Below are 52,236 nucleotides of genomic sequence, written 5' to 3'. Positions count from 1 at the left end.
CGATCAAAAATAATACTAACCGAAACCCCATGGTATTTAACAATCCCTGATATAAATAGCTCAGCTATTCGGCTTAAAGAATAATTCTCTCGAACTGGTATAAAATGTGCTGATTTAGTATGCCGATCCACTATAACCCAGATGCCATCGTAACCATTTCGTGTACGAGGAAGCTTGTACACGAAATCCATAGTAATATTTTCTCATTTCCACTGGGGAATAGGAAGTGGCTGCATCAGTCCAAAAGGCTTCTTCCTCTCAGCTTTGACTTGCTAGCAAATTGCACATCTACTCACGTATTCAGCAACCTCTCTTTTCATGCCAGGCCAATAATATAAAGGTCAAATAGTGTGATACATCTTGGTATTCCTAGGATGCATCGCATAAGCCGATATGTGCGCCTCATCAAGAATATATTTCTTTAATTCTGCAATATTTGGCACGTACATCCAACTTCCTTGCATAAGCATGCCATCAGATTCCCGGATTCTGAGATCTTTCTTTTTTCCTCTTGACACTGCCCTACTAATTCTTAGGATTCCTCATCCTCCGCTGAAGCTTCTAGCACATGATCTATTAAAATCAGTTTGACCTAGAAACTAGCAAGTAAAGCTTCTTCCCGATCTATCACTCCCAAATCAACTCCAGTTGATCTCAATTCTATGAGAAGAGAGATATGGCAAGCATATAAAGCATTAATATGGCCTCGAGATTTCCGGCTAAGTGCATCTGCCACCATATTTGCACGACCAGGATGATATTCAATCGTGCAATCATAATCTCTAAGTAATTTTATCCATCTTCCCTGTCGAAGGTTAAGATCTTTCTTGGTGAATAGGTACTGGAGGCTTTTATGATCTATGAAAATCTTGCATTTTTTCTCCATATAAGTAATGTCTCTAAATCTTCAGGGTGAAAATGATGGCTGCTAGCTCGAGATCATGGGTAGGATAGTTCATCTCGTGTGGCTTCAACTGTCACGAGGCATATGCAATCACCCTACCATGCTGCATTAGTAAGCAGCCTAAGCCATTTAAGGAAGCATCACTGTAAATCTCAAAATTACCACCGTCGTCTGGAAGCTCCAAAACAAGTGCATGAGTGAGACAATACTTTAGCTGCTGGAAACTCCACTCACAATCATCGTCCCACTCGAATCTAACATATTTTCTAGTCAACTTCATCAGTGGTAAAGCTATGGTTAAAAAATCTTTAACAAACCGTTGATAATAACTTGTTAAGCCCAGAAAACTTCGTACCTTAGTGACGGTTCGTGGCTGCTCCTAATTTTCAACTGCAGCTACTTTCTGTGGGTCCACCTAAATATCCTGGGCTGATATTACATGCCCCAAGACTGCCACTTGATCTAACCAAAACTAGCATTTGCTAAACTTAGCATATAATTAGTGCTCCTTCAATTTCTTCAAAACCAAAGTGAGATGTCGAGTATGCTCAGCCTTAGACTTAGAACACACCAAAATATCATCAATAAAGACAATAACAAACCCATCCAGGTATGGCTTAAATACTCGATTCATCAGGTCCATAAAAGTTGGGGGTGTATTAACCCGAATGGCATCACGAGTAATTTGTAATGACCATATTGAGTTCTGAAAGCCGTCTTAGGAACATCTTCACTTTTGATCTTCAATTGATAATACTCGGATCTCAAATCAATCTTGGAAAACACACACGCACCTTAAAGCTCGTCAAATAAATCATTTGTACGCAGCAACAGATAACGGTTTTTAATCGTTACCCGATTCAGCTATCAATAATCGATACACAGCCTAAAGGTCCCGTCTTTCTTCCGTAAAAATAAAACTGGAGCTCCCCAAGGTGAAGTACTAGGCTAAATAAAACCCTTATCAACCAATTCCTGCAACTGGGTTTTCAATTCCCTCAACTCTGCGAGAGCCATTCGATAGGGAGTTAAGGAAATAGGATCTGTACCTGGAAGTAAATCAATAATGAACTCTACTTCTCTATCTAGTGGTAATCCAGGTAAATCGTCAAGAAAAACATCAGGGAAATGCCTAACTACTCGTACATCATCCATACGGATAGGAGTATCCTCATTCAATACCACATGAGCCAAATAACCCTGACAACATTTCCTCGATAACCTTTTAGCCCTCACAGTAGAGATAATTTGTGCCTTAGTCCACTACGTACACCCACAAATGTAACCATAAGCAAGTCCGGGCGATGAAAAGTGACCGTCTTCTTATAGCAATCCATCTTGGCACAATTGTAGTGTAACCAATCCATGCCTAAAATATCATCGAAATCAACAATATCTAATGGAACAAGATTAGCTGGCATAATGATGTCCTCCACCAGAACAGAACATCATTGGTATACCCAGCTAACATAACATGTCTCACCTCTAGGCATTGAAAACTTTAACGTATAACCGAGAGGTGTGGGGTAGGGTTACGCCGTCTGAACAAACGTATGAGAAATAACAGAGTGTGGCACCATAATCAATTAATACCTTAGCAAAATGGCCAAGAATATTTAACGTAACCATAATCAGATCTGGGTTATTCTGACCATCCTGCAAGGTGATATGGTGAACACGGCCATGTGGCTACTGTCGTCCTCCACGATCCCTGTTACTTTGATTTGCACGTCCCTATGTACATCATCCCTAACTAGGCTGGTTAAGCTACCTCGATGATCCTGCACTACTAGAAGCAACCTTAACGTTCTAGAATTTTCCTCCGGGATACCGATGTGATCCACCAGCTAGATATGACGGATATGGCTTGTAACCTCCTAAGTAATGAGCATAACCACTCTGATGATACGAATCGTGCAAGTACTGATAATGTCCTCCAGAATATGGAGCTACATCACCCTGATAATGATATGCTCCACCATAACCCGTCTGGGTATAACCATTAGGCCCGGGAATCTGCTAAATATGAACTGGTGGTGCAAGGCAAATGGATGAGGCTTCTGCTGGCTCTACAAGCACTAATTAACCCGATGTCCCATCTGACCATAAATAAAACATCCTTTGTTACCTTGCTTGCACTCACTAAAGTGTCGACTATTACACCTGCAGCATAATGGACCACCAGAACCACTAAAACCTCTATGTCCCTAGAAGCGAGAACCGCCTGAACGGGCACCCCTCCGTGGCACCGTGGAATTCGAACCCTCACTAGAAGAACCAAAACTAGTACCACTTCTCTTAAAACTTTGCGTTTTACGAGGTCCCTGTGATGACTGACCTTTATCTTTATTATAGTTTTTCTTCTGATTATTATCTTTTTCTTCCTCTTCCTCAATGTCACTGGGCATATTTTCATAATCCTCCACCCGTAGTAGAATCTCATAAAACTCCTTATATGTAGAGCAAGGAGTCGTGGTCACCATAAAATGTCATTTTTTCGATTACCCACTTGAATCGTCGAAGCATCTCAGCAGGATTCTCAGCAATATCCGAACAATACTGAGATAAATTAGTGAACTTTCTATAATACTCATTAGCTAACATTTTTCCCTTGCTTTAGACGCGTGAATTCTTGCTTCTTACAATCTATATACTCTGGGGGCACAAATGTCTTCTGGAATAACTGCTTAAAAATCTCCCAATCAGCAGTTTCCTCTGGTGACAACTAAAAAGATTCCTGCCTCCACCAGGATGCAGCCTCCTCACCTAAAAACCAAGTAGTCGTTTCAACCCATCTATCCTCAAGGAAATTCTCTTGCCTCTGCAACACTCGATAAGTTTTCACGACATGATTAAGCCACCGCTCAGCTCGCTTGGGCCCCTCAGTACCAGCAAAGATATTCAACTTTAGGTTATAAACAGTCTCCAAGGGAGTTCTCTGAGGAGGAGGAAGTAAGGACTAGATAGCACTAGCAAGAGCTTCCCTAAGTTGGGTAATATTCGAAAAATTAGACTCAGAAGAAATACGTGGCTTTCTACGAGGTGGCATGGTTCTCACATAAGACATCAAAATGATTAGAATACTCACAAAATATGAAGGACTGCCAAACCTAGGCTCTGATACTAAACTGACACACCCCGACCTAAATCGACGCGTGCTGGCCATCATGTGGTGATGATATAGCCATATGCGCAGTGCGGAAGTGATTGTGATATGAAAATGTTAGGTAAATAAAAACCAAACTAGCTAACTTACACTAGACTAGTATATAAGTACGAGTGGAAGTGTTAGAGTGTAGATACACATAATCAGAGCGTAGTTACCAAGGTGCAGTCCAGCAGGCTAAATACTAATTATACAGGATATGAAAAAAAACCCTACATTGATGGATGTCTATCAGAACTACCGTAGAGTCCTCATGAGCCACCAACAAGAACCTCTAACTAAAACCTGGAGGGGCGCAAAACAGAAAACGTAAGTGGGCAAAAACAAAGCTTTTAAAAATCATTTCTCATTCCAAAAATAATAACCCCTCACCGTAAAACCCGTACAATTTCCCAGAAAATAATAATACATACGTATATAGAAATCATGCTTGAAAGCAATGAAAACCAAAGTATGTACCATGTCAAGTATCTCAATGATAAATATGTAAGCCAGGCGATGTAAATCAAAATAAAATGATATATCAACGGGAGCACCTAACGTGACCTATACGGCTGAATCTATCACTCATAACCAATTTCTACACACGAGTCGGAACCACCTAATGTGGTCTGTACGACAGGCTGGGTGTAAATAAATACGCTCAAGTGCTACGATCACGTGAAGGTTGTGTGAAGTATCGCAAGTCACCTACGATTCGAAACCACCTAATGTGGTCTGTACAACAGGCTGGCACCTACCTTGGATCCAAGGTGAGCGTGTGGTATGGGAGGTGAACGATCACGTGAAGGCTAGGCCCTGTCCTAGAGCGGAGCACTAACACCGGGGTGTATGATAATGAGCACTAAATGTATCTCAACATAATCATACACACTGCAATCACTATCATCAATATGTACTCACTTGGAGCTTACTTGTGTGTCTGCAGCACCATGCAATAATATGCGTATCTATACTAATGCATATACTAAAATGTAATGCAATTGACATGGCATTTAAAACATAATTTCATTTAAAACGATTTCTGGGAAAATGTAAATCATATATACGCGTATATATATATATATAGAAAACCAAAAGCCCACTCACTGGTATGTAGCTGGGTCGTAACCCCCGAGTCTCGCATCGCTACGCTCGTCCTCCGGGAACTTCTCGCCTATATGTGAAACCACTGATTTAACGTTAATGTAAGCACATAATCAAAACCGTATAATAACTTCTCATGCGTTGCTCAATTGGGGTGTTTGAATATACCATCGTGGCCTACTCAACACCACAAGCATCCCCATATTTTTAGAATAATTTTTCGATGACCCACGCGCCAGCCACGTGTAGGCACGTGCCTGGCACATTGGACAGAAACTTAAACGCCGTTAGAGAATATTCCGTTAAATATACCTGATGCCGTTAGTATATTCCATCAAATTTGACGGAATATTCTCATTTCTTATCCGGTGGGTCGCCGGTCGCTACTGCGTTGCCGGTTTCTGGAAAAAAAATTTAAACCTTAATATCTTCCTCGTTTTTCAACCAAATTTCACAAACTTTATATCAATTTGAAGCCCTGAACTAGTAGAACATGATCTTACCTCTCAGAGGTCCTAAAATGGACAAAATATAGTCATAATATATTTTGAATATTCCTATCAACCTGCAACTTGAGGAACTGGCCTATCCTGACGTCCAAAACCTTCCAAAAATTGTTCCCAGGTCTCTAAGGAGTAGTTTTGAGACTCCCTTAAGCTTTAAAACTCCGTGAAATAACCACGATCATGACGGAGCAACAGAGCACCACGCTGGAGCTCCTAGGTTCTTGGGTTCCTATGATCTTTTCTTTGATCCAATGGTACTGAAGTCACTAGGAACACTTTGGTGTAAAGCTCAAGCTTGATCGATGAAGTTTGGATGGTGTTTGAGAGTTGAATGCTCGGATCGTACGGACAAGGGATAAGAGTCGAGAAGAGAGAAGAGAGAAACAGAAGGTTTGCATGTGTAAGTGTATATGTGTGGTACGGGATTGGGCAGAAATAAAAGAAACAAAGCCTTGATTGGGCTATGGAATTAGGGCCTAACAATTGGTCCAAGGTTGTAGGAAAAGAAAAGAAAATAATTGGTAGGTTTAGTTGCAAAACCAAAACTTATTCATCTACACCTATTTGCTCGTAACATTTCCGTTACGAACTCGATTTGATCCTAAGTTGGGTCAACGCTCTCGTGACATCGAGTATGTTTTAATTACGTCCACAGGAAAATAATTTAAAACCATATACGTACATCCACATCACTACGACTTGAGGGTATAATTGTCATTTCCACACATTCGAGGATAAAATGTATATTAATTCAGGATGGGTCGTCACAAAAAGCATTTCAAGTAAATTTCTAATGCATTTTTATTGAAAACATATGTGTGCGTCTAATAAATTTGATTTTAGACAAGAATTTTCAAACAAACCCTTACATAATTATTTACTAATTTTCAAAATTTGTATTTGTCAATTATCTCTCTCTTATCAGCATTCCCACATTGCAGGTAGTGGATGTCCAAGTTCTTAAAGTCACTCAAATATAACCCCTACTAATTTATACACATACGTGTTTCTCTCTCTCTTCCATTTTATACATAGTTATTTACTAATAGTAAAGATGTGAAAAATATTGTACGATACAAGGATGGTCTTTCTATAATTTTATATTAATAAATATATTTTAGACTCACAAAATAAATACTTTTGCTAATAATACGTTGTAATAAAAGTGAGTTACTATCATTTCATATGAAATAACAAAATTTGTTTCTAGGGTTTCAACTTTCTAAACTCACCAAATTTCAAATTGAATTTGGCAAAAGGAAGTATGGCATGGAGTATTGTGGAAGCAAGGACTTTGAACATGACCAGAAGGAAACAAACATCACGTCCTTTCTGTCGAACCGACTAGACAAATTACGAATCAATTTCAAACAAACTAATTCTGAATATCAAACGCCCAATGTGGAAGTTGATTGAGTTTTGAACGATGCTAGACAACTTCATATGAGTTTCAAACGCTATGGAAGAATTAATTTTATTTTATTTTTTTTTTGTTTTTTGAAATAGTTAGCTGGACAGTTTTGGGCGGAGGAGACGACAAGTTTAATGCAAATGTAACCATTGTCAAGGAGGGAGAGTTTTTGATTAAGAATAATAATAATTAAAAATAGAACTTGTCCGGTCCAATGGGTTTTAATGACAGGTCATTATGACCCCGTTTCACTATAAGCTCTCTTTGACTGATATTTTTTACAATCGTCGAGATCAAATCCAACAGATTATCTTTGCCCGCACAAATGGGCCGCAAAAATGGGCCCGGGCTTTTAAAAACGCTATACAAAGATGGTCATTCTATCATTTCCTATTAATATTATGTAGGGATGTGATATCCACACACCTCATTTTACTTCTCACACACCCTTCTAATTTTCGGCCGTCTGATCGGATGAATTAAAGAAAATCAACGGACAGAAATTAACAAGGGGTGTATAAGAAGTAATTTGGGGTGTGTGGATAGCACACCCCATTAGTGTACTTTAGACTCTACTTTAAGGAAAGTCTTATTCACACACCTACTTTTACTTTCCACGCACTCTTGTTAATTTTTAGTTTTTAATTTTCTTCAATTCATTTGATTCAACCGTCAAAACTTGAAAAAAAATGTATGAAAAGCAAAAACAGGCACCTCTACTAAAAGGCGTTAGTTAAAAAGTCTTTTTAAGTTTCCCTTTTTTTCTATTTTGAATATTGTTTGTTCTTGAGAATTGTTGGAAACTTGGAATGGTAGCAGTACAAGCAAAACAGGAGATCACTAATATCAATGGGGATAAAGTTGCATGAGCGCACTTTACTCAGACGATTCCAAGATTTTATTCAAAAGGTTCATTTCTTCTTTATTCTGCACACACAATGGTGATCTATAGGAATCAACAAGCTGGACAGCAAGTCTTAAACCGAAAAAGGGAAACCGGAGTTTAAGTCACCAACCGGAAACACAAACTGGAAGCAGATAATATGTTTTACCGCGACTGAATTTACTTCAAACATCTTCACCGTACTGAAATGACTCAGAAATTGACAAAACCCTTTTCCTTCAGACTTTCAACTGTTTCCTTGAGGCTAACATCTAGTGGAATAAATTCGACACCCAAGCTCTTCGCCTTCTCCTTGGACACCTGATATGTTGGCACAAAAGGCTTGTCGTCTGCACACCTGGAAATGCCAGTTGAAAAAGAAAATAACACAAATTAATTTCCATGGAACCACCACATCAAAACAACCGGGAAAATGACGGGGTTTAACATTGTCTCTAAAAGCATATGATAAGAAGAATGTTGGAATCAACACACACTATCAAGAACAATGCAGGTCATGCTAGGAATTTATATTTTACTTTTAATTTAAATAAACGAAGTTGTTAACCTGCAAATTGCATGAAAATGAAGGATTATGAAAAATATCTATTGCCTTGATCCCCGTTATATGGTGAAAAAATTAGCAACAATTATGTGTGCTTTAATCAAAATTGGTTGACAAAGGTATGCAAAATGAAGAGCATCTATAGGCAGTATAAGTGCAGCAACTTCAACTTCAGAGTGATTGAAAGGTGAGAAGGATGCGAAATGAGGGCATATTGTGAACGCAAAATAACCGGTAAAACCAATAATACCATAAAATTTCAAATACAGCAATGCTCATTTATGTCGTAAACTGCAATTTAATATGAAAAAAAATATATAAAACCGATTAGTATCGGAATCATGGGACAGTCGAAAATATGAAGTGACTATTACTAATCACAAAGTTATACCCAAATTTAAATTGGCTGGGGACACAGACTTACTTCTCTGGAAGTTGCAAAGTAGGGTACAGCTCACGTAAAATTCTCACAACTTCTGAGAAGTGGGCAACTCTCTCAACCAAACAATATCTGCCACTAGCGGTAGGCCTCTCAAATGCTTGAATATGTGCATTGGCAACATCTTTAACGTTAATCCATCCAAAACTTGCATTTGGAAAAGTTCGAGCTCCTGCATCGCACAAAGAGGTGAAGAATTAGTCAGGTACTTCATGGACAAAGAGAGCACCAAGTGTTAGACTAAATGTTGGAACACTTTTATCAATATATTTAACAGAAAACTGTTTGTTTCACTGAACGGTATCCAAGTAAGATACTGCGAGTTCAGATATAAAACACCTCTGGTTGGGATGCTAATAGGTAAGAGATAACTAACAAAACTTGAAATTATGTTTTGAAATATATACAGTAGAAGAAAATGGGAGAAAAAGGCCACCATAGAGCATCACCTGGACTCAACATGAAGAAACAACCTTTTTAAATTATCATCTAATGTTCTATTTAAGACATTTAGTCCTTCTTCTAGCTTGTTGAGCAGAAACGTTTTACTCATTGATATGAAGAAATGTTACAAACACCAGTAAAGAAACATTACCCTTAATAACATTTAAAACTGCTGCAGCACTTGTATTAAGAGTTGGCTGTAACAGAGGACCTATCACCATTGCGGGGTTAATTGTAACCAAGTCAATACCCTTCTCCTTTACAAATTTCCACGCAGCATCTTCAGCCAAAGTCTTTGAAAGCACGTACCAAAGCTGGAGAAATTAAGGGAAAAAAGAAATGAAAATATATTTTGTTACAAAATAATGAAAAATTCACCACCATATTAATGCGAAATAGTAAAGAATCCCTATTCTAATCAACGCAGAAGCCAATAAAATCTTTCACGAGGCAGTTAAAACCTTATAGGACTGGCATAACATTTCCTGATGCACATCAATAACATGAAATAAATGCATGGCATTGAGAACACATCAAAATCCTACATGTTTAGTGACTAAATTATACCTATTGCCATGGGAACCTCCAATCATGAAAAAGTGGTTTCGGCCATGGAATAGAATAAATGAAATCTTGAGTACTAACCATTAAACAATGAAGAAATCTCATTTCTTAAATTCAACACGGAAGCACAAGTATTACACCATATTCTTAGGTACCAGAGTTCATAGATTGAGAACATGCAAGCACATAGCAAAATGTAACATAAGACTGAGAGATTAAGATGACAAGACATCACAACATAAGAAACAACTAACATGGTCAACATATATGCTTTTTTTAACTTACAATAAGGAAAACAGACTCTCAGGGAAGTTTCTCACACAAAGTGCTCTATAATAATTTTAAACCCTTATTTGGTAAGAAGGAAAAGAGTTATATATCTTTTAGGTTCCAATTGATTCAGCTCTCCAAACCATAATTTCATGTTCCATGTAAAGACATATACGCACATATATGCACTCACCCATATATTTCAGAAGGTTATATATATCAGAAAATGGATGAGTCAACTGAACTTCAAAATGTGCATGTGACAAAGGAACCAGTTTCTCCATTCACTTCTAAATCCTCTTCTCTACTGTACACTTTCATCAACCATTAAATAGAACAAGAGAAACTTGCATATTATAAACAGATCCATTGTCCGTTCATACACAAGTAGGCTCACAAGTCACAACCATATTATTCTGGCTTGGTTAACTCTCGGGGAATAGAAACCAAATTAAAAAAATGATACTAACTTACCGCTGTACCATTACAACACAATGACTCACAATGTATCACCATATTTTGTTTTCACAAGAGCACTAAGAATGATAGTATGCATACCTTTGATTCCTTACAAACATCTGGATCTGTAAACCAAGTCTCATCAACTACTACATCAGGAGTTCGAGGCTTTCCATTATATGCTACAGCGGCTATAGAAGATGTCAAAACCACCCGTTTGATTGATGGTGATTTCGCACACGAATTAAGAACATTAAGGGTCCCCTTTACCGCAGGTTCAAGTAGTTCTGCCTGAAATGAGGCAACAACTATGTAGCAGTTAAAAACCATACAAACCAGCTACCTATTATTATGCAAAAGCAGAATGCTAACAAAATGTTTGGAAGTGCTTTTAAAATGGTTGAAAGTGCTTTTGATGAAAGTGCTTTTGGAACCAATCCTTAGTAAAAATGCAAGTGAATCCTAGAAAAGCTTTCAAGCGCTTCTAGCAACCGGTGCTTCTTCCAAAATGCACTTCAAGTCCTTCCAAAATGCACTTCAAGTGCTTTTTTAACACAAAAACACTATCAAACTCCTGAGTTTGTTTCATAACGCAACTAAGTAAATATGTAAATAGATGTTCTTGTATGTTTTGAATGAAAAAGCATTCAAATACTCCAGTTAGAAGAACAAAAAAGGGCATTTTCCAATTATGAGAAAATATATCTTTAGTATGTTGTTGGAGAAGTTACCATTTCTCTCTTATGATATATATGCCTTATATCACCCTATGATTAAAAGAGGACATTACAGGTGCTGAACCACATAGCCTATGAGGCAGATGCCACAATTGACTTCACGGCTATATATTTAATTGTGAGATAAAATTGAAAAGTCTTCTTGAGTGCATGTCTAATTCCTAGTGTTTATGATTTCAACAAGTAGATGCATAATGATGAATTTAATAATTATATTGTTAATATGGGCTTTAGTTGGGAGCAGCCTCTCCATAAATGGGGGTAAGGCTAGCCGACATTCACCTCTCCCAGACCCTGCGTAAAGCGGGAGCCTTGTGCACTGGGTACGACCTTTTATTGTTAATATGGGCTTTAGTTGTCGGTAACTAAAAGTTTTTTATACTACGAATTATATAACTTATAAGAAAGAAGCTAAGTACCTTCAGGAACAGAGAAGAATCTAACGCACAGACAAAAAAGATCATAATTCATTTGAAAAAAGTGTTAGTGGATGAACCTTTGGGTCTGTGACATCATGATAAAAGGGAGATGCAGTATGGAATACGCCTTCACAACCCTCAACAGCAGAGTCAAAAGAACCTTCTTCCAACAGATTTGCTTTGAAAAGTTGAAGTCTGTCTTGGGCTCCATCAAGCGCATGCAGGTGCTCTGTCTTAGTTGGATCATCTATGTGAAAATACAAAATAAAATCGGTAAATTATTTTTTTTTTATACTAGCCGCATTTATTAAATTATAAACAGGAAGTCAGAATCAAGTTTTGCCTATCATTTAGATGAATGACCCAATTAATGTGATCTTACTTGAAACCAAACAATATGGTATTGGTTAAGCATCCAAGTATAATCATACCAACCTGTACCTATCCTATCTAAACCAATAACACCATAGCAAACAGAAATATTTCACGTCCATGCATAGAACTTGGCACTGCAACACATGCTTATAAGCTAAGGACGCTCAACGGCTCTTAGACTATAGAGAGCAAAAAAAGATGGAAAGCCTAATACATACTAGACAACTATATCAAAGCTAGCATCACCTCCCGTTCTTAAAGTTAGTCACCTCGTTTCGAGCATACTTAAACCCATGCTAATCGAACTTTCCATAACTAGAATACTTCACCAGTTCTTATACTAAAGTAACAAAAGGGGTCCTTTAACATCAAATCAAAATCAACATGTATAACCAACAAGGAAAGCACATAAAAGCAAATCCTTTGTTGAAGGTCGAACCCAAAATTCGGTAGGCACAAACAAGCACGGTTTTACATGAAGAGGAAAAACCAACCAGTCATGTCCATATCTCCGATTTTCCATTCATTCTGATGCAGTTAATGACTTAATTACTTGATCAATTTTGCAAAAATAATACCCATAAAAGCTAAGAACACATCTCTAAACTGCAATTCCCTCACTTCCACACCTCAAGAAATGAAGAATCGGACCCATCAATTTCAAAGCAATACCCACTAACAGGTTCTCAAAATCCCAGAAAACCATCAAAATCTTCAATCAGGACAAAGAATAATCAATCAAATATTACAATTTCTGAAACATGGGTATTCACCAATTCCGCATGCATTAATCTAAATTGCAAGAATCCATACGATCACACGCCAAAACGAACAAGAAAAACCGAAACTTAACGAGAGCAAAGGGAGGGAGAAATGTACAGACTTGGGTCGCGAATAGAGGCCTTGACGGTGTAGCCGCGCTGGAGAAGAAGCTTAACGAGCCATGAAGCAATGTATCCAGACGCACCGGTGACGCACACGACCTTCCCTGCTCCGCTGCTCATCTCTCTCTCTCTCCCCTCACTCTGCAGATTTTACGTTTCGAAATTTGGAAGCTCCTTTTATTTACAATTGAATTTTGTCGGTTTGTGAATTGTTGCGCAATGGCTTTCGCAAGCTATAAAAGATGCTTTCGTTTTCGTTTTCGTTTTCGTTTTCGTTTTCGCTTTTATTTTTTTAATATATACTTTATTTTTTGACCAAACTCAATTTTGGGCTAAATGCTATTTTTTAAGTTTTATTTCCCCCAAACTCAATTTAATCCATATTAAGTGTGTGGGCTAAAAACTAAAAGCCAAACAAAAGCCAAATTCTCCTCATGATTTAACCCAGAAAATGGTGTGGCCACCACCAACAGGACCTCACCCACATGGGCATGTCTCTCAGGATTTATTGAATTCAACCACTAAGATTGAAATCTAACGGTAAAAAAAGATCTAATGACCCAAATTTAAATCCAACGGCTAAAATTATTTAAAAAATTATTTAACTCAAAATTCACCCAAATTTACCTGATTTGTCAATATTTATCGGAATTTAAATAATTTTAGGTTAAAATGTTCATAAAATTAAATTATGATAGTGTACATAATTTTTTTTAATTACTTTAAAATACAAAATTAGCCTAAATGTATTCTTTAATAATCTTATGCTAGAAGAGTTGGAGTTGAAAAGTTACTTCTGGGCTAAAACCTAAATTTTCTAGGCAAACAATTTTAGGTTTTAGCCCAAGAGTTGGAGATGGTCTAATGAGTTTGTTACCAATTTGATTTTCATCTCTTTAATGTAAATATATAATTGTATCCCATCACACACTACTAATTACATACGAATCCCCTTCATTAGATCATATCGTCACACTACATGACCTACTTTTGAGTGTCCCGACTCAAATGGTAGCAATCAAGTGTTTTATTTTTAGTTCAAGAGGTGGGGGAACAAATTAGTTACAAACTCATCATTTACACTTCAAACCTAAAATCTTTAACTTACAAAGAATACGAAATACCACTAAATCGCACTATTAATTGACAATTTAATAGTGTTTTTTTATTTATTCATTTAGACAAAAATCTGTCACCAAGCCATTGGTACCAAATTAATTACCTTAGATGGCAAAGTCTGACCTTACTAGATAGCAAACAGGATTCTCTTCGAACCCTTTCTATGGAGATCTAGATAATCAATTAATCGTGTTTATTTATCATACATCGTACGATTAATTTTTATTAGATATTGTTTGTATTCAATTTTAAATAAAAAAATTAAAATAATTTACAACCGTACAATGTACGATAAATAAATACGATAGATTAATTCTCCGGATTCCCACTATAAAGATCCGGATAGGATCATAATCTCACAATATCAATTCTGTGATGTGATGGAATTCTCCAAATGCCCCTGCCCTTTTGTATCCTTTGGCTAGCTTTTGCGACACCTGTCTGCTCTCAGAACACTTTAAAACTGTGAAGTTCATTTGAAACTTAAATAGAAGGAGGTTTTTTTTTTTAATAAAACGTATCTGAAAGTGATTAAACTCTTTATTTTTGTCCTATAATCTCATAATCCATAAATGTCGCCTTTGAAATTGATTCACCCACATTAATTTAGTCATTATTGTTAAAATTTGTTAATTTTTTTATGACTAAAAACATCTTAATTTTTATTGTCATTCTAAATTGGTCTTAATTTTTTAAAATATTTTTCAAACAAGAATCTAACGTATTAAAAATGACACATTCGTTAAGCCCAATTAATATTCTAAACATAAATTATGCCCAAAATCCACAAATTGGGTATATTATGGTCAACAATATTAGTCAGACTAAAATTTGACTTTCAAATATAGATTATGTAATATGTAACCCAATAAACAAACGGGTATTGAATTGAATTGAAAATAGATTCATATTGAAATTATATTAGGAGGGTGAGCATCCACTAACGAACGGTCACCATCAGCCCCATCATGCCATCACCTCTAGCCGTCAACATCGGAGAGAAGGTCATGGAGGTTATTGAAATGGAATGGACTCTCATATGTGGCCACATATCTTTTAATAGGATAACCCCATCATCGAGCCTTGGGCTTTAATTTTTTCATAGTTGTGCCCTCGTTGATTTCGACTTTACCATCTTCAATCAACTTATGAGGAAATCACATGAGCAGAAATAAGCTCCTTCAAACCTCATTTGAATTCTTAACCATCTTCTTTATTAGACAAGGTAATTTAATAGAACTACCTCATTTGAATTCTTAACCATCTTCTTTATTAGACAAAGTAATTTAATAGAACTAGGGCTTAACGAATGTGATATTTTCAATAAGTTGGGTACTTATTTGGAATGTTTAAAATGGTTGAGACCAATTTCGTCACTTCTTCCAGAGATGGCAGCACTAACGCTTTCAGGAGCAAATCCTAGGTCACGAGCGTTGTAAAATTCTGCCTTTTTAATTTTTTGTTTTATCCTTTTTATTTTTTACAAATTTAGGACTTCTAATAATTTAAATGAATATTTATTTTTTATAATTCATGTGGCACTATATTATTGAACTTATGGACTCTAAATATGTCACATCCCGACCCGGGATGGATCACTTCCCGGGCCCGCTCCACCACCGTAGCACGATATAGTCCGCTTTGAGCCCCGACCACGCCCTCACGGTTTTGTTTCTGGGAACTCACACGAGAGCACTCCCAAGTTGCTCGTGAGTTCCCAAAAACAAAACTATGAGGGAATAGTAAGCCCAAAGCGGACAATATCGTGCTACGATGGTGGATTGGGCTCGCGATGTGGTGGAACCCGGGCCGGGATGTGACACCTAAATTGGATCCAATTGTGAGCATATGGTGCGGGGGTGACTATATAAATACAAGCATGAATCATCTCTACTAAATCACAATCACCCTAGTGCAGGTTTATGAGCTTTCAATCATATCAACTCGACAATTACATAATTTAATTTATGAACTTACCTGGCACTTACTATCACAACCCGTCCCAAAAATTCGGTTATCGTGGGTGTGAAATGACAAAATTGCCCTTAGCGGTTGCTAAGGTATGTGTGACATATTATTTGAATAGTGCATACTTTTCTAAGTTTTAGAAATTTAATTGGATTAAAATTGTATGCATTATTTTTATGTGGTTAGGGACTTAGGTGGACCATATACCCTCACCATCAGACTCCTCTCTCTCTCTTATCCCGTGCTCTCTCTCTTCCCTCTCAGTTTCTCTCTTTCTCTCTCTCGAACCGTACGGACAAGAACCCAAAATCCCTCAAAACATCACGGATCGACGCCAATAAGGTGAGTTTCTTCATCCTTGCAACCTCCTGAGTTGAATGGTACCATTTTTTGGGACTTAGAACCTTCGAAATCACGTGAAATCCGAACTCCATTTTGAAATCACTGTTCTTGCACACGTGAATTGTTGAATTTCAGGGAATTCTAAGCTTACAGAGAGCTTATTGAGGTCCCAAGGAAGCTCGGAGTGTTTAGTTTGAAGATTTTGGACGTCGGGATCGCCGGGTTCGAAGTTGGCCGGTTTTCTTGGAATTTCTCCGGTGAGATTTCGTATGTTTTTAAACCTTAAAGTAGTGTAACGTGATTCTTCATGCTTAGGGCTTCATTTTGATATAAAATGCGTGAAAAATGGTTGAGAAATGACGGAGAACAAGGAGATTTAAAAATCTCCCGTTTTCCAGCGACCGGCAAAACCAGTCTGGCGACGGGAGGAAGAAGGTGACACGCGTGGGGCCGCGTGGGTCAGTGCCCCTCCCGGCGCGTGGGGGCGCGTGCGGCCTCGAAATTTTTTTCTAAAAATACCTCGACGTCCGTGATGTCGAGTAGGTCACTGTGGTATATTCATATACCCAAATTGAGCATCATATGAGAAGTTATTTCAAATTGTTGGTTATGTGCTTTAATTAACGTTTTTATAGTTGTTTTGCATATAGGTGATACCTATCCCGAGGACGAGCACATTCAAGGACGTCACGGGGGTTGCGACCCTTCGACTTACCAGTGAGTGGGCAGTTATTTTCTGTTATTACCTATAGACTACTGAATTTCCCAGAAATTGAATTTAAATGTTTTTAAAATGCCATGCATGCATATTATGAATTATATGAATTAGTAATTGATGCATATATATGTGAAATGGTGTTGTGGACGCACATGTGAGTATCAGGTGAGTTTATATTGTTCATATGATTGATTGATGATGTGAATTGTGTTGAGAGCTCATAACCTGCACCCTTGGTGTTAGTGCTTATATTATTCACCCCGCACCACAAGCTCACCTTGGATCCAAGTAGGTGCATGTCGTACAGACCATGAAAGGGTTCCGACATGTCGTACAGACCATAGAGTGGTTCCGACTGTAGGTGATTTTAGATTATTATACAACTGTTGATGAGAGAAGCACTAGAGCTTATTCTTACACCTTTCTTATTGTACAGACTACTTCAGGTAGTTCCGATTTATGTGCAGAGTAGCGCCGTACAGGTCACTGCGGTGACTCCGGTTGGATTGGATATTGAGCTTTAGAATTAACTATACAGGACCAACTGTAGGGTCTCCGGTTGATTCATTATTTCACCTGTTATATTGATGCATCCTTATTCTGTTATTGACATTTATGCATGGCATACTTTCTGATTTTTGATATAGATTGGTGATTTGAGATATATGAAGATTTATATGTATATTATGTTATTTTCTGGGAAAGTATACAGGTTTTACAGCGAGAGGTTAGAAATGTTATTAATTGAAATGTTTTCAAAAAGGCTTTGTTTTACTGACCCACTCAATTTTGTTTTGTGCCCCTTCAGGTTCTAATTAGCAGCGTTGGTGGCCCATGAGGATTTCCACGGCGTACTGACAGACTACATAAATGTAGGACTCACCTTCAGGTGTTGTAATTTAGTTATGGTCCTACTTGACTGCACCTAGTACTTACGCTCTGAATATGTGTGTTTCACACTTAAATTCACTCTAGCATGTTAGTTGGATATTATTGCTAGTATTTGGTTTTATTTCTTCGTAATTCTCTTATCTATTGCTTCCGCGTCGCACTTTTGGTTACGTCACACTCACGTGACGGCCAGCACGCCTTGATTCTAGGATCGGGGTGTGTCACTTACCTGTGCGTCCGCAGCACCAATCATGCATGTATGCAATTACTAATGCATAAATAATTAGGTATATATTTTGCATGGCATATAATTCACATATCACTACTTCTTAGTATGGTTTTGAGACAAGTATACGTATTACATATTTCTGGGAAAGTATACGGGTTTTACAGCAAGGGGTTAGCGTTTTGATAATGAGATGATTTTCGAAAAACTTTGTTTTACCCACTCAACTTTGTTTTGTGCCCCTCCAGGTTCAAGATAGCAGAGCTTTGGTGGCCACGAGGAATCCAACGGTGTTCTGACAAAATTCACAAAAGTAGGACTCACCCTCGGATGTTACATCTTAGTAATTGTATCATTAAAACTTCCAAATTGTGTAAATGGTTATGTCACTCTCACGTGACGACCAGCATGCCCTCCTTCGAGACGGGGTGTGTCAAAATATATGTCACATTAGCATACTAACATAATAATTGACAAAACTCTAACAAAATGACCAAATTAATGCGCGAGAATTAATTTCAAGGACAACATTGATTAATTTTTAAATTGTGAATCCAAAATAAAGAGTTTGGTCACTTCAAGGACTATTGTGATAAACCATTTTCTTAATAGAAAATTTATATTCCTTTAAATTCATATCAACTTCTATACCTATACCAAGAAGCACTTACAAAGATTGTTTGTGTTAAACCTTTTTCTTAATTGAATGTGATACTAATAATATAAGGCTTATTTGGAAGTTCTTTTAAAATGATTGAAAACACTTATAAAGAAAATATTTTTAGGTTCCAAAAGCACTAGTTACATGTTTATTGTAGGAATCTCTTCAAGTGCTATTTCATGATTAACTTGCATTTTTATTAAGGATTGATTCCAAAATCATTTTCACTAAAAGCGATTTTAATTATTTTCAGTTTTGGAGTCAAGAGTAGTATCTCATAAACATGGGAAAATAAAATCATTGGATCTTACCCAAATTTTAGTATGGTATGAATGAGAGGATAATGAACAACTTCGATGAAGGAATCATTTCCATCCAAGGTAAGGAAGTTGGAGTTTAAAAGTTGTTAACATGGCTATTAGCTTTTCTGCGTATTTTGAGTCTATAATATTATTTCAAAGATCTGGAATGAATTCACCGTTGGATCTCTTTGGAATTTTGATATGTTATGGTGGATAAGATATGGAATAACTTTTGTGAAGATAAAGTTTATGTTTGAGAACTAGAATTTGGATTTTCAAAGTTCGTAAAATGACTGTCAAATTTCTAATGATTTAGTATTTCAAAGATTTGGAATGAATTTACCGTTAGATCTTTCTAAGCTTTTGATATGTTATAGGAGAGGGAATAAGGAAAAACTTTTATGAAGAAAGTATTTTGATGTGAGCAAAGAGAAAATGGTGATTATAAGCTCACAACAGGTTAGACAAGTGATGAACATTTACTGATCATACCTTAATTTTTGAAGTTACTGCTCTCATGGATCTCAAATTTGGATATGTTGTAGTTTACGAGTTAACGAACAACTTTCTTGAAGATGTCTTTTCGACTGGAGCAACAAAAGATAGTGTCGTGCTTTCCACTAAGACAAGAGTTTTTCATGCTAATAATGTGTTGTGAAATAGATGATATATGTGTAGTGACATATAAAGTAAATAAGGCACAATTTACAAGGTTCGACAAGTATGCCTCCGTCTTCAGAGCAGTAGTAGTAGTTTCTTTCATTATCTGAATAAACAGGAGTACAAAGATAATTTTCACTATTTTTCTCTCTTCTCTCTAGCCTTGATATAGCTCACTGGTATTTTTCTTCTGCAATAGAACACTTGCTGCTCATGGTTTTATAGACCAAAGGTTATAAGAATCACCCATGTGTGATATATTTTGTTTAATGAATATTGTTTTGTAAGCAATCCTGCTAATCAATTTATGAGAATTGGTTTCCTATTTTATGACCGTGATGGGTGGTAATTAATTATGGGCTTCATTAGGAAACAGGTCATCTCTCTGCCTATTATAGTGCACATACCCATCTAATGTATACACTGATGAAAAACACATATTAAGGTTTAACATGCAAGAAAGGCTAGAGAAAGAAAACCTAATTTTCCCACACTGACGACTCATCTGTGGATCGCTCAAGATAGGGATTGTATATGATATTTGACGGCTAGTATCAAGATATATACTCTATGTATCCCACGTTAATGGTTTGTGAAAATCATGAAGTTCAAGATCCTGACTCATGTATTGGGGATTATGACTTTAACCAATTTTAAGTTTACTAAGGCTAGCTAGCATTTCTGCACTAAAACCCACCAACCCATCATATGGATTGTTTTAATATTCTGTAGCAAACATGTGAGACCATCCACACTTACAACAACAAGTGTTATTTTTCTAGGCTTTCCTCCTTTATTCTTATTTAAAAGTAAGGAGGAAAGAACAATGTAACTTAAAAACCACTATAGTAGAAAAAGTGTCGATTCGGTTTAAGTTTTACGGGTGTTAGTGTGTATATGTTGACCCTAAAAATTACTATGTCTACGTGGCGCGCAGGTCGAGTAATTAATGAGCTAACTACGTCCTTCAGTTATGTGTGGGGCGTGCCAACTCATCGACCGAGCTCGGCCAGGGAGTAAAATATGTTGATGTGGCGTTGGGCGCGCTACTGACTTCTTGATCTCGCGACTGCGGCTGAGGAAGGAACACGTCTCGATCTTTGGGTTCTAGAGCCTGAAGACAAGACTACTAGTTCTAAGAAGTTCAAATATCAAATTCGGCTTTCAATGTGCCGAATGTAGTAACCTGTAGCACCTCACTTCGTTGAGAAGGTTGATGAGATGACCTCTACCAACAAGGACTCGAAAATCCTTGTTGACCGAGACTTGGATAAATAACGAGTCGGTCGAGAAGCAGTGCTGTTTATCCAAACTGAATGTGCTCCTTGATCTGCTGATTCTACGGCTCCAGTGCTGTTTATCTAAACTGAAGATGTCGCCGGTTGCCTTCACAATGCTATTTATTCAAACTAAAGATGTGTTGGCGGAAAAATAAAATAAAAATCTCAAGATGTTTGAGAGGTTTACACAGGGCAATTTGTATATTGAATTGAAGAGGCCTCGAATGATGCGCTCCCTCCTCTATTTATAGCTGCAAATTCCTTCACAGCCGTACTTGGATTAGAACTCCTCATCCCAATCTGACTCAATCTCGGCCAATCCTAACCCTACTAGAACTTTGAACCAAGCTCTTTATCAAACCAGATTCATCCCTAACTCTTAACGTCATTAGCCTCAAAACTCCTTGTTGTGCTAGGTTTCGATTATTTCATCTTTATTTGCACTAAACTTCCTTAGAATATAATTTGGCCGATCCATACCGGATGGCCCATAACAAGATAAGACCAATGCTATTGGGCCGAGAACATTTCTAAATTCGGCCCAAAATAACATTTTGGGCCCAAACAGTATAACGTTGTATCTGTAATAATATTTTTTTTCATTTTCTCAATATTGTTTTATAGTGTGTTACATAGGAAGGCAACCAGGTGAGTTGTGACAAAATTAATGTATGTATGTCTTTACCAATACTAGCCTGCTAGGAGTTAATTTGGTGCTTATTCATTGCTTACACATATCAATTAAAGACTCAAGAATATGATAATTTTTCTTAGTCTCGTATTAACATGGTTAGTAAATAAGAAAAAAATACCTTATGATGTAAAATTTAAAAGTTCAGATAAAGGTGAAACAAAACTCTTCACTATCTACTTGTACGCCCGGAGTTTTTTTGTTCTCTTCTCTCAATACCAAAGAAATTGGATTTTCTGTGTTTCTAAATTATTAAGCTCGAAGTACTTTAATACGTATAAGTTTTATGTGTAAAAACAAATAGTTTTTCTTATATGAAGTTAGCTAGGGCATTTTTTTAGCGGTGCCCTAGGCTCAAAAATCTCAGAACTGACCTTGGTAATAAAAGTGAGTTACTATCACTTCATATGAAACCCAAATATAGGTGTAAAAAATTCTTAATTTCACTCTTTTTAAGTTTTGAGTATGGTATCGTCTTGGGAAATGTTGGAAACTTGGAATACTAGCAGTTTAAGGAAAACAGGAGATCACTAATATCAAAGGGAATAGAATAAACTGTCGATTTACCTCCTGAACTTTCACCTCGCTTTCGATTTCCCCCCTGAACTTTTCTATTGGAAAATTAAGGACTCAAACTAATTTTTTTAGCCGATTTGCCCCCTACCGTTAGTTTTTCATATATTCCATCCATATTTCTGTTATGTGATAATTCTTTAAGGGCAGAAAAGTCATTTAGCAAGACTTTCACACAATATACCCTTTGCACCATCGCTGTTTAGAAATTTAGGGTTTACACGCGACTTGCAAGGTGGGTGTTCACTGAAACTTGGGGGAAATTGACTTCATAGTTTGCTGATGGTGGATTCGACAAAATCATTGAGATTACAAAAAGTTTTGAGAGTTGAAGATGCCTTTGGAGGTGCGCAGTGGGGGAATCGTCCAAAGTACTGCAAGTATATTTTATACCTTTTGTAATTGTTTGTTTAATAGGAAGATGTTCATAATACTCATAAAAAAAATGTTCAAGATAATTATATACTTTTCATAATGTCATAATCCCAATACAATTCCACAAAATGATCCTTAAGAAGTTGGAAAACATAAGAGATTTTACCATCCATAAGGTATAACGCATATAATATCGATTACAAAATATGGGCATTCCACTTAACCAAATACAAGCAAAATAAGGTTTTAGTTATCAAAACAAGAGCACAAACATTATGCTCGAAACGCACATGACACGTGGAGATCAACTACACTTTCCATGGCCTTCCTCGTTTGCCTGGAATCTTGTACCTAAACCTATTTTCATTTCTGATGGCTGAGTAAGGTTGAGGGTGTGATGTAGAAGCAGCAACTTGAGGTTGTGCTTCACATTGTGCTTGAGATACATACCCTTCTCTTGTAACCTAAAAAAAAATATCAGTTAAAGCATTAACATAAATCAGTTGAAATATAAAAACTGCATACCTTCCTCTTGTATTTTCATTTATACCTATAGAATAGAAAATGATGTACTTACAGAAAAAATTGTCGTCCTTTGAGCTTGAGATTGAGATTGAATTGGACATTCAGAATGAGCTTGAGTTGGAACTTGAGAATGAGTTTCACCTTGATCTTGCTTACCTCCTAAACCCTGAAGTAATTCAATGATGTTAACAATAGTTTATTTACCAATTTAAATAAAAATAAAAACTTAAATTGATGGTTTTCATCACCCCTGTTAAGTTTAGAGCTCCTCTGCCTCCTCTTGCTCCTCCACGTTGTCCTCTTGCTTCTCCACGTTGTCGTCTTGCTCCCTTACCTCCCCTTGCTCCTCTTCCTCTTCTACCTCCTTGTCCATCCATCTGCAATAAAGTTGGGAATTTCAATGAAATGCGTGTGAAACTATGAGAACTAAATTAAGTTCAAGTCAAAATTTGAGAATATCAGAAATACGTGCTCATTGTTGCGACAAGTTGCTGAGTTATGACCATCAACACCACAAATGTTGCAATTAATAACAATGCCATATCTTCTCAACTTTGTTGCCTTTTTTGGTATCTCATCAGCTTCCTTTTTTCTACAAGTTTTAGGTCTCCCAGGTTGTTTGTGATACAAAGGGGGCTTGATAGGCACAAGGCCTGTTTTCCTCCACTCTTTTGGACCAGGCATCGGAGAAATGTATCCCTCATAAGCCCTGTCATATGCTGGCCTCTTATAACAAGAATGAACATAATCAAGTGGGTTATGCTCTTTCTTGCCCATTGCAGTAATAGCATGTGGACATGGGATTCCACATAAATCCCACTTTCGACAGGAACATGTATGACGTTCCAAATCAACAACGTACATACCACCATGAAGATGGTTCACCTGATACTTTCCCCCACCAGCATATGAGGCTATGCATAAAAAACTTTCAATTTTATATTTCTCAACAATTTCAAATATTCTGGGCCCAACTTCATGATTCCAAATTGTCTCTCGAACCCTAGCCATCCTAAGCATCAAGTATGAATGCATCCTTTGTAGCAAAGTCAGAATGGGCTTATCTCTTGCTTCCAATATAGCAGCATTAAAAGACTCACACAAGTTGTTGAGTAGTATATCACACTTTGCATTAGTATTGAAATGTGACCTACTCCAATTATCTGCTGGCTTATCCTCAAACCAATCAAATGCTGACTTAGATTGAGCTAACATTTTATCCATTTCAGCCTCCCACATAGGGATTGTTGTTGCCCTTGCCGCAGCCCACAATCTTTGTTTTAGTGCAAGACCAGTGTGACCTGCAGTCTTAAAATTATTGTGCAAATGCCGAACGCAATGCCTATGTTCTGCATTTGGCATCAAAGCGGTAATCGCATTTCCTAATCCTTTTTGCTTATCAGTTATAAACACCCATCCATTGCCATTTTCAATCCCAACATCAGCAAAAAAATATTTCCATAAACCATGTCCATGTCTCCGTATTCTCAATCTCAACCACCGCAAATGCAATTGGAAACATCCCATTATTTGCGTTGATTCCGACTGCACTTAGTATTTGCCCAGGATGAGACCCTTTAATGTGACAGCCATCAAAGCCTACGACGGGCCTACATCCTTCTACAAAACCCCTCTTCCAAGCTGCAAAACATATATAAATCCGTTTAAAAATAGGATTCTCACCTTGCAAGTCAGTTTTTACTACCACAGTACTACTAGGATTATTTCTCTTTATCTCATCGCAATAATCCCATATCTTTGCATATTGCTCTTCAATACTACCTTGTATCCTCCCTCTAGCTTTTCTCTTGGCTTTATACACTTGGTTCTCTGTGATGTCTATACCATAGTGTTTCCTCACAAGCTTCATGAATGCACCAACCAACACTCATATTTGGATTATCTCTAAGCTCTTCTTCAAATCTTTCAGCTAGCCAAGAAGAAGTGGCATACTTTGTCTTTTGCAATCTTCCACAAGTATGTTCTGGTACAAATGTTTTAATCCTTGTAGTCGGCCCCCTCCCTACATGAGCTGCATATAGTAACCAAGGACATTTTATTTTGGATGTTCCTAAACATGATACTCGAAGCCTAGTTCGGTCATTCTTATCCCAATGCAATGGTCTACTAATAGCAACCGAATAGTACCTTACAGCCTCCCTGCATGCCTTCATGTCAGGAAACTCCATACCCAAATAAAAGGTTGGATTTAACAAGTCAGTCTCTCTTCTGAATTGTTTAAACCTTGGAGCTTTTCTCTTTCGTCTAACCTTTTTCACAACAATACCTTCTTCATCTGAATGCTCCTCTTCATCAAGCCTTACCAGCTCCTCTGAGTTGTACTCATCAGTAGAAATTTCGCCAGGCTCTTTATACGATGCCTCAAAAGCCTCATCAACCACAAACCTCTCAAATAGAGTATCATCTTTCACAACTTCAGTATCATTTTCAGATTGCACATAATCAGAGTCAACATATTCAAAGTCATTTTCACTTTCCTCTCTTGCACCATCATCATCACCAACATCTTCATCATCTTCATTTTCATTTTCATATTCATCATCAGCATCTACATCAAATATTTTTACATCAACTCTTTGATTCACACTAGCTTCAACATTCACACCTTTTTCACGTTGTACTGTAGCATCTACAAGATGGTTGTCTAAGTCAGTTGCCAACACTTCTTTCTCAAACCAATTATCCCAACCATTACCCCACTGACCATTATTTGTCAAATATAAAACTTGAACCCTAAATGAAGGTATATGAGAAACAAATTCACTAACATCGGCATCTGCAATAAGAGGGACAAACCCCTTTACTTTGTCTTTGTAGTGAAACCCTGTTTGTAGATGGTTGTAGCCAAGTGATACAGCCACATCATATATGTCTAGCATAGACATTAAGTCAGCGTTGAAGTTGTCCACCCACTGTACAAGACCACCAACATACTTTCCATCCTTAAGATGACCTCCATGGTGAATCTCTATTGTGAATAAATCAGGCTTAGGTTCAAATCCCTACAATGTAAACAAACAAAAAAAAATAACATAAACACATCCCATGGAGAGTATTAGAATCTACAGAGTGGAATTACAAGATTTTTCATCCAAAACTTGAAAAAAAAAAGATATGGGACGACAAACTGACTAAAGCAACTACAAAAGGTATAAAATATACTTACAGTACTTTGGCCGATTCCCCCCACTGCGCACCTCCAAAGGCATCTTCAACTCTCAAAACTTTTTGTAATCTCAATGATTTTGTCGAATCCACCATCATTAAACTATGAAGTCAATTTCCCCCAAGTTTCAGTGAACACCCACCTTGCAAGTCGCGTGTAAACCCTAAATTTCTAAACAGCGATGGTGCAAAGGGTATATTGTGTGAAAGTCTTGCTAAATGACTTTTCTGCCCTTAAAGAATTATCACATAACAGAAATATGGATGAAATATATGAAAAACTAACGGTAGGGGTAAATCGGCTAAAAAAATTAGTTTGAGTCCTTAATTTTCCAATAGAAAAGTTCAGGGGGAAATCGAAAATGAGGTGAAAGTTCAGGGGGTAAATCGACAGTTTCTCAAGGGAATAAAGTTGCATGAACGCACTTTTACTCAAACTACTCCAGGATTTTATTCAAAAAGTTCATGTCTTCTTTATTCTGCACGCACATAAAGTTTCATCAACAAGCTGGACAGCAAGTCTTAAACCGAAAAACAGACGCCAGAGTTTAAGTCGGCAACCGGAAACACAAACTGAAACATAGGCAAGACTGTATAGTTCCTTTTCTTCTGGCCGGAAGCAGAGAATATGTTTTACCGCGACTGAATTTACTTCAAAGATCTTCACTGTACTGAAGTGACTCAGAAATTGACAGAACCCTTTTCCTACAGACTTTCAACTGTTTCCTCGAGGCTAACATCTAGTGGAATAAATTCGACACCCAAGCTCTTCGCCTTCCCCTTGGACACCTGATATGTTGGCACAAAAGGCTTCTCGTCTGCACACCTCGGAATGCCAGTTGAAAAAGAAAATCGCGCAATTAATTTCCATAGAACCACAACATGAAAACAAATAAAACCAATTAGTATCCGAATCGCGGGACAGCATAGTTGTCGAAAAAAATGAAGTGACTAATACCAATCACAAAGTTATACAGCTCACATAAAATTCTCACAACTTCTGAGAAGTGGGCAACTCTCTCAACCAAACAATATCTGCCACTAGTGGTAGGTCTCTCAAATGCTTGAATATGTGCATTGGCAACATCGTTAACATTAATCCATCCATCCAGAACTTGCATTTCGAAATGTTCCAGCTCCTGCATCGCACAAAAAAGTGAAGAAATAGTCAGGTACTTCATGGAGAACGCGCGCACAAAATGTTACTAATAGTCAGGTACTTATGTATTTAACAGAAAGCTCTTTGTTTCACTGACGGTATCCAGTTTAGATACTGGGAGTTCATATATGAAACACCTCTGGTTGGGACGCTAATAGGAAGGAAGGTGACGATAGAGCATCACCTCGACTCAACATGAAGAAACAACCATTTTAAATTAAAATACAATGTTCTATTTAAGACATTTAGTCTTTCTTCTAGTTCCTTGAGCAGAAACGTTTTGCTCGTTGATGAGAAGAAATATTAGATACACCAATAAAGAAACCTTACCGTTAATAACGTTCAAAACTGCTGCAGCACTTGTATTAAGTATTGGCTGTAACAGAGGACCTATCACCATTGCGGGGTTAATTGTAACCAATATTAACTACATTGCAAAAAATGAAGAATTGGTACATAGGAAGAGAAAGAATTGCTAGAGAGAAACAAGATAGATTGTATTGATTGAATAGAGAAAATGTATACAACTGAACTTAAGGAAATGATAGCTATACAATCCCTTATTTAGCCATATATTGCAATTACAATAATACCCTTCTAACTATATTTACAAACTCAACTAGAATAATGCCATGTAGCATTTCTGTTATATCAGTTATTACTCCCCCCTCAAACTAAACTTGGAGTATCCAAGTGAAGTTTGAACTAGCCAAGTATTTGAGACTGATCTGGAACTACAAGACCAAGATGTATGCAATGCTTCAAGAACATTGGGTTGTGCAATCCTTTTGTAAATACATCTGCAATTACTGTCATGAAGCTAAACACTAGAGGAAACCCCAAACCCCTGTCTCTTGTAGTTTGGAGCAGTGTATGATAGTCTGCAGTTGTTGACATTTGCTCTGAGGTACATGAACTCGTTCACAAAGGCTACAACATTGTCAAACACAGTCACAATCAGCTTGTCTTCTGAACTTCCATTTGTGGTTGAATACAAGATTGCAGAGATGGACTACATTAGGTTCTACTTGGCTCCCAAGATAGAAGATGACAAAGACGAAACCAAGCCTGAAGTTTGAGTATTATGCCAAATTATCATCGGTACATTCTTGCTGACTTTTGGACAACCCCGCTATCTCGAAAATATAAAGTGACCCACAATTGGAAGTGCACACCATGACACCCTTGTAACTGTTGACCAAAATATTACTGAGAGCTTTTGTAGCTTCTTGAAGAGTTGAGACACAAATCAAAACCTCTGCTCACTCCATTATCATCACACAAGACTACAACTTTAGCTGTTGGTGAAGCCATGATGAAAGACACAAGTACAATCCAGAAATCAAAACAGATAAATTCTTCTAGGCAGCAAGAGAATGACACTCTTGACACCAATGCTAAGGCAATAAGAGAATGACATTCTTGACAAATTCTAAAGCAACAAGAGAATGACACTCTTGACAAATTATAAGGCAACAAGAGAATGATACTCTTGGCAAATTCTATGGAATCAAAGAAAGGATGATACTTTCTTAACCATCAAGAAAGAATGATACTTTCTTAACCATCAAGAAAGAATGACACTTTCTTGAAATCTTGTAATCCAACCAAATCACTGAATGAAAGAGTAGTTTATCTTTAGACAATTCATCAAAACCCAACAAAACAACTTGACAAACATGTGTCTTCACCAACTTCACAAAACAACTTGAGCTGTGCATTTCTTCAAACATGTGGACTGCACAAAGTTGAGAAATTTTCTCCACAACAGAGAACAGAACATGGATCAAAGTGGCAGATATAGAACCCAGAGAGCTGATATGCAAACAACACCAAGAAGAGACCCTAATTATCTTGGCAAACAATCAAGAAACTATATTTCATCATTCTTCAACTAATGTCAATGGCCTTCACAATTAATCACGTATAAAATCTCACACTTATCTTCTGCGGCAATTCCACAAACACCATATATGCATAAAGAAGATGACAGATACAAGAAACAACCTGACAGAGTCCAAGATCCCACTTTCCAATCGGCAACGCAGAAGAGAAATTCCCAGACGAACAACAGAAAAAAATCACCACTGAATTGAGATTTACACAGCAGAAAGAAGATGGATCTCGGCAACGTAATCTTTTGACGATCCAGATTTTGACCGACACTCTCTGTTCATAGCCCAAATCTCTCTCAAATCGCTAATTTATTTCGAATTTCATATCCCCAATTTCTGAAACTAAGCATATCTTCATTAAAACCCTAACCCCCATGAACTTCAGCTCTCCTCCCCTCTCTCCACCGTCGATTCTGACGGTTCTAAAGAGAGAAAGTGAGAGTTCCACAGACAAAGCCGAAGCCCTGAACGCCGCCGTTTCGTGTTCATGATGGCGCTCTACCTGCTCTACGAATCAGCTTCAGTCTACTCTCTGTTCCTGGCTCAGAGGTACAACACCGGAATTGAGTTGCCGGAGAAGGTGTTCAAGACTGACAGTATCAAAGCGGAGATGAAGAACGGCGTGTTGAAGGTGGTTGTTCCGAAGGTGACGGAAGAGGAGAGGGCCGACGTCTTCCATGTGAAGGTCAAGTAGTTGTGCCCTGCTGATCTCGCCGGCTTCATCTTGAAACCCAGAGGAAAAAGCCCAAAACTAAACAAAAAACCCTCGGCGGACAAAATCCAGAGACCAAAAATAAGAACTATGAATACGGAAGCCTAAACGATCAAATTCTTTGAAACGAAAGAAATGAAGAAAGATAGAAAGTAACGAGAGAAGTGGAATCGACCACTAAGATCCATGGCGCGAAATTTGGTGGCTCTGATACATGTTAACTGCATTGCAAAAAACTGAACAATTGGTACAGAGGAAGAGAAAGAATTGGTCCATAGAGATTGTATTGATTGATTAGAGAAAATATATATAACTGAACTTAAGAAAATGATAATACAATTTTTTATATAGTTATATATTTCAATTACAATAATACCCTTCTAACTTTATGAACAAACTCAACAACCAGAATAATACTACGTGGTATTTCTGTTATATCAATTATTAAATTGTAACCAAGTCAATCCCCTTCTCTACAAATTTCCAGGCATCATCCTCAGCCAAAGTCTTTGAAAGAACATATCATTGCTGGAGGAAATTAAGGGAAAAAAGAAATGAAAATATGTTTTGTTACAAAATAATGAAATATTCACCACCTTATTAATGCGAAATAGTAAAGAATCCCAAAGCTAATCAATGCAAAAGCCAATAAAATCTTTCACGAGGCAGTCAAAACTTTATAGGACTGGCATAACATGAAATAAATGCATGGCATTGAGAACACATCAAAATCCTACATGTTTCGTGACTACATTATACCTATTGGCATGGGAACCTCCAATCACGAAAAATTGGCTCCGGCCATGGAAGAGAATAACACGAAATCTTGAGTATTAACCATTAAACAATGAAGAAATCTCATTTCTTAAATTCAACACGGAAGCACAAGTTTACACCAGATTCTTAGGTATCAGAGTACATAGATTGAGTATATGCAAGCACATAGCAGAACGTAAAATAAGAATGAGAGATTAAGATGACAAGACATCACAACATAAGAAACAACTGTTGAATTGTAAGTCTATAGTTGATTAGAAAAAATAAGTTGTGTATCAAATTGGTGTATTCACTTGAGTTTAAAATACCAAGTGTGCAGCTCTAATTTAGTAAGGCAAATAATGCCAAGCGTAATGATCCTAGCAACTAGCTAGATGTAAGGCTGAGATAGTTTTTTGAAGAGAGAGAATCCACCTTGGATTCCAACGGTTATGTAAGCACTAAGTGTGTGAATTGTAGTGTGGTGAAAATGAATATGCTTTGCTAGATTCTGCAGAGAGAGAGAACCCTGTTGAAATCCTTCAATTGTTATCCTTCTCATTTTTTTTTCTGTTCTTCGATTGTTCATTCATAACCAGATTTTCTAGCTAATCCCAACATGGCCTCAGAGCCAAGTTCGGTAATTTGAATCTGGGCGTAAAACTGTGAATTTTTAGAGATGAATCAAGGCTCACTCAAAGCTTGTGAAGATTGTCGGAGCTTTGTTACCATCTGAGAAGTATATGCAACCCATTCAGACCAAAGATGTCTGGATCTGGAGGCTCGGAAGTGAAAACTCTAATTTTCTCCGATGAGAACTACGAGTTCTGGAGAATCAAGATGGTGACGATTTTCAAATCACATGGGTTGTGGAATCTAGTTGAAAAGGGAGTTATAACTCTCAATTCGAAGAAGAAAAAGAAGATTGAAGGATCGAAAGATGAGATCGATGAAGAAATGGCTGCTGTGTTGATGAAAGATGCAAAGGCTCTAGGAATTATTCAAAATGCAATTTCTGATCAAATTTTTCCTTGAATTGCCAACGCTGAATCAGCTAAGATGGCATGGATCTATTGTATGGAAAGTACCATGGTGGCGACCAAGCGAGGTCTGTAAAACTGCAAAACCTTAGGCGTGAGTTTAAATATGTTAGGATGCGTGATGATGAGTCTCTGTCTGGGTATCATACAAGACTAAATAAGTTGATTAATTAGATGAAAATATTTGGTGAAATTCTTTCTAATGAGAGATTTGTGTAAAAGGCTTTGATTAGTCTTAGTAAACCATATGATCTTATATGTTTGGTTATTAAGAATACAAAATGTTTGGAGACGGTAGAACTGCGGGAGGTTATTGCAATTTTGAAGAGCCAAGAACAACAGTTTGATTTGCACACTGTTGACACAACTAAGAGAGCATTTGCGTCACTCTCTGTGAATCCAAAATAGCAAAACAAAAGTGGTGCTCATTCTGGTTCATTCATATTTCAGAAAAATTAGAATTCCAATGGTAAAAAATGAGAATCAAAACCAAAGTTTCAGCATAGATCTCCTGTGAATACCTATCAGAATATGAATTCACCTCAATCAATGAGCCAAGAGGTTACAAAACCTCTGTGCAAGGTGTGTTTTAAGTATCATTTTGGTGAGTGCAGGCACAAAGGAAAATCTAAATGCTTCAACTATGACAAGTTTGGGCATTGGGCTAGAGAGTGTACTGCAGGAAAGGTTGTGCAAAAGGCAAATAGTGCAAATTAGATACAAGTGTCTGGGAATTTGTTCTATGCCAATAATGCAATTACTGAGACAAAGGTAAATGGAGAATGGTACATTAATAGTGGTTGCAACAACCATATGACAGGGAATGTGGAGCTGCTTGTTGATATGAGAACCAATATTGCAGACAAGGTTCAAATGCCAACTGGAGATCTTGTAAATGTTGCAGGAATTAGTTATTTGGTTATTGATACAAACAAGGGCAGAAAGTATGTCGAAGAAGCAATGTATCTCCCTGGGTTAAAAGAAAATTTGTTTAGTGTTGGTCAAATGGATGCACATGGATACTTCTTAGTATTTGGTGGAGGAATGCGCAGTGTGTTTGATGGTCCATCTTTGGATTCTTTGGTCATTAAAGTGAAAAAGAAAGTGAACAGATGTTATCCAATGACTCTCATACCTGAGAATCAAATTGCATTGAAAGCTAGTGTCACTCATTCCTTTGAGATTTGGCACAGGAGACTAGGACATCTATATTTTGGTGGTCTCAAGCAATTGAGAAACAAAGACATGGTTCATGGCTTGCCTCAACTTGCAGACCATAATGGTGTCTGTGAAGGCTGTCAATATAGGAAGCAACATAGAGAAGAGTTTCCAAGAAATCAAGTACAGAGAGCCAATGCTCCACTTGAACTCATTCAGGTTGATCTATGTAGACCTATGAAAAATGATTCAATTGTTGGAAATAAGTATATTATGTTTTTGATAAATGATTTTACCAGAATGACTTGTGTATATTTTTTGAGATACAAATTTGAAACATTCAATTGTTTTAGAAAGTTCAAAGTTATGACAAAATTGCAAAGTGGATTCAAGATTAAGTGCCTGATAAGTGATAGAGGAGAGGGTTCAAGTCTTTTGAATTTGATCTGTTTTGTGAAAGAGAAGGGATACAAAGACAGTTCACTCTAGCATATACTCCACATCAAAATGGAGTAGTGGAGAGGAAGAATAGAACAGTGATTGAGATGGCAAAATCCATGTTGCATGAGAAGGGAATGCCATATTATTTATGGGCTAAAGCAGTTTATACATCAGTGTATATACTAAATAGATGTCCCACAAAGGCCTTGGATAACATTACACCTTTTGATGCTTACTCTGGAAGAAAACCAAGTATTGCTCACTTGAGAATATTCAGTGCATTATGTTATGTGCATGTTCCAAGTGAACAAAGACATAAACTTGAGCCTAAAAGTTTCAAAGGAGTATTTGTGGGAAATGCAACCTATGAAAAGGGGTATGTATAGGGTGTTTGATCCAATATCCAAGAAACTTGTCTTGTCAAGAGACATTGCTTTTTATGAAGAATCTACTTCGAATTGGAAAGAGATTTCAGATCAACCTCCTTTCACTGCTGGAAGATTTGTTTATGGTAGTTCTAGTGCTGAAAGCAATGAAAGTGTGATGTTGTCTCATGCATCACCTACATCACCTTCACTTAGAAGAACTCGTAGTATTGAAGACTCTAAAACTCAATCTAAGATGTTCCCTTCAGGTGAATCCACCAGCAAATTAAGCCAAGATGAGAAGTATACTCAAGCATTTAATCATACACCATTGAGATGAAGGAAACTAGATGAGGTATTGGCTCAGTGCAATTTGTGTATCATGGATCCAAAGAAATATGAAGATGTTATGGAAGATGAGTATTGGTTAAAGGCAATGAAGGATGACCTGTTCATGATTGAGAAAAATGGTACCTGGAAGCTGGTTGATAGACCAACTGAAAAACCTATAATAGGGGTTAAATGGGTCTACAAAATCAACCTAAATCTTGATGGTTCAGTGCTGAAGAATAAGGCAAGGTTGGTTGCAAAAGGTTATGCATAAAAGCCTGGATTGGATTACAATAAAACCTATACTCCAGTTGCTAGGTTGGATACTATCAGGACTCTAATAGCATTGGTTGCACAAAAGAGTTGGAAATTGTACCAGTTAGATATAAAATCAACCTTCTTAAATGGAGTATTACAAGAAGAAGTCTATGTTAAGCAGCCTGAAGGATTTATAATCAAGGGTAAGGAAGACAAATACTACAAACTACATAAAGCTCTTTATGGTTTTAAACAGGCACCTAAGGGCTTGGTATAGAGAAATAGACACTTATTTCTCACAGTGTGGTTTTGAGAAAAGCTTGAGTGAACCAACACTGTACATAAGGCAATGAGAGTAGACATTTTGATTGTTTCTATATATGTGGATGATATATTCTACACTGGCAATTGTAAATCAATGCTAGAAGAGTTCAAGGAAGACATGAAGAAAAAATATGAGGTGACAGACTTAAGAGTTCTTCATCATTTTCTTAGGATGCGAGTAATCCAAACTAACTTAAGTATCTTCATTCACTAGAAAAATATGTAAGTTCGTTGCTGAGCAAGTTTGGATTGAGTGAAGGAAAGTTTGTAACAACCCCTCTTGTAGCAACTGAGAAGCTAACCAAACATGATGGAAGTGGACCTGCGAATAAGGAGATGTATAGAAGCATTATGGGAAGTCTCAGATATCTCACTGCCACAAGGCCTGACATAATGTATACAACAAGTGTATTAGCTAGGTTTATGCATTGTCTTACTAATAGACACTATGGAACTGCAAAGAGGGTGCTTAGATACATCAAGGAGACTCTAGACTATGGCCTGGAATATGTGAAGAGAAGAAAAGCTTGCTTAATTGGTTATTGTGACAATGATTAGGGTGGTTCATTGGAGGACATCAAAAGTACATTAGGGTATGCTTTCTCTTTTGGCAGTGGTGTATTCTTTTGGGCTTCAGTTAAGCGAAGTTGTGTCGCACTATCAACTGCAGAGGCTGAATACATAACTGCATCTAAAGCCACAACTCAGGTAATATGGTTGAGGTTTGTTCAAGAAGATTTTGGAGACTTACAAATTGATGCAACCCATCTTCACTGTGATAACACATCTGCCATCGCCATTACCAAAAATTCTGTGTTTCATCAAAAGACTAAGCACATTGACAGGAGATATCACTTTATCAAAGATGCATTGCAGAAAGGCATTATTGATTTGGTGTGATGCATTGCAGGAAGGCATTATTGATTTGGTGTATTGTCCCATAGAAGAGCAATTGGCAAACATCTTCACAAAGCCACTCGCAAAGGATCGATTTAATCTTCTCAGAAGTATGCCTGGTGTGAAGTCAGCTTTAGACTTAAGGGGGAGTGTTGAATTGTATGTCTATAACTGATTAGAAAAAAAATAAGATATGTAACAAATTGGTGTATTCACTTGAGTTTAAAATACCAAGTGTGCATCTCTAATGTAGTAAGGCAAATACTGCCAAGTGTAATGATCCTAGTAACTAGCTAGATTTAAGGCTGAGATTGTTTTGTGAAGAGAGAGAATCCACCTTGGATTCTAATGGTTATGTAAGCATCGAGTGTATGAATTGTAGTGTGGTGAAAATGAATATGCTCTGCTAGATTCTGCACAGAGAGAGAACCCTTTTGAAATCCTTCCGTTGTTATCCTTCTCATTTTTTTTCTATTCTTCGGCTGTTCATTCATAACTAGATTTTCTAGCTAATCCCAACAACAACTACCATGGTAACCATATATGCTGCTTTTTCAACTTACAATATGGAAAACAGACTCAGGGAAGTTTCTCCCACAATGTGCTCTATAATACTTATAAACCCTTAAAGGCCCAACTAATTCAGTTGTTGCAAACCATAATTTCATGTTCCATGTAAAGATATATACATACGCATATATATGTACCCAAATATTTTAGAAGTTTATATATATATATATATATATATATATATATATATATATCAGAAAATGGATGAGTCAACTGAACTTTAAAAGATGTGCATGTTATGGAGCCAAAAATAATCACAAGGCGACATTTGGATTTTTGGTTAAAAAGGACAAATTTACCCTCAAGGCACATCAGGATTCCTACACGTGAGCAGTAGACAATCATCCCTCAATCAAGTTAAAGATGCCCAAATAGGTATTTATTCTTAAACCTATTTCATCCATCCTCAATATATCTTATCCACAAGGTAACCTCCCAAACATTCCTTTTAAAATTATGTTAATTGACTAATTAATGGATTTATTACCTAATTAATCCATTAATTACCAATTAAATCACCAAATATACCCAAAAAATTCACCAAAGGCCGGTTACCATCTCTCCCAATGGACACCTTTTATTTTTCTACTACATCTTTCCTTTTTTATGAAATTGATTAGCTAATCAATTAGGTAATTATTTTAATTAATTAGCTAATTATTCCATAACTCCCAAAATCATCACAAATCAAGAACCTAGCCCATAAAGGGAGCTACGTGGCCGGTCCTCTCTCACCCAAAGAGGCCGGCCATTCTCATATAAAAAACCTCACATTTTCTCCAAAACTCACTTCCAATTCTCTATCTAAAAACTCTCTAAAATTCTCAAACACTTTCTCTCTAAATTCTAACTTTGGCATCGGAGGTTCTTCGACCAAAGCCCCCCCCCCCAAATTCATCGTGGGAGCGTGAGGCTCTTGGCCTGACCTAAGGTGTTAATTGTTTTGTAGGTGCATTTTTGTCCAACAAGAAGAAGGCGGAAATTTGCATCCACGAATTGGTGCTTTCATTAAGAGAAGAGTCACACACTTATAGAAGACTCCCGCATTAAAAGGTTTTTCTATTTTCTTGTCCATTTGTAGATTTTTCGTACGTTCTTATTATTAGAATTTTTTATTTGCAAAGATTCTTTGATAAAACGTAAAACAGAAATACAATGGCTAGAAATTTAGAAAAGTCCACAAATGAAAATTCCAATATTCAAGAAATGGGTCCACGGTGATCCATGAGGCTAAATGTGATCATAGGAGCGGCACCATCGCTACGGGATTCTACAATGGCAACCACCACGGTGGCCACCACAGTCACCACTACTCGAGGTGAGGTCCATGGTATCACTACCACGGCCCGAGCCGTGCCATCCAAGCTTGCACTGGCCCAAGCCGTGACATCCAAAGCCCATACTCCAAAGCCATGACCTAAGCCTCACACTCACATGCATCACGCACCGAGCAGCCTGCTCCCGTGGCCAAGCATGCTCTCACGACCCAGCCTGCTCCCACGACCCAGCTTGCTCCTGTGGCCTTCCAAGCAGCCCAAGTCGGCCTAAGTCTATCTCAACCATTCGGACCTACCATCGAGCCGGGGGCATTTTCACCATATTTCTCCACGGATTTGACATTTCCCAACTCAAATCTCGTGCCTGGAGTCTACCATCCTTTCATTGCTTAAGCGGGCACATTCCTTCCAAGCACTTCCAATCTAAATGAAAAGCAACACTTGTCTCGTCAAGTCATAAAGTTGACGAGCGCCTTTGCACAACAAACGACCTTGGTGAATCAGCTCCTACAATGCATTGAAATCCAACGTGCCCTAGACGAGGTGTCCCATACTAGGACAAGGACAAACGAAGAGCCTCTCTGGTAGTGCTCTGGCAAGCAGCCTTTCGACCAACCACGAAACAAACATTCAGGCATCATACATTCTCGATTGGGCCCCCAGATAGCGTATACTCCCATCTTAGCGTGTGGAGGAGCGTGAACTATCGACTAGGCCCATGGATAAGTATTTGTTCACGGTTGGGGCCACATTCTGATAATCAACATGAGCAGCCTTCTAGGCAAAACGTTCATTTGCAACTAGGCTCGCAAGAAGCATTCTTCATATCAGATCGGAGCAGACATCATGACGGATGGAGAAAATCAGTCACTCAATCCGAATCAAGTTCAATCGGTAGCTTGCATAGAATTCCCATGCCTTCCCTTACCTGCTAGAGATGGACCACATGCACCGCCGCCACGACATGAACAAGCCAAAAGCATGGAAGAGCAGCCTAGACCAGCAGGTCAAGACTGATGGCAGCCAAGAGCTCTGCTACCCCAGCAAAGGCAAATCCAAGAAGAGGTAGAGAAACTCTTTAACGAATGATTATGTGATTTTCAGCACAACGAAGTGGTCGATAAGGCACTACGGCAGGATATAACCAATATAAGTAGATCATCATTCACGGACGAGATCGAGTAGGCAGAGCCTCCACGTAAGTTTAGCATGCTTCCGGAATTCGTTACTGGATAGCCCCCTCAAGACCTCTCACCTCAACATCCCATCCCTCCCGAGGTCCAAACGCCACATTTTACATCTTTCAAAGGAAATGGAGATCCGGAGAGGCACTTGAAGCACTATCGAAGCACGGTATCTTTAATCGGAGCAACGATGCCCTTATGTGTAAAATCTTCGCCACTAATTTACAAGGCGAGGCGCAAGATTGGTTTCACACCTTGCCACCACAATTCATCCAAAGTTTTGATGATCTTTCCTTGGTTTTCACCAAAGAATACTCATCATACCGCTCGATCAAGAAAAAGTCCGATCACTTGTTCAATGTGAAGAAAAACCCAAAGGAGTTGCTCCGCGACTACATGAAGAGGTTCAAAGCGGAGAAGACAAAGATCATCGAATGCGACGACTCGATAGCAAGTGCAATTCCAAAAAGGACTCCCAGCAGACTACCCGCTATTTGGAGAAATGATCATGAAAGAATATCTAACTCTAGCAGACTCATTTGCTCTAGCAGAGAAGCATGCACTTTGGGATGAGGCTTGGCGAGTAGAGAAGGCACCCGAGCAGCCTCGAAAAAAGTCGGTAATGGTTCAAAGGAAGAAGGACGAGAAATATTTAAACTAAAGCAAGCATAAGGCTAAGTGTAGGGACCGACCCACAAACAAAGAAAGCCTGACGACCAAGAACTATTCTAAGTTCTCAATTCTGATCCACCAAATCCTTCGCGACATCAAGAATGAGCCATGGTTCAAACTGCCGAAACAATCAAAGGGGGATACTTCCAAGTTGGATCACACTAAGTATTGCGCATTCCACCGAGGTTCCGGTCACACAACTGATGACTGCTACACTTGGACAAACTACCTAGAAAAGCTCGTGAAAGAAGGCAAGGTTGACAGATACTTAGACAAGCCAGCTACGTAGCCTAGAAGGAACGCAGACAACGATGAGGAGCCGTCAACCAAGATGATTCAAATTAATGGCATCTTCGCCAAATCTAAGCACTTAGGGGTAACCAGCAATTCAAAAAAAAAAAAAAAAGATTCAACAGGCTCTACTAGTCTCACAGGTCTAAGCAGCCGACATCCAACTTGGACCCATCATTGGCTTCACCGAGCAGGATGCAGAAGGCGTTGACTTTCCACACAATGACGCATTAGTGGTATATGTCCAACTAGCTCATGCTATAGTCAACAGAATGATGGTCGACAATGGAAGTGCAATCAACCTACTTTAACTTTTAGTCATTTAGAAGATGGGCTTGGAAAGCACAATCATACGCCGAGCAGAGATACTCACCGGATTCAACAGACATACCTCAACTGTCATCGGCCATATCACACTTGACATGAAAACATCTTTGGTTGTCTCAAAACAGACGTTCACGATCATAAGTGACTCATCTCCCTATAATGGGATTCTTGGAAGACCTTGGTTGATCAAGCTCGACGCCGTCACTTCCGTCAAGTACCAAAAAATCCGATTCCGTATCCCGGGAGGAAGAGTCAGAGAGATCAAGTTGACCAGGCCGCATCTCGACGATGCACTGTGCAAGTATTGAAGGAATGAAAGAAGAAGACCTTTACTCCCATAGAGGCTACTGAGATCCAAAGGGAAGAAGAAGCTACCAAATAGCAATTACAGCAAGCAGATCGAGAAGATGGCCCCAAACAGACGAGATAAGATGGAAACTCGAAGAGGACGCTGATGACATCATTCTTGATCCCAAATAGCTGGAAATGACGGCTAGAATCGGATCACGTTTAAACCCAGCCGAGAAGGAAGAACTCACAGCTTTACTTAGGGAAAACTGAGATGTTTTTGCATGGTCACCGTCTGACATGCATGGTATCAATCTTGAGGTAGCTTGCCACAAGCTGCACATCGATCCCGCTGCCAAACCAGTGATCCAAAAAATGAGACATTTCACACCCGAACGAGTGGCAATCATTGAGGCAGAAATTGACAAGCTATTGGAGGCCGAATTCATAGAAAATGTAGCACATTCAGCATGGCTTGCTAACGTCGTGCTAGTCATGAAAAAAGAGAAGGGCAAATTGAGGGTTTGCATAGATTACACTGACCTCAACAAGACATGCCTAAAAGATCCTTATCCTATCCCTCATATCGATTTATTGGTAGATTCAACTTCTGGGAACCAGTTGCTCAGTTTCTTGGACGCATACTCAGGCTACAACCAAATAGCCATATATGAACCCGATAAGGAAAAAATCGCGTTCGTAATCAAACGAGGTACCTGCTGCTACAAAGTTATGCCTTTTGGCCTCAAGAACGCATGAGCCACTTACCAAAGGTTAGTAAACATGATGTTCAAGAAGCAAATTGATGTAACCATGGAGGTCTATGTCGATGACATAATGGTAAAGGGCAAGCAGCAGTCAAATCATATCCGCAACTTGGCAGAAACTTTCAGTATCCTCAGAAAGTACAATATGAAGCTCAACCCCACTAAATGCACATTTGGGGTATCTTCAGGCCAATTCCTAGGGTACTTAGTAACCCAACGAGGAATAGAAGCACATCTCAAGCAAATCCAAGCGATCCCAGAGATGAAGTTTCCAACCACCTTAAAGGAGATCCAAAGCTTGACTGGATGAGAGACAGCCCTCAACCGCTTCCTCTTGCGGTCCACCGATTGATGCAAGCCCTTTTTCAAAGCTATTAAGAGGGCACATCAAGACAAGTGGGATAAAGAGTGCGAAAAAGCCTTCTAAGACCTAAAGAAGTATCTCACATCACCTCATTTACCATCTAAGCCGGAAGCCGCGGATGATTTATACATCTACCTGGCAGTCTCCAAAGTAATAGTGAGCTCTACCCTCATACGAGAAGAGCTGGGGGATCAACTGCCAGTATTCTACACTTTTAAAGCTCTTCTCGATGCGGAAACAAGATATCCAAAGATCAAAAAATTAATTTTGGTGCTAGTTGTTGCAGCTTGGAAGCTCAAACCATACTTTCAAACTTATACAATCATTGTTATGACTCAGTATCTTCTACGATCAATCTTACATGGTCCAGACACTTCTTAACGAGTGATGAAGTGGGCGTTAGAACTCAGCCAATATGGTTTAGTTTTCCCACCCTACACGGCAATAAAGGCCCAAGCCTTGGCAGACTTCATAGCGGAATTCACGCCTAGCCTAGGCGATGCAACAGAGTAGCCCAACGACGCCTTAGAAGTGGCCGAGCACACCTTAGCCTCCTCTATTCCATCAAATGGAGAATTCTGGCATTTGCATGTCGACAGAGCATCCAACTATAAAGGCTCAGGAGTAGGCGTGGTCCTTGTCACCCTAGACGGTTCAATGCTCGAGCCGGCGATCACTTTGGGCTTCAAAGCATCCAATAAGGATGCAGAATACGAGGTTCTACTGGCAGGCTTCTGAATGGCAAAAGATTTGGCAATGAAAAAGCTTGCAATTCATTCTGATTCCCAGTTAATCACCAGCAGCCAGACTACTGGGGAATACACGGCAAAACATCTAAGGATAGCGTAATACCTAGAGAAGGTACACAAGCAGCTTGAGGCATTTCAGACTTCCACTTTCATTCAAGTCTCGCAGGCAGATAACGCCCATGCAGATGCATTAGCCAACCTAGGCTCCGCCCTCGACCACCAATTAAAATGCTCTATTCCGGTGGAATATCTAGATAAGCCAAATATAAAGGTAGAGCTAACGACCGAAGTGTCACAGGTTAATATAACTCCCAACTGGCAAAATTCTATTATAGACTACCTGGTTAACGACACGCTCCCCTCGGAAAGATTGGAGTCTAGGAAACTCCAAATCAAGGCAGCACACTACTATATGTGGAACGGCATTCTCATCTGAAGATCCTACGCTAGACCACATCTCCGCTGCCTAGCACCTCCCGGTGACTTAAAGGTTCTAAGTTCAATACATGAAGGTGTTTGTGGAAATCACTCCGGAGGTTGATCCTTAGCATATAAAGCTCTTAATGCATGCTACTATTGGCCTAGCATGCACCAAGATGCTAAGGAATTAGTACAAAAGTGCGACCGCTGTCAACGTTACAAGCTGGTACCAGCACTGCCTGCTAGTGAGCTACATTCGCAAACGAGCCATTGGCCGATCATTCAATGGGCAATCGACCTGGTAAGACCCATGTTGCCTGCTACAAAAGGCAGAGGCATGATGATCGTGGCAACAGACTACTTCACCAAATGGGTAGAAGCAGAGCCCATGACCATCACGACTCAGATTGACGTAGAATGCTTCATATGGAAGAACATCATTTGTCGATTTGGCCTTCATCAGTCCATCGTCATCGACAACAGCCCGTAATTCATGGGTAAATATTTGGCGAAGTTCTTCCAAAAGTATGGTATCAAGCAGCACATGTCCATGCTGAGATAACCTCAAAGAAATAGGCAGACAAAAGCATCTAACAAGACGATCCTCAACTACCTCAAGAAATCCCTCACCAACAAGAAAGGAAAATGGCCAGATGAACTCTCTGGGTGTCTATGGGTATATCGGACCACTAAAAGATGAGCAACCGGTGCAACTCCTTTCTCTTTGGCATTTGGTTCAGAAGCAATTATTCCTCCCAACATCATCGTGACAAGCATCAACACTCTACTGCCAAGGATTTAGCAGAACAGTAAATAGATGGCTACAAACTTAGATTGGATAGAGGAAAGGCGCGAACAGACCATCAGCTGTATCGCAACAGCTCCTCTTTAGCTACAATAAAAAAGCCAAGATCCGGCAGTTCCAACCCAGAGACCTAGTACTAAGAAAGATATTCATCACTGCCCACAGAGAATGCTAGAAAAAGATGGATCCCATCCGGGAAGGTTAGTACAAGATCAGCAGAGTAGGCGGCAAGGGTAACTACACACTCGCCACAATGAACGATAAAGAGATTGAGAAGCAATGGAACACCTACAATTTGAGAAAGTACCATGTATGACATCCCACTATATCAAAACACGAAAACTCAATCAGCTCAATGGGCACCACCTCCTAAGTCGAGGATTATCTAGTCGTTATGCAGTCTTTTACAGCTCAGTTATTCGTTCATTTCATTCATTTTTCAATAAGGAATTCAAAAGTAATTTACAACTTGGCTTGACTACATGTCTACTACAACTCATCTCTCATGCACTTCAAAAGAAGATTGCACCCTTTTTAGGGGCTAACCACAGGAATTGCACCCATCCGAAAGGCTAACCATGCTTTCCAAAGCAGGAGGATAAACTCTATACTTCGAATATCGAAATGTGGATGAGCCTGGCTACCCTAGTATAACTAAAAACACGAAGGCTTGCATTGAGATTCCTAGAGTAGCCACAATGGTCTTTTTCAAGGCTTAGATAACTGAAGGATTTTAGGCCTCTTGACCTGATCTGTGAGGAACCGGGCCCTAGAGACGGAGGGGGCACATTACATAGCGCATCTGATGGACAGCTGCCTTGGAAATCTAAAACTGCTACCTAGTGCAATAAGGTAGGTTACGATTTTCAGAAGACTGCCTATAACTGGCCTTTCAAGCAGTAAAACCACGCTAGACTTATACAGCTGCACATTCTTGTGAAAGGTTAAACAAACTAGCGTGTATATATAAAGCCTCATTACTGACATACTACGTAGTCGAAAAGCTTCACCACTGCCAAGCTCGGAACAACCTACACCAAGTCCTAAAGTGTTGTGGTACTTGCTACACAACCTATGGAATTGGAAAATGCCAAGGTTAACAGCCTAGTGGTTACGCGGATTCGTCTGCTTCTGTAAGTATCCGACTGCTAACCCTATGGCTAACAACTTTACACAAGTTCTACACCAACACCTACGACTGTGTAGGCTACGTAGGCCTGTCTGCTTATAGAAAAGTAGCATGCCTGCCACTGGACTATAAGGTCTAAAGGTTAGGGTATGGACAAAACGAAGCGAAGATGGAGAAAAACAAAGGAAGCAAGTTTATTAAATTTTCTAGCAAAATTGATAAACAACTAGCAAAGACCGAAGGAATTCAAGTTAAAGCAATAAGGAAAAACAAAGAAAATCCTAAAGGCTACCTAAGAGACTACTCTTCAGTAGCTTGGACATCTCACGACTACTCGACTGCCACACCTTCAGCAGCCGTGATGCTCTCAGCAGTGGCACTATCCGGCGTTTCACCCTTAACTACCCCAGCCTGGGTACCAACTTCTCTGACTACTTCACCAATAAAATATTCAAAAGTAAAGGTGAGCAAGTCTTCCGGAGAAATAGAGAAGGTCACAAAGTCTTTACCAGAAAACTCAAAGTTAGACGGCCGCCCAAAGAGATGATCTACATAACCCAGCTTGTAGAAATCGGCTTGGTTCTGAGTAAGCGAAGCCTCGAACCCAGCTTTCTCACCCTTCAACTACTCATTCTCCTTGAGTAGACAAACACGAACCCACTGCAGCTTCTCCACTTCTTTCTTTAGATTGTCTTTGATCTTCAAGGCACCTTGGAGTTCCGATACTTGAGGCTCAAGCCTATCAACAATTTTCTTGAAGTGGATCACTTGGTTGTAAGCAGCGATCAGTTCTTCATCCTTTGCATAAGCAGCGGAGCGAAATTCAGAGATAGATCGCTCAAGATCTTGAATTTGAGGTATGTAACACTCGATCTCCATCTCTGCACTTTCATACTTTACTTGGATTACATCAAGCATGGTCTTCAAATCCACGATCTCTTGGTGAACGGTATCAAGCTGCAGAGAAGTGGGGGCAGATATATTAGACCCATTTAAAGCAGCAAGCTCAGATTCTAATTTCTTGACTTTCTCAGCCGAGGAATAAGCTTCAACTGCCACAGTTCTTGGCACCTCCTTGGCAGCCTTAGTATCCTCTTGATCAAGAAGCATAGACTCGGCTGCCAGAATCGCTGTTTTCTGCATCATGGCTAGTATAGCAATCCTCCTATGCTCGGCTGTATGCTTCGCAAAGGAACTCGGGCCAATAATCCATTTGATGCAATCAACAAACTTGGTACATGCATCTATGTCCTCAAGCAGATATGGTTTCAAAAGTGCATAAACCAGGCAACTTCCCTAGAAACGGACTTGGTGGATTTTTCACGAACGCTCGCAAGAGGAGTCACCTTCGTCTTAGCAGATGAGTTGGTCTCAGCAGCAGATGGGATGAGCTTTGACGCCAATTTAACAGACATGGACACATTGTCGCTCTTCATAGTAGCAAGCCTCTCCAAAGGTGAACCAGACTTAGCTCCAGATGGACGCTTTGACAAAAACTTCGGCACCGAAGGTACGGATGAACTTCTATGCTAGGTAATCCTATCAGCAATCGAGCTAGTAGCCTTCGAAATGGTAGGTGCCACCGGCACAGATCCAGCAACCTTTCTTTCTCGTTCTTTGAGAAAGTTAATTTAATCACAAACTTGGGAGCAGTTGATGAACCCTCGTGAATAGCGGAAGTAGTCTTTGGTTTCTTCTCAGCAAATATCTCTTGAGCAGTATGAGAACCCCTGCGAGCAATCCTCGGTTTCTTTTCAGTAGACATCTCTTGAGCAAGCGGGGAATGCTTATTTTTCCCACCTTCATTGGTAGCAGGTTCCATCATAGTGATAGGACGAGCCAACGTATCTGCCTTGATCTATTTTATCTCCTCATTCGGGGGCAGCCCACATTTTTCCCTACAAAGAGGACTAAGTAGCCAATGCCACTCACGATATTTAGAGGGGATACCAAGAGCGACATGCACTTTCTTCATGTTCGGAGAAGCCTTAGGAGTTGAGCCAAATTCTAAATCTACAAAAGCAGTGGAGGATAATAAAAAAAATTGAAGAGCAACTTAGCATTAAAACAAAGCAACTGAGAAGATTAAGCAGCCTACTTACCAGATAAGAAGATCGTTGGTACACGCAGCTCGGGGGAAGAATCAGACTCTCATTCTCCACTTATCTCCAAAGTCTTCTTAGCCCAGTCCTGATCTTCCTTGCTCGAGTTATCAAAAAGCCTATGGCGAGATCGTAGCTGCCCAACTCCATCAATGTGACCTATGTCAAAGAAGTACCAAAATTGTTGACAGTTAAATCTAAGTCAAATAATTGGCTAAGATTGTGGAATCCCACCATCACGCGAATCGCATTTGGAGAACATTGAGTAGGGGCACATCTCATGGAGCAAAGCACTTCTTAGAAGGAACGCGGCATAGGAAAAGTAAACCCTAACACAAAATAGTAGGGGTGGAACTTGATGGCTCTTCAAGCCCCATCACATGGCTCATGGCTGCTACCATCCTTAACTCACTTCACACGCACTCCTAACAGAATGGCATGCCAATATGCCTCAAGGAAGTCTCTAAACAAATCATTAGAGCTAATCATGAAGTAAGCAGCCTTGAAGTAGCCAACCTTGCTCAAAGACCCACCTTGACGGTACAACGGCGACACACCCTCATCATTCTTATGGCTCAAGGAAGACATACTTGAAGGAATTCTTTAAAAAAAAAAAAAGGGGGCACAACACAAAGCCTAGTGGCAAAGTCCAAAAGGGCACAAGGCCCTTCATCTCCTTCCTAGGGCACCCGCCCAAGCCTAGGAGCAAAAAAAAAAAAAAAAAAAAAAAAAAAGCACCACGGCCTGCCCTATTCCTCCTTCCTCACGACTCTAACTTGGCCCACGCCAAGTCCAAACCACGAAGCCACCTTGACCCCGTCGAGCAATGAAAAGACGAAGCAAGCAACAAAAGACGATCCTTTGCACGGGCAAGATGTAGAAGATTGCTAGATGGGGGGAACAAATATCCTCTAAGCTCTCTCTCTCTCTCTCTCTCTTGTAGGGTATAATAAATCGCTCTCTAAAGTTGATTTAATAATCCACTTAAGGTGGACTTAAATAGGCTTTGAGAGAAATTTATTTCCTTTTCCTAGAAGGATCTAATTTCCTATTAAAAGAGAGAATCAACATCAAAATAGGAAACAATTTAAAGTTTCCTAAAGGCAAGAAAATCTCTACATCTGTTGCCCTTTTTTCCAAGCAGCCCAACAGGTGTGGAGGCATTTGTGGAGCAAAAAATAATCACAAGGCGACTCGTGGATTTTTGGCTAAAAAGGACAAATTTACCCTCAAGGCACACCAGGATTCCTATGCGTGAGCAGTGGACAATCATCCCTCAATCAAGTCAAAGATGCCCAAATAGGTATTTATTCTTAAACCTATTTCATTCATCCTCAATATATCTTCTCCACAAGGTAACCTCCAAAACATTCCTTTTAAAATTATGTTAATTGACTAATTAATGGATTTATTACCTAATTAATCCATTAATTACCAAGGGAACCGGCCATGCCTTTTATTTTTCTACTACATCTTTACTTTTTTATGAAATTGATTAGCTAATCAATTAGGTAATTATTTTAATTGATTAGCTAATTATTCCATAACTCCCAAAATCATCACAAATCAAGAACCTAACCCACAAAGGGAGCTAGGTGGCCGGTCCTCTCTCACCCAAAGAGGCCGGCCATTCTCCTATAAAAAGCCTCACATTTTCTCCAAAATTCACTTCCAATTCTCTAGCTAAAAACTCTCTAAAATTCTCAAACACTTTCTCTCTAAATTTTAACTTTGGCATCAGATGTTCTTCGGCCAAAGCCCCCCCCCCATTTCATCGTGCGCGCGTGAGGCTCTTGGCCTTGACCTAAGGTGTTAATTGTTTTGTAGGTGCATTTTTGTCTAAGAAAAAGAAGTTGGAAATTTGCATCCACACAAGTGACAAAGGAACCAGTTTCTCCAATCACTTCTAAATCCTCTTCTCTACCGTACACCTTCATCAACCATTAAATAGAACAAGAGAAACTTGCCTATTACTAACAGATCCATTGTTCGTTCATAACGAGCACACTCACAACCATATTATTCTAGCTTGGTTAACTCTCGGCGAATAGAAACCAAATTAAAAAAATGATACTAATTTACCACTGTACCATTGCAACAAAATGACTCACAATGTATCACCATATTTTGTTTTCACAAGAGCATTAAAATGATGGTTGTTGAGTCAATTTCATATCATATATTTTACCTCATTCTTAGTATATTTTGGTAATTATTTTGGTAGAATTTTGATACTTTGCTTTATATTTTCAACATAGGACATTCGACTTCCTCTGAAGCAAAACATGATCAAACGGACGAATTTTGAAGTGATTCAAATTGGAGAACATTCGCGTGTCTCTTTTCATGTTCATATCAAAATTTTAGAAATTTCTACCAAGCGATTATTTTCTGGCGATTAAATAAAGGAGCAGTGCGCGTTGCTGAAAAGTGACGTTTTTGGACTTAAATGCATTTTTTAAAGCCCAAGATGATCTCAGATGGGTTCGTGGCCTTCTGGTGAAGTATTCAGAATAGCCCAAGCTTTAAATTCAACTATTTTGGGCCAGTTTTGGAGCTGATATGGGTCCAAAACGTGGCTGTGAAGGATTTTGGGCGAATTTCCAAGTTAATTTAAGATTATATTTCCTAATTTATTTCAATTTATTTAGTTTCCTAGTCTTATTCTAAGACCTTTGACTATGAGGATTTAATTAGAGTAGTATAAATATGTTTTTTTGGCCGGCCCTAGGTTTTTCTTTTTATGCAATTTTTTGAGAGAAGATTTGGGGCAAAGCTTAGAGATTTCAAGACTTATACCTTCAAGGTGTTTTCATTCTTTTTCTATTTCAATAAAGACTTTGTGATTTTTATTATGAATATGCGTAACTAATTCTTTTTGCTAGGGTGGGGCTATGATCCTTAGCAAGAATATGTAGTCTCTTTTTAATTTGCTTATGAATTTATGCATGCAAGTTTTGAGTTGTTAATCACCAGTTAAAACTATCTAATTGTCTTAGTGATTCACGACTATTAGGATATTTAGAAAAGTAATTTGATGCAATTTTGGCGGAGGGTTGTCCCTAAAATTGACTAAGGCTTCTTGTCGTTAATATGTGTAACTTCTTCGGATGGACGACACGTCTTAAGAGTTATATGGTTGTTCAAAGGGTTTTCACAAAACTTAATGAGTCTTGCATGTTCACATTCGATCTGGACACCACAGACGAGTTGCATGTTAGATATACGTTCTATGTTGGAGGTTCCAAGTAGAATATACTCTAGGAAAACCTAACCTTCAAAATATGCATGTGTAATTCTTAAGAACTACATAGGATTTTTAGGGTGATGGCGGAACCCTAGTACTTTCTCACTTTGAATTCTAAAAATTGTTTCTTTCTCCTTCTTTAAAGTTGCAGTTTTTAAGTAATATTTTTAATGAAATTCATTTTTCTTAATTTAGGTCATTTAATCACCTTTTTCAAAAACTTTGTTTTAATTAATTAGTTGAGAATTGATTTCGCTTTAATCTTTTTAAATTAATCCATGTGGAGAACGATCTTGCTTGAGCCAATTATACTACAATAACCTTGTTTCTCTTGCAAGTATTTTAGGTGTTTTTAACCCTTTTTGCGCAGGTGGTAAAAATCCTATCAAGAGTACATGCATACCTTTGATTCCTTGAAAAAATCTAGATCTGAAAACCAAGTCTCATAAACTACTAGTACAACATCAGGAGTTCGAGGTTTTCCATTGTATGCAAATATGCAACTACGGCTATAAAAGATGTCAAAACCACCCGTTTGATTGATGGTGATTTCGCACACGAACTAAGAACATTAAGGGCTGGTTTGGTATTGCTGTGCTTTGAAAAAAAGCTGCTCTGAGAATAAGCGGTTGTGCTGTGAGAATAAGCGGCTGTGAAATAAATCAGCAGAGTGATTGGTAAACTTTTTTGTAAAAGTGCTTTTGGAAAAAAAAGTAGTCTGATAGTGGGTCTTTTCATTAAAGGAGCATTGTAGCTCCGTGTGCTTTGAAAAAAAACTTGTTTTCCAAAGCTGCAAATAGCAGCTTCAGCTTTTTCCTTTGATTTCAGATTATTCTCACAACAGCTTCCAAAATAAGCCATTTTTTTTCAGTTTACCAAACACCTAAAACCCTCACAGCTTTTTTTCATGGGTGCTTTTTTTTTAAGCACCTCACTCCCAAACCATCCCTAAGACCATCTCCAATGGTGGCTTATAACATAAAATTCCCCTCCCCCCCCCCAAAACCCACTCTAACCCAAAACCTGGACGAGAAACGAAGGTTTAAAGAATTTCCCAGTTTCCGGCGCTGGCGACGGTCGTCGAAGTTCTGAGGTAGGAGATGACGGAATATTCCGTCAACTTTGACAGAATATTCCTAACAGCGTTGGTTAGTTTAACGGATTCCGTTACTATTTAACGGAATATTCCTAACCAGGGTTAAGGGATTCCGTTAGGGTCCCTGCACGTGGGCGGCGCGTGTTGTCGTGCCTTAGCCGGTGCGTGGCGGCGCGTGGGTGGTCAGAAAATTATTCTAAAAATATGGGGATGTTCGTGGAGTTGTGTAGATCACGTTGGTATATTCAAACACCCTATCTGAGCATTGTATGAGAAGTTATTAGCTAGTTTTGTCTATGTGATTTAAATGACATTTTTATAGTTATTTCGCATATAGGGGAGGCTTATCCCGATGACGAGCATGGTCAAGAGCGACTCGGGGGCTACAATTTTTCAACATACTAGTGAGTGGACTTTTGGTTTTCAGTATATATTTATATACTTGATATTTTCCCAGAAAATGCGTTTAAATGAAAGTATGCCTTGAAATGCCATGCATATAAATTTATATTCCGTATATGAACTGGTATATGATGCATATTATATAATTGTGGTGCTATGGACGCTCAGGTAGGCCTAGGTGAGTTATGAATTGTGATTGTGATTAAAGTTATGATTGAGAACATTGAGCTCGTAAACTTGCACCTAGGGTGATTGTGATTTAGCTAAAGATATGGCACAGGCCTATTTATAATGTCACCTCCCACACCATATGCTCACATTGGATCCAATTTAGGTGCACAGTCTTGTCGTACAGACCATCATAGGTGGTTATGACTCGTAGATGACTAGCGATTTATCGTCTAGCTATTATAAGAGCGTAATATTGAGCATAATTATATTACACCCAGTCCTGTCGTACAGACCTTTTTAGTGGTTCCGACTTATGTGCAGTATAGTGTTGTATAGGTCACGGTAATGACTCCGGCTAGATTGACTAATGAGCTATGAATTCAGCCATACAGACTTATGCAGAGGTTCCGG

At 38.7% G+C, this 52,236-nt stretch overlaps 3 protein-coding genes and 1 pseudogene across 3 annotated transcripts; all 4 read right to left on the bottom strand.

The window, feature by feature from the left end:
• Nucleotides 1-7,917: 7,917 nt before the first annotated feature.
• Nucleotides 7,918-13,238, bottom strand: LOC103413149 (cinnamoyl-CoA reductase 1-like). Its single transcript, NM_001328793.1, is given in 6 exon segments — nucleotides 7,918-8,314; nucleotides 8,946-9,132; nucleotides 9,556-9,718; nucleotides 10,797-10,988; nucleotides 11,931-12,100; nucleotides 13,112-13,238. Coding segments are annotated over 6 exon segments (978 nt in total). The 5' UTR covers nucleotides 13,233-13,238; the 3' UTR covers nucleotides 7,918-8,169.
• Nucleotides 13,239-22,991: 9,753 nt separating this feature from the next.
• On the bottom strand, nucleotides 22,992-24,970 carry LOC114821692 (uncharacterized). The gene is made up of 4 exons (XM_070808802.1): nucleotides 23,912-24,970; nucleotides 23,692-23,820; nucleotides 23,496-23,609; nucleotides 22,992-23,382 (listed from the first exon to the last, which is right to left on the bottom strand). The coding sequence occupies exons 1-4, from the start codon at nucleotides 24,968-24,970 to the stop codon at nucleotides 23,227-23,229; spliced, it is 1,458 nt and encodes a 485-aa protein (XP_070664903.1). The 3' UTR covers nucleotides 22,992-23,226.
• Nucleotides 24,049-26,773, bottom strand: LOC139189681 (uncharacterized). The gene is made up of 2 exons (XM_070808803.1): nucleotides 26,631-26,773; nucleotides 24,049-26,466 (listed from the first exon to the last, which is right to left on the bottom strand). Exon 2 carries the CDS (start codon nucleotides 26,347-26,349, stop codon nucleotides 25,258-25,260), a length of 1,092 nt encoding a protein of 363 aa, XP_070664904.1. The 5' UTR covers nucleotides 26,350-26,466; nucleotides 26,631-26,773; the 3' UTR covers nucleotides 24,049-25,257.
• A 304-nt stretch (nucleotides 26,774-27,077) lies between these two features.
• On the bottom strand, nucleotides 27,078-51,747 carry LOC103430054 (phenylacetaldehyde reductase-like; annotated as a pseudogene).
• Nucleotides 51,748-52,236: the final 489 nt, after the last annotated feature.

The sequence above is a fragment of the Malus domestica genome, chromosome 11, assembly GCF_042453785.1.
Source record: "Malus domestica chromosome 11, GDT2T_hap1".
Taxonomy (NCBI): Eukaryota; Viridiplantae; Streptophyta; class Magnoliopsida; order Rosales; family Rosaceae; genus Malus; species Malus domestica.
The sequence above is the reverse complement of the archived record's forward strand: the minus strand, read 5'-3'. Positions and strand labels throughout refer to the sequence as shown.

Excerpts from the sequence above, each read along its gene's own strand:
- LOC114821692 (XM_070808802.1), bottom strand. The coding sequence starts at position 24,970 with ATGGGATGTTTCCAATTGCATTTGCGGTGGTTGAGATTGAGAATACGG. Across the intron at positions 23,821-23,911 it reads CTTGTCGCAACAATGAGCAC|ATGGATGGACAAGGAGGTAG; the intron begins GTATTTCTGATA and ends ACTTTATTGCAG. Across the intron at positions 23,610-23,691 it reads GAGCTCTAAACTTAACAGGG|GGTTTAGGAGGTAAGCAAGA; the intron begins GTGATGAAAACC and ends GAATTACTTCAG.
- LOC139189681 (XM_070808803.1), bottom strand. The coding sequence starts at position 26,349 with ATGTCTATGCTAGACATATATGATGTGGCTGTATCACTTGGCTACAAC.